Below are 72,089 nucleotides of genomic sequence, written 5' to 3'. Positions count from 1 at the left end.
ACAGATGTGGGCCGGATTGTGGGAGTCATTTTAACAGTTCTATGTAGTCCAGATTTTCCTCGGATATAATTCCAGGTAACAGATCAGTTCTGGTACACAACTTAGCAGGTGCAGATATGCAATACTGGACCCATACAGGGCTCTGATTTACATCACCTAATGTTATCCCCACGTAGTTGCTGAAATCATCCAAAATGTTCATTTGATGTTTCTAACTGAAATGCAACTTTGGAGTCATTAGTTGAGTTTCTGTCAAAATTTTATGCAAATTTTAATGGAATTTCTAAAAATGATCAAGTGGCGTTCCTGTTTCCATCCACTACTGTTCTGCATATTGAACAGGGGGAAAGGGAAATGCACTTACAGTTTACATCTTCTCTAATGTTTTACTGTAAGCTTTTTATCTAAGAGTTTTCACTGATAATCCTGTCAGGAAAGTTCCATGTCCATCAAAGCTGTGGGAGCGACACAATAATAACTCACCTCAAGATGTGCATGGGGAAAATTAATGGAAGCTTTACTTTCAGAACCAGCGGCACCCAAATGAGCTCCATCTGTTTCATAATTCTGTAAGACTGTGCTCTTACATATTGATCCGACATGAGAGAAGTCTCCACAACAGCAACCTCAACTGCGATTACTGACTTATTTTTCATGGTGTTTCATGGTTTATTTAAAGGAATTTATATTAGTGCAAACAATTGAGCGGTTCTAATAAGACGAACCTGACATAATGTAACAAGGAGTCTGAAGTCAGCAAAAGTTTATTTTGTAACTACAGTACTACAACAGAATTCACACTTGAACTCCTTTTGATTGCTTAGTTGGTAAATGCCACTGGGATTAATTGACGACATGGTTTTGCATCCCCTCAATCAAACACACTCCAACCTGATTAATTTGCACAAGGACATGTTGTGTAATAATACATGACGGCCGAATGCCTCATGTGATAATAAAGTTTTCAGTGCTTTGTTTACATATATTTATTAACTGACACATAGAGGTGGTATTTCTCAGACACACAACATTGAGTTTGTGTAGTTCAATGATAAATCAGGCATGAAAATGCATTAATTATTGATGCAAAATGTCACATGTGGCACAGACAGTCATGCTGTGGATGAGTCAGTGAGAACTTGCACTTACTTTGAAATAAGTTGGATAAAAAATGTTTTTGTGGAAAGTTAGTGAGGTGAGATTAAAGTATAGCACTTCTGTACTTCATTCTGTTCTTCACACTTCGTATTTCCTCTACACTGATATTTATACTTTCTCATTATTGTCAGCTTTAAGCATGAAAAGGAATGCAGTGAATGTGATGTACTGCTGTGTGACTACAGCGAATCAATATTTTATGTTAATATTCTAATAACATTGCTTTACAATAAATCGTTTTTATAGCAGGTTTTTGAAACGCCTTAGAAAATGCAACTGTGGCTCATGATTCTAACCTTATAATATATAATATATATATTATGTAATATCATTGTCATAGCAAGTAAGAATTTAAACCCAATGAACACTGATTTATCAGCTTAAGTAATGCAAATTGTAGTCAAATTATTCTGTGAATTGGTGAAAGAACAACTGTCTGGTTAACTTAATAAGCTTTCTCTGTTGCAGGTCTTTGTCTGCATTCACAATCTAGGTGACCGCCTCACATCAATTTCAGGCGCTGATAGGTTGGTGAACTGAGTTTGTCTTGTTAACCTTGGCTGACACAGCTACAGAGCAGAGGTGTTATAGTATTAGGAGTAATTAGTCAGTATGAAATGCTAATGTTGTGTTTTTCATTCACGCACACAAAGTGAAATTTTACAGGCAACATGACTGCAAAAATATCTGAGCAACAATGCACATGTGAACGTGTCAGTTTGCTCCAAGAGATTTAGGCAAAGGCACCTTGTCCTGAGTTGAGAATGTTTCTGCAAAGTTGTATGGCTTGTCCTTGTAAAGATGTGGAAATGAGAGGAAAAAGGAGTTGGACCTGGAAGATATGGACTCAAGTCACATGAGTTGGACTTGAGTCAGACTCAAGTCACAAATTTGATGATTTTAGATTCAACTTGACAAAAAACAAACAAACAAACAAACAAAAAACAAAACAAACCTGCAACTTAACTTGGACTACACCAGTGACTTGTGACTTCAGTTGGTCTTTACTTTTGATTTGAAATGACTTGTTAGGCCTACCCACCATGAATTAATTAATTTTCCTTCATTTCCTGAATCAACAATATTAATTCCCAGTAAGATGACACTTAATTCTAAACAATCCCCAGATCCTCTTTCTTATGAATAGGCTTGTAAGGGTGGAACTTCAATACACTTGAGTATCACAGTATTATGTTTTGGGATACTGTAGTGAATCTCAAAAACATTTTATTGTGATATTGTGATACATGCATGGGACTTAAATAGGGACTTGTCTTTGGACTTCAGTGCAGAGACTTACTTGTGACTTGCAAAACAATGACTGGGTACCACTTCTGCCTGGAATAAGAAAAAAAAAACCACTCAAGTAGTCTGAACTGTCACAAACTACTCGGGCACAGTTACAGTCTGTGCATACATTGCTTGCTATAGATGCAGTTATCTTCACAATCACGTACACACAGTGACTCACAGTCCTTGTGGCTTTACAGTCAGTTGTTCTGGCTCAAGGAGAAATACTCAGTAGCTTTATTTTCTGCATCTAGATGTCATGTCCCCTATAAAGGCAGGAGGAAAAGTGAAATTACTGGTACCTGTTCCATAATGAATACATAGCAAACTCTGTTTAATCTCCAAAAATGTGATTCATTTGGATACATAATAATTCCTACAATGGTGCTCAGGCCATAATTGCATTGAAATGAGCAACATGGGGCATATATATATGTTACTTTTGTTTAGATTTTTCTTTGTATTGGAGAAAATCAAGCCATCTGTTGTCAGACACAGTGCCTTTGTGCTGCTGTCAACACCGGCAGTATTGAAGCATCAGTTCATGGTCAAATTCAGCCCAGAGACAGTGTGCTCTGTTGGCTCTTTGTCTTCATCATCCTCTGCTGTGTGTAGGGTCTGTCAGGCTACTGTTGCTGCTTTGATATGAACAGATAAAATAGTGTGTTTATGTCCTCCTGCTCCACTGTTGTGAGCAGACAGTGTCTTTCTGCAATTTCTCCGTTTCATGTTTATCCCCCGTACCTCCTGCAGTCATCCTGAAGGCTGCTTGGCTAAAGCCTCTTTATCTCCTTTTAACTCCTGTGCTCTGAGTCGCATATTTGTTTGAAAAAAGTGCTTAATGTTGTTTGTTATCTGGAATAATTACAGTTGCAGAAACCAGCTGTTGACCAGCCTTAGCATTTAGTCACATATTTTCCAACCCTAGAAGAAAGACTTTTTTAAAAACCTGTTATCCAGTAGTTGGTCGCATCCTCAAAGGTATTGTCATGATCTCACATTACATTTAAAATGTTTGCATGGGGCAAAACCAATGTTTAAATCCTGAATTTCCACAGAGGGTATGTGTAATAGAGTAAATAATGAAAAGGCCTGTGTGGTTTGGATTAAATCATGTAATCAATCAACCACATGTACTGCTATCTAAAATGCCATCTGAAATAGTTATTAATTAGGAATACAACATGGCCCATTATTTGGCAAACTCAGTGGCATTTACAAAAATCAATAATAAAACATGTTTACTAGTAAAGTAAACAAAGCAGAGTGAAAAATTACAGAATTTCACAACTGAATATGCAGAGGATACTGTCTGGTGCCTCATGAGATTTATTGTGTACAGTTTGGTTAGGTCGATGTTTTAAAGTCTTTATAGTCTTTAGTTAGACAATTAAACTGTTGTTCACGATTTCTGTGTTTAGGATTTTCAGGGTGGACCTTAAACATAGCTCAGTGACGCACCAGAGGTATGATCCCCTAAAAATATTATAAAAAAAATTCTACTAGAAAGAGTGTAGTTTCTACAGCTGCTCACAACAAGGTCTGGGAATTATCTTCAAAATAATCTAGATGGATAAATAGCTCTACAAGCCAGGGGGAAAATATGTATTTTGGATTTTAGAGTGAACTGTCCCTTTAAAGTCAAAAGTCTGTAACCACATCTCATGTGACATGAGACACTCAGCTGTCTCTTTGATGTGGGACTGTCCACTGTGCTCCCTAGTACACCAAGTTAAATCTGCTCTAAAGGACAATCTATTCTAATATTTCATTTGGCTGCTGAAAGGGGAACAATTTAGGATTGATTTGCACAGTGAGTTTATCCCATGTGTGCAAGTCAGCAGTTGGTAACCAGATATTTTCTGTTACCTCTGTCAGTTTTTTTTAAGAATGACAGAAATATCTTGTGACTATTCCTCTCATTTTAAAATATTAAACAAACCCAATATGAAGAGAGAAGACAAAATACAAAAGCTCAGAGGCTCAGGCAGGAATGGGTGTAAACAGCCTAAGGCCACACAAAAGCAAAATGGTACGTAGATAATCCAAATCCAATACAACTGCCAACTTCAAGGAAACAAAGAATAATTCCAAACAGCACAGAGGAAAAACTGGAGCAACAGCTTGACATGAAGACAAAGGCAACCTGGCAACTATCAAAAAGGGAGGGAAAGGCAGGGGGTAAAATCGACCAAGACACATGAGAAGACTTCAAAGTACACAGAGGGGTGCGGCCACGCTATCTCTCCAGATGTAGCACATGTAGTGGGATTTCCTCCAGGTAAAGCAAGAGTTTGCGGGATCAGAAAATCCAACGTTCAGGAAGCTGTTTGTATTTACATCTTTCATATTGGCCCGGTTGGTGTCTATTCCCATCTTTTTTCTCCATTTCCTTATAAATTACAAATTTACAAGCTGCTTTTGATACATTTCAGGTCTCTCTCATAAAGTGTGGCAAGCCAAAATGTATGTTGTTCCTTAGGTCACCAGAGAGTCTCCTCCATAACCCAACTCTGCAAGGTTCTGACATTGAAACTGTAGAAATATATAAATACTTAGGACTGAGGCTGGTGAACAGAATCACGTTTAAGACCCATGTGAAACACCTATCAAGCACACTTAAGGTTAAAATTGGATTCTTGTATAAAAATAAATCATGTCTCTCCTGTACTAGCTGAAAGGCTATTGATCAATCTACAATCCTGTCTGTGCCTGATTGTGGAGATGTTGTTTATATGTATGCTTCTCCCTCCACCTTAAACCCTTGTGCCTCTGTGTATCACAGTGCGCTGTGGCTCATCAGTGACACATTTGTTACTAACCACTGTGAGAGCAGTGGTTAGTAACAAATGTAAAGCATAATGCATGTGTGGCGAGGGACCGTATGGTGGTTTCTATAAGGGGAAAATAGAGAAAAAGCCAAACAGCACCACGTGAGGAATTTCATCCCAGGAAATACTTTAAAGAACCTTGAATACTGTTTATAAAGTAGATAGTAATGCACACAGGGTTGTTACTGATGTGGCAGGGACGTGTTTTTACAATTAAAATGAAGGTTTCATTTGTAATAATAATCAAAATAAAGCAATAAACAAGTAGGGACTGGAGCCGCTGGAAGGGAAAAAAAGATTAACAGACAAATGAAAATAACTGAAAATGAATGTGGTGCATAAAAGTACTTTGTTACAATTAAAGCTCCAGTAGGCAACATTGTTTTGGTCTAACTGAGAAATCATTTAAAAAAAAAATTGTAAATCAGGTGTTCTGAGAGAGAACTAGACTTCTGCACCTCCTCCGTGGCTCTGTTTTCATCATTTACAGAATCTGGCTCGTGACGGTAGACTTCAACCAATAACAGGTCTTTAAGACCTGGGGGACTCCTCCTACTAGTGCAGCTTCCCTGAATCAATGACAGAAACTACTGCAGGAAGTCGCTATAAAATGGCATTATAATAAAGAGAAAAGAGCCTAATGAGACAGACAGACAAGAGCTCAGCATTTGTTTTTGAAACTTTTGAGATGAAAAAGTGGATTTACTTACTTACTTATTTTTACTCCTGCCTCTCAGCTCCTCTGCAGCAGCGATTCACAAAACAATTGTGGATGTGCTGACTGGCCAGATGAGAGTCCAGAGTTAGTTTTTTAAACTTTCGGGATTAAAAAGATTTATTTTCATGTTTGCTTGTAAACCTGTGTGCAGCAGCACCATGGAGGAGCCTACCATGCTGTTTACAGGGTGAGTAAATGACAGTTACAGACACTTTGACTTTGTCCTGACATTTTTGGCCACGTGAGTCAAGCTGTGTTGCCACTGAGTTGCATTTTCATGATTGCTTGTATTGTGGCGGGCCACACCCAACATGAACTGCGAGCCTGACTCACCTCCAAGCGGGCTGCAGTCACGTTGCACTGACTTCGGCCCAACGGTGGCGGGCCTCCTTTCTGTCCCCCTCCAACAAGCAAGTGTTATAATACTGAGGTCATGTGTGTGCAGGAGAGCAGAGAGAAAGGAGAGAGAAAGGAGTTGCTAGCGCTCATGAAGGGCATGCTGCTCCTCTAGTGGGAGGGGCTCAGGACACAAAACTAAACCTAACTCAGATGACACAAAAAAATAAACAATTTTCAGGCTTTCTACTTACTGCAGCTTCAATTCTGGAAAGACCTCAATATAAATTCTAAAAAAAAAAAACATACTTAATGTTACAAAGTCTAAAGCTTGGTCCAACATAAACAAAACAAAAGAAACTAGGGAAACTGAGCAGAGGCCACTGGTTGAGAGGCAGACTACACTGAGGAGTGTCCATGGGTGCTACCATTACTCGCCACAGGTGTGCATCGTAAACATCACGGCAGTCCTCAAAGCAAAAATGGTGCAGTCTATATGGTGTCCTGGTGCATTTATTCACATGCTACAGTGAAGGGACCTAACCACAGGTGCCAAGCCTCCCAAAAATATGGCTCTCTGCTTCTGAAAGAAAAACAATTCACACAAAATGATGAAAAACAAACAAGTACCCCAGCTGGCTTAACGGCAGTCTGAATAACTCAAGAAAAATGGACTGTAAGAACTCACTGGGGGCAAACTATGAGTAATATGAAAACTAAGGCAAAAGAAAGGGTGAACTGAATTAAAAGGCAAAATAGATAAACTAATGGGTAACTAAACTTTATTTAATCAATCATCATATATATGAATATTTTCCTCCAGCACCTCAAAATAGAGGGTCTAACAATCTAGCCTCAAACTGTCTGTATTATATTCTTCTGCACAGAAATCCATCACCATAGACAGTGTGGAGGTAAACATCCATCTTATCGGAGATGCAGCATACCCTCTGAAGTGGCCGATGAAAGGGTTCACCCATCACCATCTCCAGACTCCTGGACAGAACACCTTTAACTACCATTTAAGGTCTGCTGGAGCTGGTCGAAAATGCATTTGGACATTTGAAGGGCCGTTGGAGGGGCCTTGCCAAGCGCAATGAAGTGGACATTTCTATAATGCCTGACATTATTGCTGCTTGCTGCATACTGCACAGCGTTTGCAAGATAAGCAGAGAACTTTTTGGCTGAGTGGAACATTGATGCTGCTGCTCTGCTGCTGTTTCAGGCTCCCAAAAGAGCCTGACACACAGGTGTTCATGCATGTCAGACAGGCAGCACAGAACAGATACGAGAGGCAGTGATGAGTATTCTTAATAAAAAGCGGGGCGTGCCTGTGCTGCTGGTCTAATTACAATAATAGGTCATTTGAAATTCAATTAAAAGATTAAAAGATTCTGACTTATTTTCATCAAAGAACAATATCTGTAGTCATGCACAGCCTATGCAAATTGCACAGCTGCAATGCTTGCAGCTAATGCTAGAATACTTTTGAGACTCTCATTTGAAAGGCAACTTACAGAGACTTTGGAGTTCAATGAAATAATTGAATCATTTAGGGGTAAGTCGTGTCATCTTCCTCTTTAAGCTGTTAACTTGCACAAGCAGGCTGTGTCCCAATAAAGTTTCATGTAAAATTTATTTTGGGGATTGCTGTATTTCTAGACTTGCTTGGTTGATATCTGCTCTATTTTGTTTTATTTGAAAAAACGATTGCACTGATTTTAAAACAGTAGACGGCACAATGACTACAGGACTTTTTGTACCGTGTTGACTATGTTATTAGCAAGCCTATGTGGAGAATAATGCATGTTTTGTGGAGATGCACATCAGTCTAACCTACACTGTGTTGTGCAGAAACTTAGATGTGGCTCACCCAGTCTTTGTGATGCACACCCACAGTCTTTTTTTGTGGTGAGGAGACCAGCCGCCCTGCACATTCATTTGAATCAGGAGCAGAATTGACCTAAAGTGTAATTTTACAATATATGGTGTGTATGCACACCAGTGGTGGAAGAAGTACTCAGATCCTTTCCCCAGTTTGCTCAAACTTATCATTATGAAGTAAATGTTGATTGCACAGTGTAATGGCTATAGAATAAGGACACCATTCATGTTTATGGTTCCCTGTAAGCCTCACTCTTACTATAAAAAAACAAATCTGTTTGCCAGGGGCACAATTTCTGATGATGTCTCCATTATAGATTGAATTAATGAACAAAATTCAGGCTTTTTCTCCTAATGTTTTCTTCTAATGTTACTCCCTCCTCCAACCCCTGCTGCAGTTACTCATTTGTGCAAAGCAGTAGAGCTCCAAAGTGAAGTTCTGGATGTGAAAATCCCATTTACATTCTGATTCAAGGACTTCTATTATTGGCCATAATGTCATAATCATCCAGTGTAGACTTACTACGAACTATGACATTGTGAAACAATGATATGTGATCCTGTAGAAGCCATATATCAACCTCATTTTAAACATGGGGTGAGTCATGCAAGGGAAGGACAATTGGTACTTGAACACAACAGCCAAACAAACAGCTTCCCTTCAGTGCTCCTTCAGAATCTCTGCCCAACAAATTCGTGACCACGCATTGCCAAGGAAAGCAAAGTGAATATTTGCTTTGCATTTCTTGTGAGTTTGATCACTGGATCATTTTGGAAACATTTGTAGTTATTCATGCTGCTTGCACAAGTTTGTTTTTTCACCCCAAACAGACAGCCATAAGCTAATGAGCGACATGATAACAGTTGCACTTATTTCCCCACTCCTCTCTGTTCATCCATGAAGTAACTTTAAAATGTATTACTCCTCAAGTTGTTATGTCCATGAATAGATGCTCCCCCAGTCTTCCCACTCCAAGAAATGCCAGCAACACCAAGTAAGCTAGGTTCAAATTGAGCAGTTTTTATTTTGCTTCAGAGGGAGAAAAGGCCAACATAACAAACAAAACACTCTAAATTAACCCTAACTTCCCTGATCAAAATAAAATGTAAATGAATGAGAAATTACTAAACTACCTCCTAAAAATAAAGAAACAGGAGAAAAAGGGTTAAAAAAAAGGCTTCTCCCTCCTACCAAACTGCCCTAATATTTAAAAGTACTTACAAGGTTTAAGCTTTAATCTACTTTACACACAGATTCAATGATCTTCCAAAACAAACTATCTTATGACAAGTCTTCTACACGGCTTACTAATGACAAAACAACCATAACAACATGCTGGCACTTCATTGTGGTGGAAAAGCTGGAGGGGAGGCAGAGTGCAGTCTACTCCAGGCTCAAATAGGCCCGGGGACCCGCCCCCTGACCAATCACGCTGCAGCAATCAGGCACCAGCTGTTTTCAGTTCACTCACTCATTCATGCAGGAGAGAGAGAGAAAACAAACACCCATGGAGAAGAGGAGACATTGCAGGAAAATTACAAATGACCCACAGGGTCATAACACAGTCAGCAGTCAACATGGACAGAGAGACTAATTAGCATACAGTAAACAGTCAAGCATGGTCAGCTCCTCAGTGGGTTACTGCTGCAGACAGGTGGAGACACAAGAGTGAAGGTAAATCTGTGTTTTAACCCCAAAGGTTTAAATAACAAACTCTCACTGGTAAGTGGCTCAGCGACTCCTCCATGGGTCACTGCTGCAGACTGTTTGAATAACAAGAATGTAGATAAACAAATTTTGAATCCCAAAAGTTTGAAACATAAACCCTGAGTTGTTATCCTGCCATTAAATGAGTCTGCATCAGAGCAAAATTAGTATTACTCTGCTGTTTCCCCCTCAGGAAGCTTCCGTCTGTGTCCAGATCTCTTCTCCAAAGCTCCCTGACTCTCAGCAACCGTCTGTCGGCTATGTGCCTCAGCTCCTCCGTGTTCCCCTCCTCACAACGCCACGCAGAAGCCTTGTGATAGACAGAATTTTTTTGGCGACTTTTTTGCTTTGTCAAAATCCTTTTTTTTTTTTTTTTTTTTACATGTCCCTGATTTAGTCAGTCTCACCTCCCTCATCTTCCCACTTCTGCTAAATGCATGAGAAGCCCCTACAATAACTCACCATTTTACATAATCACTATGATGTACTGATCACCAGCAAAATATTTCATTATGATTACGTGTGAGAAACAGTTAAGTTAATCATTCCCATTAAGTAATAGTACTTTACTAATTATATTTAGGAAAAAGTTAAAATTTGCTGTCAGTAACAGCTATGTTGTCCTGAAGGCCTAAAAACAGCAGGAGAAGAACCACTTTCCTGCTTGGTAGGCTTGACAGTTTCTTTTCTGTACAGGTAGCTTTGTTTTTGCTTTTAGCATCTGCTTTGCTTTTTTATCCTCCAAGGCTTTCTTCACAGGGGTGTCAGTGAGGATGGTGGTTGATCTTTTTCTCTGGAAAGGCTGGAGCACGTCTGGACCGAACACCGTTGGTTCTGCAATACTTGATGCCTTCCAGAGAGACATGGCTGTCAAGAAGCAAAAGCTCTTCTGACTCAGGGCACGCTTTGGTGCATGAGCCAGTGCAGCCTGTGGGCCCATCATGGACAAAGTGTTCAGTTGTGGTAAATCTTGTGGGGATACTCAAAGTGGAGTGAAATGTTCTTACCCTAAGTATTGACTTGGTGACTTCCCTCTTTCTGCAAATGTGATTGTTCCAACCTCCTTTCTTCCTCAGCTGGCAATTATTTTGTCACCTCAAGTGACACTGTTTAGTGCCACATGAGATGTGTTCTGTAAAAAACAGTTAGTTTGTTTGGTTTAAATGTTTTAAAGTCAAACGTGTAATACAGCCAAATACACAATTATGCTAATTATGATTATTATAAGACAAATTTCATAATGACATATTAATAAATAATCCATCTACAGCGGGAAGGAGAGTAGCAGTGATCTTGTGTAGCTGTCACAAGTCTAATCACTGAGACAAAAATGAGACAATTTACTCAAACAGGTGTTTTGAGCACTTAATGAATATGAATTTTATGTCAAAGAGGTTGATTGCATTTAAGAGTATTTACCACCACTGTTCTGCCTGCAAGACATGCCACTATATTATTCAACTTTCACGGACTGCTACTGGTATGAAACATAACATGAATGTAAACATATATGTGTCTATATATATGTATTAATAGATTAAACTTCAAAATGAACACTTGCCATAAAAATACTTAACATACAATGTATGTCTACATGCAGGTCAGATGCTAAGGACTGAGAGTGACTGTGCTGCTAACAGAGCAGAGGAAAAGGTTAGCAATTAAATGATCACTGCACCCGTCTAAACAACACTGACAGTGGTGACGTCAGTGCTGGTTAACCCACTTATTAAGGTTAGTCATTTGGGCAGGACTGAAGATCTGGGCTTGTTTCCATGAGCTCTTGACCCTGTATAACCCCTGTCAGAGCATTTTTCTGAATGGTTCCTTGGGATATTTACATGGGTTCTTTCACTGCGGATAATTAACGTTGGCCAATGAATGATGAGGACTGTAGCTTGTCATGCATGGCACTGACAGTGGAAAATCTGCAGAGAACTGGGTAGAGGATTAATTTTAACAGTGTTTAAACAAGATAAGCACAAACCCTCTCGGTCTTAGTTGATGATATCGATGCTAAAAATTATACTATTTATATGCTAATTTTGCCATGACCTGTAATTTAAAATAATAACTAAGGGAGAGAACAAACATTCGGACCGTGTAGATATAATAATTACATAATATATATTTAGATTCAACAATATTCAATGTGGATTTGTACAAACCTTGTCACATAATATTTACATTTATAAACATTTATCCTGTTCAATTAGCCAGTTGCAGCAACATAGCTGTGTTTTTGACTGGGAAATGTACATAACTCATATTTTGGTAAGTGCAGAATCTCTGCCCTCTTTGGTCTTTCTCACCATTGATACTGAAAAAACATACCCCAGTGGGACAGCCCCATGGTTAAGTGCCCTCTATAGGTGCCCTTTAATTGAACAAGATATGATGAAGCATCCTCTACTGGATGCCTTTCCAGTGGAAAAAACTCAGTGCAGTACCAAATAGTCTGCCCCACATTATTATATTATTTGTTGGCCACCACATGTCTCTGGATTGTCAAATACCTAATAGTATCCTGGAGTATTTCTATTACAGAGATGTACTAGTTGTTCTTTTCGTCACATAATAAGACAGTTTAAATATAACCTGGGCCTGGATTTGTGTTAGTACTGTTTGATTGTTCAACTTTGCTATTTTTAAACATTTGAGCTAAGACAAGGAGGGAAAAAGGAATATCATAAAAGGAAACAAAACATTCTGGTCATAAAAATCAGTCCAAGCTGACTTAATCAAACATGTTTAATATTTATTATTATCTGAAGACAGGTGTGCTCTATCCAACACCAAACAGGGTCGTTGCTTTGGTAATAAACTCAACTACACACCAACATGATAGACAGTCGATTAACAGTATGGGCCCTATATTATGTTGATCTAAAGCACAAGTTGAAAATGCGAGGTGCAGTGGATTTAATTTATTCAAGGTGTGTCCAAATCCACTTTTGCCATCTTGTGCCAGAGGGGTATTATGCCCTGTCCCGCCTCTTACACCAGCAGCACACAGCCGGAGTCATTCATCAACTGTGCCCAAGAACCTGAATTAATTCACAGCTGAGTTTAGGCTGAGCATGCAATAAACCTGTTAGAAAGTCAGCTCTCATTACCTTTAAGGAGCAGGTGTGCCAGGAGCGCAAGCGGTGGCAGCGTGACGGCAGATTTACCTTGAGGAATCAAAGAGGAAAGATTTTCAAGTGAGGAGACAGATCTTCTGGTCTAAGAAGTGAAAGCGTGAGAGTGTGCAATATATGGAGATGGATGGGTGTCTCTAAAGCAGTTTCATGTGTAAATACTTTATTTTGCATGAACGCTTTGAAAAAGTAATTCAATAAATGAACAGCAATTTCATATGTTTTACACTGAAGCACCTTGCAATTACGCTGTATTCATTCATTCACTGTAATTCATCATCATCTACAGTATTACGCAGCTCCGCTGGCTGAAGCTCCTGAACAAAGAGCCAGTGTGCAGGAGTCGGGGAGAGGAGTGAGGTGCGGCTGACAGGAGAGGCAAACTGACCCAGACCGTGACCCAGAGCTCAAGTGGGCATTCGATGGGATTGAAGCGTAGCTTTATGGGTGGCCATTCTACAACTTCTCCTCCCATCCTTGCTCCTCTGTCCAGCTGACACTACAGTGGGTCAAAGAAAGAGAACCAGAAAGTGTGTGTGCAAAATTATGCACAGGTTATCCACTGGTATCCACCCAGCATCAGGCTCTAAAAAAAGTATGCATACCCTTTTCTCCCCGGGTTGGACCAGACTCATGCTTAGATATAATGTCTTGCATGTTCTAGATGATAACTGTTTAATCCTTGACTTTATGGTTCCTAATAAACATGCAGAGACAAAGACTACAGCTGCTCCAGCTGTCATGTGACTGATCTGTTAAAGATGATCTGACAGCTGTAATCCCGTCCTATGCACACTTTGCAGGTCTGTTTATTATAATTATAATTATAATTATAATTGTAATTCCTTATTTCTTATTATAATTATTTTAGACACACGTGCATCATGTTTAACATAAATGAAAGGTGTTCTGGGATTGTGGAGACGTGTATGTGTTTCGGCAAAATGCGCCAAGTGCAACGGCTTTTCACTGGGTGTAAAACAGGGCCCTCAGTGTCTAATGCACCTCATCCACACTTATTTTAGAGAGAAATGTTACTTTTTTAAACAGTCTGCCTCTCATTCACACAGTCATCTCCCACTAAAATACTGCAGATAACCAATGCTGCTGGTAGCAAAATCCAAAATTTAATGTTCGTACTGAAATGCAGTTTATCTGTATGAATTATATTGATGCCGAATTGACAATAAGACTATCAACTTGTGATGCCTTATATCTTGTTTTTTCTAGAGTTATGTATTTTTATGGATATGTAACGAATTGTTATAAATCATATAGCTGTAGGGAAGTTGGGTGTAATATTTTCTCATGGAGAGAGCAGAGAGCTTTAGTTTCATTCATTCAAACTGCTGTCTAAAATAATAAGGCTCTCTGACATTGACTGCTGTTCATTATTGGTGTGATTAATGGTTTAATAATGTGTGTGCTGATTAATGATGGTGGCTGTACTTGTTCCTCACTAAAATTTACTGCGCTTATTTTAGGTCTGTATTACCTCAAACTCGATGCAGTCACCACAGGTTGAGGCTCCTGGTAGGTCATGCAAGACTGAAGTCTACATTATACCTTCCTACACTCAAATCATGTATTCATGGAGCTCATCGAGAGGATGTAGCTGAGGTTAAACATACTTTCCAGGGCTATGACTCATGAACAGCTCCTGAAATACTTGTCTAAACAGTGTTCTGCAGATGGACACAGTTTAACTTCAGCTTTTCATACCTCGCTCTTTTAGTCACATCTGCATATACAGATGCACACTTAAAATTCTTCATTAATATCCTTTCTTAAGCTGACATTTGGTATTGTCATAGCAGGAAAATCAGAGTGAACTTGTTACACTGTCTGTTCATATTAGGTGCATTACTGTGGTCCCCGAATTGGAATACCTAAATGGAAAAGAGCCATTATTTGCGTAATTAATTACACCCATGTTTGACAAATCAAAGTGTTAAGTCCAATAATGTCCCTGCAATCACACAACACTCAACATCTCTCACTGGCTTATCTGCACAGTTTGGCTTTATTTGGAGAGTCCAGAAATTGTAAACATCTCAGAACACACACAGATCTATCAGGTTAACCTTTTCACAGACCACAGTCAAACACAGACACTGCTAGACCTGCCAGCTCACAAGATTACTCATAAATAATCTGTGTCAGGGCTGGCAACCTAGAGTCTGTCTCTGTGGTTGTTATGAATCAGTAATGTCTGAGTTGGAGGTTAGGTCGACCCTCTGAGGTCGAGGCTTCAGGTTATGGCTCTAGACTTCAGACCTACTCACTCACATGCTGCCTGATATCACTGTGGTCCAGCTGACAGTATATTGGCGTGAAACATATCAACAGATGGAAAATCACAAGTGCAACTAATAACATAGAAAACGGCTCTGTTCTATTCAAACGTCCCAGTGAGCCACGACAGTGTGACAATGAACCAGCATGCACAAAACCAGGACCCTGGCAGTGAAGCAGCTAAATGAAATCTAGCCATCATTAATTAGATGCAAATAAAACAAATTATGACTGGCCAGCTTAGTGAAGATGAAACAGCAAAGTAAAAGTTGACAATGCAAATACGATCACACAAAATCAGAATGAAAATCGAGGATAAATCAATTATAGTATACATTCTTAAAAAACAGGTCTGGGTGATAAAACGATAGACACGTCATCAATAGCAATAAGAAAGTAGATCAATAAAACATTTGATAGTTTTGCCCAAATGCATCCAAGAAAGCGTGAAACAAATACGCCCCGTTGTACAGACAGCCTGTCATTCCTCGATAATGGAGCGTGATACGAGTAATATCCAAACAGCCAGTCAATTAACAGACAAACTCCATGTTCCTTCCATAGCTCATAAAACAGCCAATCATGTGCCGAGGTGCTGCGAGTGACACGCAAACAGCCAATCATTTCACGGGTCAGTTTTTTTGGTTGCCATGTCGACATGTGAAAAACAGTGTGGGACTTACACATGATACAAACAGGAACAGAAAAAACAAACAAAATAGTGCAGGAAAAAGACGACTTAATCAATTAGCCTATTTTCACCTCCAGCTGACATGTTGAAATATCTCACCTCCCGTGGTCTCCTTGTAGTCAGGGTTCTAAGAGAGGAGTAGCAGTTTTAATCTCAAGTAAATTAAACTTTGAGTGCATATCTGAGAGGAAAGATACCGATGGAAGATTTATTTTGGATATTAGTTACTTTTTGTTTTGTGATATGAGTGGAAATTACATAAACAAATCTTTAAATTATTCATTGCAGAGTTTTCTGATCTGTAGGGGAGACTTCAAGGTTAGACTTCATCTGACCGTAGATACATCAAAATCCCACTACTCAGGAGAGAAAAAATGACAAAGTTGTAATATTAGGAGCATGAATGTGTCAGACTACACCCCATTCTCTATGGACTTAATATCAGGATCTGAAAATCTCTTTCTTCAAATACGTCTTCATATCAAACGTCCTGTGTTAGAAAGTCAGAAGGCATCTGAAACAACTTATTGAACTTATTGGTGCATATACTGTAGGTCAGACTGTGGGCTTAAGGTAAGTTCAGGATTGTTCAGCGGACTTCAGGAAATTAAATTATAAAATACAATCTATACAAAACAGAAATAGGAAAAGGAAACTATCAGTTGCATCTCAGACGCAGTCTGGTCAAAATATTGTGCATTTCATCGAAGAATATCCAGTTCAACCTCACGCAGAGCGTTTGCTGAAAGAGTCTCAGTAGATGTTTCATAGCACCTGTTCAGAAGTGTCATCACTCAGGCTCTTCCAGCTGCTGGAGGAACTGTGGCTCCCAAGACGTGAATCACTGTCACTTGTTCTGCATTTTTGGGCATAAGATTTACACAGAACTGGTGATAATATCTTTATTGTTTTATTATCTCAAATGAAAAAACAGTCTATGTTCTTTGACTCTGTGTATATCGACTGTACATATTTACATCTTTTTTATATTATTTATATTTTTTCCTTCTGATTGCACTATGCAAAATATCCATTCTTGAAAGGAGCATCTGTAACATGAGTATTTTCCCTCCGGGTATCAATAAAGTATTTCTGATTCTGATTCTGATGTTCCTGTTATAGTTAGGCTATACTGGAACATGCTGGAAAGCTGTATAACTCTGAAAAGGTAACAAATCAAAAATAAAAGCTGTGTATGATGTGTCAGAACACTGTGTAGCCTCAGCCTGTGCACCATGGGCTTCTTGATGACCACTGTCTTATATCTTACGTCTCACTGATATCTCACTGATGATGTGTGTCAGTTTCATCACTTTCGCTCCCTGAATTGATGCATCCTGGGTGCTTTTCATCTTGTGTACCTTCACAACTCTCTGTATGATTCATCCAGTGTGCGCTGCAGACATCAAATGACTGCTGATACGTGTTGCACCAAAGATCAGCTCCACAGCCAACTGTTTTGTACTTATTGTTTAGTTGTTTGGTAATGGTTTGGCATGGCTTAATGCAGGATTAACAATAATATTCATTCAGTATTAATAGTAAGAGCAATGCTTTCACACCTAACATATGCAGAGGCTGAATAAATGAACTGGAGGCTATAGTGAATTATAGTACCATGTATTATATAATTTTCACTGTACTTCAATGCCGAGATCCCTGGCTGTAAATTCACAAAACCTAATAATGAGATGACAGAAAAGAAAAAGAGATCTTTATGGCTTTTTGAGCAGGTTGTTTTTAATGAAGAATGCCTGGATGTGAGGCTGGAGCCAGGAGTGGTGGGACTGTCACATGGGTTTACAGAAACAGAGCTAACCACTTTTATCAATATGTCACGGGTCCAAGAGACATTTCTGACATATGTCAGATTTCAGCTCGCACGCTTATCATGGTGGTTTATCTGGAGGGAAAATGTCAGATTCAGTTCCATATGATGCTGCAGACTGTCCAATTAATATTCCCTACATGACAAGTAGTAATTTTAAATGAAGCTTAGTGACAAGTTGTAGACGTCTACTATTTCATCAAGTCACAGAAATACACAAGTGTAAGAACTACAAAGAACACTACAAAGAGGTAACTGCACAGAAAGTTATATGTTTAAATTAAATTAACTTACATCATAGTCAGATTTCTATGGAATTAGTTCATTCAATTAGTCACTAGAAATGTCTTGTGTATGATATGCAAACAAAAAACAATTACAGAAATAAATTAAATTAAAGTAAAGTAAATTACTTTGGTCAATAATGTGATTTTAGCATATGGAAGATGGCAGCGAATCTGGGAGAAATTTAATCCACAGAGGTTTTCTGAAAGCTCTTTGATTTAAAAAATGTAACACATTTTGTTTCCTCAGAGGCTTGAACAGACCCCATATTGTGGTGAATTCTTTGAAACTGGAAGTGAAATGTTTTGAATGGTAGGGCAGACGCCGTATGTGCAGACGTGCGGAACAGGATGAGGAAATCATAATGTGCTTTCATCCGTGAGGCAATGAATTCCTCAACAGAGGCAGATATGAAGATACTGTATGTAAATTGGTACAAGTGGCTGTGAGGGGAACTGAAGAAAGGGGACTGCAGTTCTCCACACATCCATTGTAAACGGTGTTACTGAAGACTGCACAAAAAGAAATGAGCAGAAAGGTTTTGACTATTCAGGCTCACTAACAATCACTGAAAACGATCCATTCAATGTTGAACAAACAGAAACTGACAACAAAAAAGTGTGTTCTTTTAAGAATAACTTTAGAGGTGTACTACAGTGCAAAGGAAACTGACAGCTTTATACCTCTTTCCTTCTCCAGTACCGTGGTGGGTGAGAGGTTGTTCTAAAAATGACTGACCTGCCAAGTGGTCTGACACAGACCAGCAGAGCAGCACACCTCAGCCACATGCAGCAGACATGGAATTTTGCGTGACAGTTGCCTTATTTAGTGGTGCAGATCCCTGCTTCATCGTAGAGTAAAATAGGACTTTTGCTTTTGAAAAACTTCTGTTTTGCAGGACATCAAACATGGAGTCAAAGCCACGTGAACTCAACATTGGGTAAATTACAGCTCAGTTCCCCTAAGTGTCCCAGTAACAGTGGCAGCAAATCAGCATTCATAATAGAAGGACATTCCTTAAATGCAACAATCATTGATACACCTGTGAGTTTTCTGGTATGACATGTCAAAATGTCAGACCTGTAAGTTGACCCTTAAATGGGATGGCTCATCATGCATGATTCATTATGCACTGAGGAAAACTCCCAACATGGACTGAAACATTTACACTTTTGCTATTTTTCATTATCTGCTTCTTTGCTCTGTTTGACCCCCCTAATTCTGCATATGTGACTTTTTCCCTGACTACTGCACCAGAGAAGAAGACTATCAAGGGACAATTTTTTTGAAGCACAGTTTAGTCCTTCACAAGAACTAAACTTAGTTTTTGTCCATGCAGCTTGCAAGATGTATGATATTCCAGCCGTGTAAGCAAAGTCATCCATAAAAACAAACTGAGATTAATATCTCATTTAACACCTACTGGGATTTCATCGTTCGTATTTGGTCTGAACATCTCAGACATCTTTTCACCCTCTTTTCAACCGGCTAAAAGGTGGTTGAGTGTCACAACACACTAATTTGTTTAACCATTTTGCTAATTTATTCAGTTGCAGGTTGAAAGAGAGATGATTTCAATTGTTGTGAAGTTATTTCCCCCAAAGTTATATTTCACAGCATTTTTTTCTGGCTTTAGTTTCTTAGTGAGGATCCAAAGTGACAATATGCTATTATTTGCATATTTGCAGAGAAAATGAAAAACTGCTCAGTGCATTCACTATCTAATTGATGGCTAGGCTATACTAGAGTTATGGTTAGACATCTACTAAGCTTTCACTGACAGCCCAGTGTCAGGTCTACCTGGAGACGGTTACTAGGTATCTTTTAAATGCAAAACTGCTTGCTGGGGTTTCACGTGTGTCACTTACTGATGTACATATTTTTGTTCTTCATGGACCCATTGATATAATTATGTATTTAAATACAACATAACAAATGCTTTGTCACAGACCAGCGGGCTCTACAATAAAGCAATAAGTAACAGAGACAAGCTGCTGCGTGTCTACTGCCTTATTTAGCGGTCTCACTCCAGAGTAATAGTTTAATACAACCATGATGAATAATTGAACAACCTGAGGTTACATGTGCTGGAGAAATTAATATTCTAGCTCCATAAACTGAAACCTGCTGTTAGTTTCACACATCTGGAGGGATGAGGTCTGAACATCTTTGTTTTTATTACTTTAGATTCATAAAACAAATTGAACATGTTGATAGAATTTTTACGCATTTTTGTGGAACACTGGTTTTACATTTCAGAATACCCACAGATTGCAAAACCAGGACATCTTCAAAAGAAAAACAGACCCTCATTTACATGCACCGTTACTATCAGTCATTGGTGGTTAATGCATTCCAGTGACTGATGTGTTGTAATTTATCTTTTGATCTTTTGTTGTCACCATTTTCTTTCTCTAAGCCTTCATCATCTGCTTCAGCTTCACCTTCAGCTGGTGGCCTCTTGTATTTCCCAGCATGCCTTCTGTGCAAACAACGTCCTATAATTAAACAGTAATCCTGTGACAACAAGAGGGAAAAAATATCTAACCAAACGGGGCTAATGTCACTGATAATGGATTTACTCACAGGAACGACGTGTTATTGGCTGCCAGCTGTGTTTTTCGTCATCATCAGCTCAACTTTGGGGTGTGGTAGGTGCGCTTGATTAATGAGTGTGAAACCATGGCAACTGGTTGCTAGCTAACAGAAATACTTACAGACAAGTGAAAATGGAAGAAGTAATCTCAAAGGTTATGGTTAGATGACTGTTGCCTGGTTACATGCACATCTGTAAGCCGAGGACAAGGAGCATCTAGAGGCTAAACTCTCTTGCTAAGTGCACAATTTTCAAAGGAATTCTTGGATTAGGAAAGCCATGCAGTAATAACGCTTTGAAGGAGAAGTGAGATGAGTCCATGCAGTGTAGCTTGTAATTTGAAAAGAAAGGCGAGACAGAAACTCAGATAAGCCAAGAGGAACAAAACAATGGCTGTCTCATTGTGAAAACTTGATATCCTCGCTCAGTAAGCGTAGAATTTTACACTCTAAGTCAAAGCAATTTCTTTTTTCCTTTGGCTCTGCTGATATGGCCTTTAGCCCACACACTGAATCGGACGTTGTCACTTGAGTGATATTGCAAGAAAGACATTTTGAAGATGTGTCTTTAGTTCTGACATTTTTTTTGAAAAATATCTCTGAAAAGGCTCATTCATTATGGATGGGGAAAGAATAAGATTGTTTTTATACAAGTGTAAAACTTCAGATTATCCCCCTGACAGACCGTATGACATGAACAAATAAGCATCTGGTACCGAACTATTTCAGCTTCATTATTCACACTCAGTGTTACAGTATGAATGGTTTATTTACCAGTTTTGTGTAGCAAGACAAAGGCAACAGCACATATTGACATTTTAATAAAGGTCATATTAATGCTATAATCCGCAACATTTGTGTAGATCTCAATTTTGGTGATCAGTGTTCATTTCAGTAATCAAACAACAGCTTCTAAACCATAAAATAAGTAAGCATGAGTAGGTTTTCTGTGGCTGAAGGGAATAAAACTGGTAGAATGACAGTCTGTGCTGAACAGTAATAATGTCCACAGAGGGAGTAATATCTAATATTGTACTTTTTTGTGTGATTTTAATCTGTGAAAGGCAGAAATATTAATAAATTTGGTTTCTTTTTCATTAAAGGTGCTATATGTAAGAATAGGCCACCTGTCAATTTCATATTCCAGACAAATAGGGGGCAGCATATGGCAACAAAGTTAAGGTTGGTGGACTCAGGTTTGTTTTCTTCATTTGTAACCACTGAACTGACCTTTTTGGTTCTATATCGTTTAGCAGGGGTCTCAAACTGGCTGCCCAGGGGCCATTTGTGATAATGTTCTAATTTTAGGTAACTTGTTTAATGTTTTAAGCTAAAATTTTGTACATAAAGCACCTTTAAATTTCCTCCTTAGGTGTCTTCTGCTCTGTTTTTCAGCAGCCTGCTGCTGCTCACATCAAACACTCAGTAGTAAGGTTAGATTACTACGTGTATGGCTGTGGGTTTTCCCATGCAACAGTTTCCTGTGAACAGGTATTTATACCTGTGCCCTGTGGTGTAACATTGTGAACAATAATAGCCTAAATTAAGATATTTTAAAGTTGCGGATTATCACAATAGCCTGCATTGTTCCTGACAACAAACATAAAACAGAACACTATTGCTCAGTTGCTGATTTTCTTTTTTTTTTTTTCCCTCATTAAAATTTGATTGCATTAGCAACATGTCACAGCTACATTTCATCACAAGCATGTCATGTCACTTGTAAACACTCATGATACTGTTAGGCAGACTGTTGCAATACAGCTACATTAAGCAAATTTATCAGTACTCACCAATGCAGAGCAATGACAAACCTTTTAGGTCTTATTTTAAGAAACATGATATAGAATTCACCTATACTGTATATATATAGAAGTCACTTAGTATCATCAATAACAAAAAGTTCCTACAATCCATCTCAAATTACCAAAATATTTGTCATTTGCCAGCAATAATAATATATTTTTTGTTTAAGGGATAAATTAACAGTTATTTTAAACCTGACTCTTATTTTGGAGTATTTTTAAAGCAGTCATTACTGCAAAGAAAAAGTGACAAATATTCTTCGAAGTAATGACAACAAGAGAATTGATCAGTAAGAGGCTCAGGTCAAAATGAACTAATTATTATCCCTTAAAGACACAACAAATAATATGATCACCACTTGACATTGATAGAGGCACACATTGTACTATACATTCATACAAAACACAAACATGTATACAGAGAAACATGAAAAATAACTTGATACCAGCACATACAAATATTTAACCTTCAAAACTCCAATATAATGATTAGACGGCAGCTTAAAAATACATCACACTGAAAAGCACAACATTATTTTTTTCACATTCTTGAGTAAATACTTTCATTAAGTCTGAACATTCAGAACTGTTGGTAAGAATAATTAAATTTTAATGTGTCTTATATCATGTTTCTATGGCTGCAACTGCTAATCAATCAATATGTGACAAAATGAATGTCAAGAAACCTCTTTCCATTTGTTAAACAACATAATAGCCTGGCATCAAAAACTGTAAAACTCTAAATAAAGTTTTTACTGTAACTAGCAGGACACAAACATGTTTTTTTTTGGTTTTTGTGTTTTTTAACAAATGTTTTGAAGTATCTTTAAAGACCAAAAAAAAAAAACAAAAAAAATAATGATAACAAAATGATGCTTAATTCCCAGCAGTGACACTCGTGAGGTTCATAGAGTAACGGTTTCTCACCGTTATTTGTAATCACACTATTGTTCTTGTTTATGTTCTTCTTTTGTCACAGTATGGTTCCACTTGGTATACTGTAAACCCAACATGGCACAGGCTAGCATACTGCTTGGTGCAGTTTCAACACTTCATGTGCACTAGGGCATATGAAGGACTGTAGGGAAGAAGAGGACTGTCTTACTATACAGGTCCCTCATGTGAGGAGGGTCCACAAAAACAATAGAATGAATGGCCGTGGATGCAGCCAGGGAGCCACGGAAGTATGGTTGCCAAACTTTTCAACTGACTACCCCCCAAACCTCTGGTCTGCCAGAGACTGTTAAGGGATTACGGTTACAAGGACAGCTCACTCTAAAGTCAAAAATACATATTTTTCCTCTAGCCAGTAGTGCTATTTATCAGTGGGAGTTGCAGAGTTTTGGAGATATTGGCCATAAGAAATGTCTGCCTTCTCTGGCACTTGGCTTGTGGTGCTCAAAGTACTAAAAAAGTACACTTCAAAAATTCAAAACCTTTGTCTCTTTCCAAAAAAACATGACCTGGCTACTCAACATGATCCACACACCTTGTTGTGAGCAGTTTATTGTTGAAACTACTTTCTTTGTAGTTGAAAAGAAAATAGTTCCAGTAGATTCTAGTGCAAAAAAATAAAGTAGTTCTTATATGAAACTGTTCAAAACAATGTCTGTGGATTATCTTGAGTAACCGCGTCACAGTGTTTTTTGTGCCATTTAGTGCCATCATATTTGAGAGAAGACAGACATCTCTATGTCAATATTTCTAAAACTCTGCAACTGACACAAATAATCTAGATGGATAATTAGCACTGCAGGCCAGGGGTTTTGGGGTGAACTGTCCCTTTAAATACATGAAAGCTACCAAATATTCAATCAAATTTATTTTAAGGCAAATTATGCGTTCCATTCCTGGTCTAAAATATGACCTAACCTCCCAACATGTTTGCTGGATTGAAAAGTTTGTTAAGTTTAATATTTTATGTTACAATAAGAAAATATTTCTCTTCATTAGTGTAATGTGTGTGTTCAGACAATGGTGGTTTATGTTGGTAATTGTAAGTTTTGTGCTGGTTCATAGTTTAAACCATTAGTGGGGTGGATGTTACATTTCTTGAGGCCAGCTGTATGTGCGAGTGCTTGTCTCTTTTATTGAATGTCTTAAAGTGGCTGACGTCACTAAAAGCTACTTCCTGGCTCTCATTCCATGCTGCTTGCCACGACTTGTTCTGTTTTTTATTCTGCACAACCATGTGGCGACCCCTGGAAATGATCTTGACCCCCAGGTTAAGAACCACTGCCATAGTGAATTGAATGCTTATGATTCAGTATTTTGTGCTATGCCCCTGGATGTGCACACAAACTGGGCATTAAATCAAAAGACATCACAGGATAACAGCTGCAAGAAAGTAGTGAAACATCAACAACTGCAAAAGACAAAAAAATTGTTCTGCTTTCTGGCGACACACTGTACAAGGGCATTTAAATTAACACTATAAATCAGTAAAACAGGAGTTGGCTGCACCTTAATGCGCAGCTTTCTGTATTTCTTAGTTGAAAATGTGAAAATGACAGACATTGAGCCACTAGCTCCTAGTTGGTTGGTTCACTTTTAACTCACTGTCCTGCAGCCTATTTATTGACAAGCTACTAATGTATACTGGATTTTGCCTCTGGCTTTTTGCCAGTTAGCAGGACACATGTTCTTTACATGTTACATAACTCATTTCAGTACTTTCAGAGCCAAACTCAGAGCCACAGAGAACCAATCAGAGTTCAATAAACAGCTGTTCCATTGGCGACTCTGCAGCTGCTCATTCATAGCTTCAGGGGGAAATGGATGCAGAGTGCATCCTCTGTAGAACATAAAGTTCACAGTTAACACTTGCAGATGGAAATTAAAACATTAACAATTACAATCACCATCACATATTTTTAGATTATCTCCATTGTGAAATGGTTTCATCATGCCAGCATGTATTTTAATAGCGATTCTCCAAGCAGAACTGATTAATTCCATTAACAATCGTTTGAACTGTGGGGGTGAGACCTTAATGAAACAGCAGTGTGCTGACTGTTTTTATATGCTAATCTCAATCAGAGCTGAATATTTAGATGAAGAAGACCGATGCAGACCGATCCTGATTAGTCTTGGGGAAAAAAACTTGAATGCACCACATTGAGGCAAAGCATCTGGAATTTAGATGACCATACTGCTCAAGATTCATACCACACAAGAGCTTTTATCACGTGCGTGGCACTATACAACACCCATACACCGGTATCTGGCTAATAATGACAAAAGGGTTGTTTTGTAGGCATTCTTGGGTATTTGTAATGGCATTTTAGAGTTTTTCCTTTCTTGCAAAAGTATTTGAAACTGTTGGTGTTTTTAAATTTGCAATTAATTGTTTTTTGCGTATGATGCAGTGAAGCATACACGAATAGAATAATGCATCAATTCACTGAAGCAAACTGGAGTATTTCTGGAGAACAGGCCTCACTGTAAAGAAACACAACTTTATAACTTTATTCACTGATTTGGGTGACAGTTCATGAAGAAAATATGATGTCCTCTGGCTGCTCAGTTTCACGTTCCTGTGCTAAAGTAGCTAACTTTAACTGTTAGCTGCTGATAAAAGCAACAGCATTGGGCTCAGCATCCTCCCAGTGAACATGACCAGTCAATGGGATGAACACAGCCCCGGAGACCACCGGGGAATATAATACCATGCTCTTTTACTGAGTTGACTTATGGAAAAATAGGATTACTGTGGTGGTCTGGTTCTGTTCACTGAGATCTCTCTCCCTCCATCATCCATGGACCACATTAGCTGCATGGTAAATGGGGGGTGTAACGCTGAGCACTACTGGCTACTGTAAATGGCAATCAGTGGTTATGCCAAAGTCCCCTTCAATAGCTGTCTGCTTCACAGCAAACACAGAAGCAATAAGCACTCCACGAGCCTATAAATGTGTGCAATAATAAATACATGGTCTGAGTTTGACTCCACAGAAGAATGTAAACCCATCCAGCCTGGTGTGATTCGTAAGTCAGATTGCTTACGGTGGGAATGAACCAAGTTTCTTTAAAGAGCTAATCTTTTCACTATCACTTGCACTGCTGTTGCTAAATGCTAATGTACTCTAGTTTGTAAAGTGTTAGGATACATATGGCTCCAGTGTATTATAAAGCCATGATTTAAGATCTGCCCCCAAAACATCCTGAACACAGAAACAGTTTAGTTGACTTAATTCATTCATTCATTCATTCAAATTTCATATGTGTTTATGTTATTTTCAAATATGTATAACTGGTTTAAAAGAAAAACCCTCTCTCAGTCTTTACCTGCAGTTGTGCTGTTGGCTGAGAACAAATCCCTCAATGTCAGTATTATGTTTAATCTGGATGAGCGGCTATGTGAATTTTTGCCAAAGCACTGGTCCGTTTCACCAAATTTACAGCATGGAAGCTGCAATTTGCAACATGAGATAATTTCCTCTCCTGTGGGTTTGGAGACGTGTCACTGATCAAAACAAACACCATACCTACAAACCCTGCATAAAGCTGGAACAGCTCTGTATGCCTCAAAAATGTATCTGGAATTTGCAAGCAGCAGTCCTTTGTCGCTTGTAACGCTGCCACTTGTTGGGATCTGTGTGTAAGCACTACTTGCAAATCACTTTTCTGAAAGCTCTGGATCCACAATGACACTTCTCTTTACAGATATTATACAAAATACTTAAAGAGAAGACACAAAATGTGATGGGAAACCACTGGAAAATAAATATGAGACATGCTATATTTTCTTTAAGCAGAGCAATTCTGTTGTGAAATATATTTAAATTGTTAATGTACTATAGCCTACACTGCACTCTGCAATATTCCCAATAAAGGCATACTATGCAGCTTTCTCCCCCACCAATACAATTTATAGACTCATTTTCTGATCTATCTAAATATCCCTTATGACCCATGAGAAGTGTGTGGTGGTGTCTGTATCTACAGACACCCTGCTCTCTGCCTATACCTTCTTATTTTTTCATATTTTGTTTGTTCAGGACGTTTCTGGGCCTCTGACAGTGGTGTGTAGCATCCAGCCAGTGTGCAGGTTTTGAGGTTGGGACTAACAGTAACCTTGCATTCTCCATCTCTTTCCTCTGCTCTCTGTGAGAGCTGCAGAAAGAGATATAGGCAAATGCATACTGATGCAGACAGAACAGACTGATGGTTACTTTGGTTGTATTCACACAAAATCTGGCATTGTGTGGAGGTGTGGGTGTGTTTATTTGTACTTTAGAATATAACCGCTGTAAAACATTTAGAAAATAATATTTTAGTCTCTGATTCACTGCTTTCCTCTTGCAAATGGAGCTCAGTCTCTTAATTCTCATCAAGAGAAGAGGCAGTTTTCCATTTTATGTTATACATTCTATTTTTGTCCTAATTTTTTGTCATACTTTTACTAGTATTATCAAGCGGGTTTTATGCATGCCAAGATGCACTCTGCGTATTCTATTATCATCTTCATCAGATTTTTACTGGTGCATTTGATTTATTTTTAACTTTATTTTGAATTTAACTAATTTTGCATTAGTTATGATATTCTATTATTATTATTGTTCACTCTTTAGGTCAGGAGTCCTAAAGTCCTAAATCAGGAGTAAAAAAAATAAATAGTGACCCCCTCCTTTAATTAAAGTGTGAGGCTTGTTAACTGCTACTAACTTTCATTTGCCCAGTAAGCCAGTTCAGTAATCCATCCATGCTGTATCTAAAAAAAATCATTGTTTTCCACCGAGGTAAAATATTATGTGCACGTTAAAGTAACCACTTCTGCCTTGATGCAATGCTTCTATGTCTAAATCAAGCAAACATTTCTGCACTGTTCAGCAAGCCATGCTGTAATGTTTTAACATTTGTATGTACGGCGTGCTATGCATGTGAACACATTTCTTACATGCACATGTCTGTGTGAAAGTCTGTGAAAACACTCCTCACGAGAACTCCTCAGGCTGAGCGCTTGGAGCCGCTCCATTTTGCGTTTTCTCACTGGTGCCGTTGCATCCAGTGATCTCTGAGTGGCGAGACGTGACGTAGCTTTTCTTCCTAGTGGACAGGGATTGCTTCCCTCCGGAGCCACCGCCAGTAGCGCCGTCACCTTCAGCAGGGTCGTAAACCACCACCATGGTGGTATCCATTCGTGACAGCGTGTACATGCTGCTCTGGCGTGTTGGGTGCAGCCGTGTGGAGCGGAGTTCTAACTCGTCGTAGCTGGAGACCTTGATGAATGGGCACCAACGAAACGCTCGCTTGAAGCCAGCTCGAAACCTGGTGGGGAGCAGATGGCAAACAAGGGGCAGGAGATTGTTTGGAAAGTGGAGAATAGTGTGGAAAATATATACAAGTAAATGTGTCTGTTGTGTATTTTTTAATTGACTGTCTTTTAATAATTGTAGATTCAGCTGAGTGCTGCATGGCTTTTTTTTGCAAGAAGCAGAATGTGCTCTATACAGTACTGAAGGTTGGCTCTTCAGTTGAGAGGAGACTGTATTTTATGTGTCCCTGAAGCTTTTAAAAAGGCAGCTAGAGATGTGTAGAGATGGAAAAGAGGCAAATTGATATGAAAAGAAGTGGAGTAGTGCAGTATTTATAGTGGATCCTTTTCTGAATGCACTGAGGCTGTATTCATTGCTACATCAGAGAGAAGCAATATCATTGTAAAGAAGAAAATCAATTTTAATGAATGGAGTCATAGACAGACTCACTATTCACTAAAAAAAAAGATACAGTAATGTTTTTGAGTCAATTAAATTAATCATAATCATACCTACAACTTATTAAAAAGAAATCTCATCATTTGATAGACTCTACAATTTAGTGTTACTACATCTATGAACCACACATAAAAAACCAAATAAAACTTGCATGGAGAAAATATGGCATGTTTGACAAAACATCTTGATAAGTTTTCCTCTGTCAATAAAATTGGATCTTCAAAGGTCCACTGTGTAAGATTTACAGGACTTCATTATTTATGCTCATTAGTGTGTAATTATCAGAAAATAAGAATTGTTGTGTTTTTGTGACCTTAGAAGGAGTCGTTTATATCTACAAAGGGAGTGGGTCTGTGGTCTTCCACAGAGGAAACTATGTTGCACTGCCATCTCTCTACAGGAGCCAAGAACAGACAAACTAACCACTGACTCTAGATACAGCCTTCAATAAATTCTCTTGTACGCTCGGAAGGGGAGAGTGAGGCAAGTTGGTTCAATCTGCAAGCTCACTGCTGGGTGCCACTTTGCACTGGTCCTTGAAAGGACTCAATCTAAGGGAGCTTTTACAGCTACCTCATCTGGTCTGTTTTAAAAGGTTAGTGTGGTTAGTTTGGACTTGTATGAAAGCTAACAAACCAAACACACAATCGCACAAATGCTACTGACATGAAAAAATCAGGTGGAGGGCAGTAATTTTCCAGTGCCACCCTCTGAATGAGGGTAAACAAACATCACACTGCTTTCTGGTTATTCTTTTCTTCTTCACATCTCTTCACACTCGAAGCAGAAAGATGTAGGGCTGGCGGTAGCAGCACTGCAACAATAATACTGTCTAGACAACAGTTCAGCAAGGCAGCCGAGATGCTTCCTGTGCATCCTGTCTCTTCCTGTTCATTATTCATAACGTGCAGCGATTTGCTAAACATTGCTTATAATTAGTTATCTCTTTGTGAGCTCTTTACGACATCAGGGGAGATAAATATTCACACCAGAAGCATCAAAGTGCTGCATAAGCCTCTGTCAATCGCTGGAATTTGATTTCACCTCGTAGGTCCTGATGATGCAGGATGATAATCACCAAAACTGTCCAATCAGTGAGTTTCCAGTTGGTCTGTATAAAGCAGTCTGTAAAAAGTCAATGTGAACATGAAGCAGACCATATAGACCAACTAAACTGAACTACAGGTGTGAAAGCACACATAAGGTAATGAAAACAGAACAATTCTTATTTTAAGGTAATTATACACAAATGAAAACACACTTAAGAATATTATATTCACTTTCTCCCATATTCTGCCAATAAATGCCAATAAATCTCACACCCTGGCCTTTTAATTGTTTATTTTTGCTTGGATTGAATGTTCCTCGGATGATTTGTCCAGATGTAATCAACTCATTTCTTTCTCTCTTTTACCATTAGGAGATAATGATAAAAGCTCCAAACTGTTCATCCAGAGCCCATAATTAATGACTCCAAGCCCAACTTTTATCTTCTAGTAAATCATGTAATGGTATTTAATTACACTCAGCGGGGAAATTCAGTTGCAGCATTTAGTTTTTTAGGTCATCAGCACCACACTGTTGTTACCCACCTGCTGTTAAGGCAGCAGTAGATGATGGGGTTGTACATGGTGGAGCTCATTGCCAGCCACAGCACTGACAGATAAATCTGCTGGATGTACTTCCACTTGCTCAGGCGCTTGTTAAGACCTGTCACGATGAAATAGATATGATAGGGCAGCCAGCAGAGGGCAAAGGTCACCACCACGATGATCATCATCTTCACCACCTGCAAGACGAAGAGAGTGAATGATGAGAAACACTCACAAGCTGTCTACTGTTCGGTGAGGACTCCTGTAGGCACTGAGAGAGACAGAGCGAACAGCAGCACCACAAATCACTGCCACTCTCTCTGGAAATTATGAATACAATCTGACACGTGTAATTTCAGTCCATTTCCTGAATTACTGCATTTTGGTACTACCTGGTGCTGCAGGCAACGGCCAGATGATGCATCACTTTGAGAGCGTAATGGAAAGTAGGGCATTATGTTCTAGTCAACAGGTTCTTACAACCAACTCGTCAAATCCGGCAGGTTTGCCAGTGTCTCTATGCTGTAGGTACCCCTGTAGTGTCAGTTTGACATGTGCAGAGCTCCACCGTCAAGATAGTAATAATAAATACACGACGTAACAGTCCATCATTGCTGAAAACACATCAACAAGACCCTCAAATAACTATTTGAACGAGCTTGATTAAATCATGGAAGCTATTTACACGTGATTAAATAGCATTCTTTTAGCATTAAGCAATTCTGTTGGTCCAGTTAAATTTCATTGGGTAGGTTAATTCAGCTTATTTACTTCAGTTGGGTCTGACTTAATTCTTAATCGGTTTTAGAGTAGTAAAGTTACAATAAATGAAGTTTGTCCCATCTAATTAAATTAGGTTGGCCCAGCAGAATTTCTTAATGCTGAAAGAAAGATATTCAATTACTTTTGTGTGGCACTTTGGCCTACATAAAAAAAAACAATCATATTAAACAGTTTCACACTTATTTTCCATATCTGGCATTAAGAAATACATTTCTGTTCTCTCGAGCTTTCTTCATAACATACTGCAAATGTAACTTGACGTGCTTTTCAATGCATTAAACATAAACTCATTGCCCAATTTATAATGTACACCCAGCTAAATCTAATGCAGTATGAGAGACTGAAACATTGTTGGATAAATCCAGTGAAGTCACAGAACAAGCATGTTCAGGTAAATTATTCCAAGCAGAGGGAGCCCTAAACAGGATCATAAAGACGATCAGATTAGAGCATCTTAGAGTGATTTGAGGTATGAGGGACAAAGAATTGCTTTAAGCAATAAGGATAGTTTAAATGGACGCATTTTAAGATAAAGTGATACCAGTGAAACTCTTGTCATACACCAACAGGGAGCTGTCTGAGAATACCAAGCATTGTACAGTGATGCAAAACAAGAACACCCTAAAAGGAATCTGCAGAGCCTATTATGTATTGAGAGAAAGAAGATTAGTTTTCTTTCAGCAGTTTGCTGAACAAGGTCAGCTTTGTCTGTTTCAGTGAAATAAGCTGCAGTAAGTCTCTTTTTGTGACATTAAACGTTAAGCAGTGTGAAACGATACAGAACACCAAAATTAACTTTCTTTATAATGTGCTCAGTTTGTGATTTAAAAGTTCAGAGTCAGGTCAAAAACCCAAATATTTCATTTTATCAGCTTTCTGGAGGGATGTACCAGCATTAAGCTAAAACTAGAAAGACTGATTTGGAGTTGAGGTTCTGTTTCATTTAATTTTATTGACACTAAACTGTGTTGTGTGTACTGCAAAGATGACTGTAGCGACACTCTGCAAGCAAGGGTGCAGATCCTATTACAACTTAAGGGGGACAGTAGTGAAATTCACTCCTGGATTTATCTGTAGTGGTGGAGGGGTGTTGAGGGTGGGAGGCAGCAGAGTGAAGTGAAGTGGAGCCACTGTCTCTAAAAACTGCATGTTTTTTTAGAAGTTGAGGGGGACAGGTTCTCTCCATGCCCCAGGGGATCTGCGCCCAAGTTTGCAAGTAGCACTTTCGCCACTAACTCTCATTTGGTGTGGTAAAAAAAGTGGTAAAAGTGGTATCTTGTATCATTTTACCAGACTTAAATGTTTCAGTTATTGTTTTTTTTATCTTTGCATGGCCACTAAGGTATGCTTAAGATATGGTTATGGTTGATAAAAACAAAAACATTAAATGCAAGTTTTGTTACAGGATTTGAATGCTTGTCTCCGGCTCCTTGCCCATCAATCATCTAGCGCTCTACAACCTAAATTACGAGGTGCAGAGTTGTCTAATATTCAAGATTCAAGATTCATTATGGATGTAATTCCTATGGGCTGCATTTTACTAAACTTTTACGTTAAAGGAGAATGAGGAACACCCTAAAATGGCAGTAAAAAATGTAGGTATTGTCAACAGAATTTGATTCAGGTTTACTGCCAAGTAGTTTTGAACATACAAGGAATTTGCCTGGGTATTCTAATGCATGATAAAGTGCCATCTAGGGATGGGCAGTGCAAATAACCTTAGGCTATAAATGCCGTGCCATATGGCATTGGTTTATGTTTAACACTTGTCACTATACAAATAAACATTAAAATACATATACAAAGAGAAATGCAAAATATAAAAACAAATACTGCAAAAGTTTAGTTGAAGTTGAGGGCTGTACAGTATTTGAAATGAAGATAATGTAATGTGCACGTTATTGACCAAGGAATGTGCAGATTTTCAGTGTAAAGCCTAAAGAATATGTGCAATATGCAGAGATAGTCATCCTGAAATTGTGTCAGTGTAATGCACTGAATTGAAATTTGATCATTTACTTGTAATCACATTTTCATTTTATGAAAAGACTATTAATCTAACTAGCTATCTACTGTATCTTTCAGTGACTTTCAATCTCTCTTTCAGTGACCTGATTGAATTCTTCCAATCTCCATTTCTATTTGGAAGTGAACTAAATGAATTCTTCCAATCTCTGTGTCTATTTGGAAGTGAACTGAATGAATTGCTGTGGATTGCCTCTGGGTGGTAACTGGGGACACAATCCATAATACTGTGTGACTTCTCGGAGGCAGGCTGGAGAGGCACGCTACCAGAGGCAAAACAGACATCATCAGACAGTCCCTCCTGAAATCCAAACAGAAGTCCTGCCACCCCTTGTTTTGAGTGCATGTTTCATTGAAATTTATGAGATAACAAAAGCCAGGCTGTAAACTGTGCTTGGTGGCTGCTAAACACTGGTGAAGTAGTTAGTATTTTTGATAAAGGCTTTGATTCTCTCAAGAAGATACAAGGCGGACTTAAAAGTGATTTGAGAAGTATGTAAAGTAAATGTTTCCATTGCATGTGATGTGCTCTGTTACCAAAGAATCATTACACAGTTTATTGCAGTCATGAGAAGAGGGGCAGGTGAAAAGACCAGTGTTGTGTTTATTTAAAAGTGTGGGCACTGTATCAGCCAACCTACAGTTCTGTTAAGTCTAACTATAACAGAACTGTATCAGTCAACCTACAGTTCTGTTATAGTTAGACTTAATTTCAGTTTGTTCATGCTTATAGTTCAGGTTTTGCAGGATGGAAAAGCACACATGTATGTTATTTAGCTCACTTGATCAACTCATTTTATAGCCAGTTGGTAATAAACAGCTCGGTTACATTGCTTGCTTTTGTTCTTATTTTTGTCTTTGCCAGTTTAATTTTGCTATGCAAAGCACTTTGTAGTTGTGTGTATGAAAGGTGCTATATAAATAAAGCTGAGCTGAGTTATGAAGTTTTTAACTCACAGCATAAATACCTGTGAATCTTATGTCAGTAACATTCTTTGAATGGACAAAGAAAAGGACAGTGCTACCTTAAGTTATGACTATAATTATGGATCTATGAAATGAAACGATGACCATCACTATGATCTTTACCTTGAATGTTGCTCTCATCTCCCTATCTAGTAAAATATCCAGGTGGGCACACCTCCTCCTCTTCCCTGGAAAGCCTCAGCCTGTTCTAAGTGACATCATCATCATCATTCAGTTTCATAGTTCCATAGTTATAGTCAAATTTCTATTTCGACCACCTAACTTAACATGCCAGATGATTTGTTATACAGAACCATCTGGGAAGTTGTTCTTAGAAACTGTTTGGAAAAGGACAAGCACTTTCGAAAAACACTTAGCCCATGTTAGACGTGATGGATGGTTCACACAGTCACCTGCTAACTTCAACCAAAGTTTTGCCAAAGCCTGTCAGGAGAAGAGCAAAAACATCTCCATCAAAAAAGCCTTCAGTGCTGTTCTTTGCTCTTCTTACAATCAAGAAATACTCTCCAGTTCTTATATAACAGCTGCTATTGCAGTATCTACGCTAACCTCCTCAAGAGCTGCCATTGTTTGTTTGATACAAATCATTCCCATGGATGCATCCTGCTGTCATCATACCTAAAACCATGCCCATAGCTGCCAGTAGTGCCTCCTAGTACTTTTGTTGTGGACACAAATGGATAACCTGAAGCCTGGCAAAATATTCTCACGTGATCCAGATCTTGTGAATCCAGCTACCGTGCAAGGTAAACTCAGACCATCACCAAGGCGACTAGTACCATCAGTGTTGCAAGGAACAGAAGACTCAGTGTCTCACATCCTTGAGCAGCACAGTGGAACCCAATGGTGTGGGGGATGCCAAGTTGACTCTGTAGAACCTGGAAAACGTACAGGGAGTACTTTAACCCCCTTAAAGGTGGCCCAAGAAGTGGCCACACTTCTGGTGAAGTGAGCTACCACAGTACCCTGGACTGGGAGATTATACTGTGGACAGGCCTCAGTGATAGTGTTAATAATCCAATGGGACAAACACTGTTTAACCACAGGGAGGGACGTATAGCCAAGACCGGGAGCATCTCAGAGACTGTGTGTGTGCAATATAAGCCCAGTTTGGCCAGCAAGACAAGGACCTTGCCACCAAAGGGTGATCCCACAATGGAGTGTTGTGTGCCCTTTAAAGGTCTGAGTGACAAAAAAAAAAAAAAAGCTGAGAATTGCTCAATGTGGCACAGGGCTGGATCTTCCTGTCTATTTTGACACCAGACAGAGAACACCCTAGACTTCTGGTCATAGGTAGCTGAGTATTGCCTATGGTCCAGACAGTTTCATCTAACCTCCAAGAGAGGGACTGAGAAGCCCTAAGCTGTAGAACACCTGGTTCGCCCTGACTGGCACGGCCCATGGTTGACCATGAAGCAAGCAACGGATTGACAGGAACCAGTGACTCCTTTGTCACCAGGGGGCACCTTGCAGTGGCCCAGGGTGATCCAATTGAGTACCTGAGGAACCCTCTTGAAACAGTGCATCCAAGCCCAGTGGACCACCCTGAGCTTCCACGGTGGACCTCATACTGCAGTGTGTTGTCTCAGCTGATGCAAATAGATTGGTCTGAGCCATGCCGACCTACTGCTACTTCTAGATGAAGCCTCTTCTCTCCCAGGGGAGGTCCACTACTGGACAGAATGTCTGCTGCCTGATTTACAACCCCTAGAATAGAGATTGCTGTGAGAAAAAAGGCCACCCCAAGGGGGCATCCACAAATCACGCACCATCCTGCTTTCCCAGCCTGCTCTGCAACCTGTAAGGGAAGCACTGTTCTCCTCGAATGCTCCCGAGGGAGACTCCTTGGAGTGAAAGCACCTTGTCCTTCCACAGGCAAAAAGCTCGGACACATGTACTTGTCACCCAAAGTTTCACGTCTGTCCAACTTTGGATGGCGTTTGAAGGCATTCAGCCACCTCTGCAGTGGCAGAGGCAGCCCAAAGGAACAACATCCACTGTGGCTGAACTCATCCCCTACAGCCTCTCAAAATGGATCAACTCTAGCTCCCTGCCAAGATGGAATAGATCCAGACCAGCTAGAATCATCATCACCCTCTGTGGGGTGGGGGATGCTGACATCGTGGCTGAATTCTGACGAAGTCCCACAAAAAACACCTTCTGCTTTGGCTCGAGGTTGCTTTTCTTCACATTTACCTTGAAACCCGAGGACTGTGAATGTGAAATCACCCTCTGTCTATCTTCTACAAATTGGCTGAGAGATGGAGCACAATTCCAGTCATCCAAGTATTCCCAACATCTGTAGAGGAGATACCATCCTGGTAAATACCCGTAGTGAAAGGGAAAGATTTAATAGCAGGACCCCGACCTGATAAGCTTGTTGTTGGAAAACAAACCGAAAGAAGGGCCTGTGGTCTGGACAGATGGGCACCTGGAAGTATGCATCCTATATTCCTGTTCTGTACTCTGTATGTGGAAATGACAAATAAACAACTTGAACTTGAACTTATTAGGGCACTGTATAGAATTGGTTCGAAGTCAAAAAATTAAAAAGTTTAAATTAGAATAAGTGTCTTTCCCTCGTTGAACGTTTGATTGACCCTTTAAGATTTTGTTAAGATCTACACTGTAAAAATATTTTTTACAAAAAGTTTTCAAAAGATTAATTAAGAGAAATGACAATTCTGACTAATTTTTTCGTGTGATTTTTTAGATTCATTGTATTTTGAATCCAATTTTTTCTTTGTAAAGGCCATAAAGTTGATGATACTAATTTAAAATGGATTCGTTAGCTTTAATATACGCTGAACCAAACACTATAATAACATCTTAGCTGGTAACTCCATATTTTTTGACAAAAGATCCCATGTTTCGCTCATGATTGATCCAGTAGTGACAATTTTAGAAGTGTTATAATTTAGCTGGTATTCAAACAAAGTGACAATACAAAATTTTAACTGACATGGAGTTTATACTAAAATACTTCTAATTTGCATAAATATATTAAAATGTTGTTCATTTTAGTATCATTTTTATGAGTTGAAATTAAGGCTGGGTTTGTGACAGCCACCTCTTAATATAAAGTACCCAATACATTATAATTTTAATCTTACTGCCATCCCAAATATTATTTGGGTTTCAATAGATAACACAGAGATTTTAGTATACTTTTAAATTTGTTTTTTGGCTGTGGAACAGTGGTTTGCACCAATTTGGTGGAATGTCCCATTATTGTCAACAAATCCCAACAATGCGTCAGTCAATCTCTCAATACTTTCTGTACTCTCTTCAGTGTCTGTGGCACCCAGACCTGAGCCCATTTGTTCCTGTTGTCAATCTTCAAAAATCAGTCACAAATATATTTCATTTTTAGAAAGGGGTCATTGGTTTACCAAAGCAGCTGGTCACTGTAGTTCAGGATAAAATCAGGGACTATTTTCAGCAGTGTATTAATATACATTTGGTGTTCTAGCAAGTGTTTATAGCAGCAGGACAGTGTGTGTGAGATGGACTGAATATAAAGTTCAGTGCTCATGTTCATTGTCACTTGCATTTCATCCAGTGCAGCAGTGTGACCACAGGCAATATGTGATTTTTAGATGACGTAAGAGGTCCGGCACAGAGCACACAGTTTATATTAGTAATCAAATAATGTGACAGACAGAACCAAGTGTTGGAAATCTTATTGTATACATTGGTTTACATGTTTTAATGACCAAGAAATGCATCTTGTTTTTCAATAGGTTAAATATGTTAAGAAAACAAAACAAAACCCTGGTCAATCAGTGTAGTTTTGTGAAAATATGCATCATTGCCATCTTCCTCACACAGCGACATATTAAAAGTATCCTGTGAGGCACAGGAGGCAGGTTTAGGTGAGCTTGTGCTGTGATTTATATAAACATTACGGTGCTCTCTTTAGGGCTGTGGGCACATTTACACAAAAAAACACACTGATAAGAAAGATTCTGCCCACCTACCACCCATTTTTCATCATAGCTAATGATGAGAATGAATGTCAGAGCACATATTTTAATTCATTTCCTTGTGGTCATATGTAAATGTTAATTTAAAGGGCCACATGTTGTACAGTTGTAAACTAAATCGAGCATTTGTGCATATCTACCATAAGTTATTGGAACAATTTGTTCTGTCAACTGGAAAAACAAAAGCAATCATTTGTTCACATGCCAATTATTCTATGTGACAGACTTCTATTGTCTGCATACACACTGATTAAATATTCAACTCACAGTCACGTCAAACTGTTTCAGAATATGAATCAGAGAAGTAGAACACCTGACTGGAGCACAAACAGAGCTGAACAACAAAAGCAAAAAAGGCTGCATGGAGTGTAAAGGATTATTTTTTTGCTTTGATTTTCAGATGTATTGTTATATGGTTACAAAATGTCTTATAATAAAACAAACAGAAGGAGAACAAACATGCAAGAGATAACAAGACATCAAAATAAATAAGAAAACAAAACAGCAAAAATAATAAGCCCAATTAAGCTGGTAAATGTTAAGGGTTTCCACTAAAATATGACTTTTAAGAAGTTACATTAGTCTGAGGCAGCGACCACGAGTTGGTCATGCTGGGTAATCACTGACGGCACTGTGGCTCACAGGGTTTCATATCTACAACTGAACGCCTTTGAATTGATTCAAAATCTCATAGAGAGCCGGTGAACTGAGGGAAACATGGAAAAATGCCAGCCCATTGGTAGTATTTTGAGTAATGTAGAGTCCGGCAACACACTTTTCACCCTAACAAAAACAACTGTGGGAGTCCAAACAAGTGATAAAAGTAGTCCTCAGGTAAATTAAGCACATTTGTGCCACTGTGGTCACTTGGGTTTTAAAAGGTGGATCCATTATTATTATTATTATTATTTTTATTTATTATTTTAGGTTTTGATACCATTCTGTAGCTGACCTGAAGTGTTCATTATATATTCAAATCATAACATTTAAATTTTGGTATATATGTTTTGGTGTCAACATGTTATCCTGAGCCTTACTGAAAAATTTTTCCCACGTGGACTGAGATGTAAAAACATGGTCACCTGTCGAAGGTAATGCAAAACAAACAGTGGGCAGCATATCACCAGAATAACCACTGACTACTCTCTGCTGTAACACTCTTTGGCTATGTAGTTTGCCTCCCAGCTCATGTTACCTCAGTTAACTCTGCAGGTAAAGGCCCTAAAATGACTTGAGTCAAGCCAGACCTGAAGTTGAGACTGGTGCAGTATTTGTGTTTACAGGGCGGGAAACTGAGCCGGTCTTCAGCAGGAGCTGAATTCAGAAGGTGTAACATTTATTACAGACAGTAGGTGTAAAAAAAATTTTCTTTCTTGGCATTTTTGTCAGTCACCATTTAGAGGAAAAGTTGCATGCTTTATTTTATTGCAGATGATAAACATCCAAGTAACCTACTTGGTGAAAGGGAATACTGTACTGTTATAGTTCTTGTTGTGGATGGCCCTTAATTCCTGCATGTATAGATTGAAACAGACAAACTTGAACCCACAAGGTAAGAACTAAACCAATTAATAGCTGCATTTTAACATGAAATAATTTATTCAAGATGGTCAATTTATATAGGTTTGACAGGTGTGAAAAGCAGTGCCTAAGTCAAGTAAAATTAAAATGGTAGCCATTTAGCTGCAAAGAGTGACCATCTGTCATGATTCCAGCAGATTTAGCGCTAAACCGGCAAAAGCTAAATAGGTATTTTCTAAAAATAATGGTGCTGTTTATAAAATCAAACCAATTAATTGGCAACATATTTTCTAAAATCTTTCATAAGACAGGAAAGTTTTTAAATAGGCCTAAAGTGAAAAGCTAGATGTCAAGAGAGGCTGTTTCCTCAGCGGAGGTTGAGCTATGGAGTGCGTGAAATTGGATGATCACATGCAAATAAACAAAAAATTTATTGACAGTGGAGATAATCTAGCGTCTTGTAACGTGATAAACAAGTGGGAATGCTGTCTAATGAGCAGAAATGTCATACCAGAAATTACTTATTTGTTCAAAGTGGGTGAACACATGGAACAGGAACCGGCTCAGGGGAGATGCTTGTGCTCACTTCTATAAATCAAAGAGAGATTAGAGGCCTAATCCCCTTAGTCTTATTAATGGAATAATTAAGAAACTCATCACGTTGTGAGTGGGTGTCTTCAGGAATCTGTCTGAAAGATGCGCTGATAACTGAACTAATGGTCTAACCTAAAAGTGTACTTGGATACTGGGCCAGCTTTCAGAACACAGTAACTTCTGTTCTTGTGAAATTTATACAACTCCTTAGATCAAGCTCTTAATGTTCTGGCACAATACTCTGTATTCCCAACACAGTCACGAAATATGATTTTCCAGATCACTCAGGTCATCTGTTGTTCTGTTCTGTCTTCTGTTCATCTCGCCTTTCATAAATACCAAAAGTCACCTCCAAAACTGGAGAGGCAGCATTTTGATTTTACCCTCCCGTTGGGCTGAAACCACCTGCCAGAGGATCTGAAACGTGCTCCATCACCTCTTTGTTGGTTTGGCATATACCTGCTGACCTGAACTAACCATGAACACAACTAGATGTTTCTGTTTAACCATATCAATATATTTTGTTTTTGTTTCTCTTCACATATATATATTTTTATGTTTTTATATATTATGGGGTTCTGATTAAGTGTCTTGATATATCCTACATCAATTAAATTTACTATAAAGGTTAAGAAGGTCATTTTGATTGTAGACTATTATTTTTACAACTAATAAAAGGAATGGGAGCAAATTTAAGCAAGCATCAGGGCAGCTTAAAGCGCATCAAGATACTTTCAGTCCTCGTTCTGCCAAAACAGCGGGTGTACTTTAAAACGCGAGCATCGGACACTTTAGGTGCGCTTGGATCTTAAATCCTTGCAAAATTTGACTGAAAGTGTTTTTTCAGATAATCAAGCTTTTTGCCCCCAAGGTGAAATGATGATCACTGCTGGTCTGTTAAACAAGGTTACCTTCAGAAATAGCTCATCTTGTGAACAAGTAAAATTACATAAATAATAAATTGCCTGCAATCAGTGTGCTACATGTCTACAGCTGTTGCAGGATAGCAACCAGTGCTTGTAATCAAAGGGCAGATGGAAGAATATTATCTGGAAGACCTTTTGACCCTGAGGTTTGTTTTACAGTGGTTAAAGTTTGAATTATTTATTTATGTATGAGGTACTTATCCATAGTCAGTGTTTTATCTACTGTAGATAGCAGTTGTCACGCCCCTTGTTTGGTGGAGCAGCAGGAGTTCTTGTGTGGGAAGCCAAGCGATCTACTGCTGTGGACAGGGTCAGCAGCAAACATACTTCAGTCACCTGGAAAAGGCCAACCTAAAAAAAAAAAAATATATCAAGTGTACACTGTATTTAGAGCATTTTTGCTGCTTTACCTTGCCATCAGACAGACTTTTCTGCTGTGAAATGACTTGTTAAAGAAAAAAAAAAATCACTCTGTCTTACTCAACCAGACTCCACTGCCAAAATCAATCATTTTACCACACAGAACAAAGGAGTTGCTGGTCTATCACTGCACTGATTGGTTAATTTATTCAAGTTACTGTTTGACTTTGGTGTTTTACAAGGCTACTATCAGATCGAGGCAGCAGTAGCAACAAGCAGCTCCAGTGTTCTGCAACGTAAAATTCATCAATGGACTGGTTGCGCATAACAGAGTGATTATTTGGCTTCTTTAACAGCGGTTTCCCATCAGAAAATGCTCTCTGTTCGCTGGGTAAAACAACGAAAATATTCAAAATATAGTGTACACTTGAACTAATATTGTTTATTTTGGGGTTAGCCTTTTCTTAGGTGGCTAAAATACATTTTGTGGCTGTCCATGGCAGCATATTGCTTAGCTTCCTACACTGGAAACTCCTGCTGCTTCTTCAAACTGGGGACTTGTAGACCAGCATCTACTACAGGTTACAGACTGAATAAGTACCTCATATAACCCCACCTTAAAAAAGCCACTAATCAAATCAAAACCAATCCTTTAAACCTGAAGTGCTGTAGCAGTAAGAAATCTGCTGTAATATATATTTTCCATTGTATCATTAACAACAGGACCTGATGAATGAAGATGGGTGTAGAGTTAGCCAGCCTTGAGACAACCAATTACTTGAGTTTTACGGATGGACTGTGGTTAATGGATTTTGCCGAAGGAGTCTTTTAAGAAGTTTGTATTACAATTTTATACTGCTGTGGAAAGTTGTCAAAATCAATCCATTGTAACTGACATAATCTAAACTGACAGCAGCCCACCTTCATCCTCCAAGCCTGCAGTGGCTTGAAACTTAAAAGATTTTGGGGGAGTAATGTTGAAAGCAGGAATAAACAAACACTACCAAGCAAGAAAAGGTATTGGGATATTTCTCTTGCTCCAAGTCTTCAGTTCAGTAAAGAAATAAATGATCTGGTAGCCAGTAAGTCATGGCACATCTGCATCACTATGATAAAATTCTAAATATCTAAATTATCTTACTTTTTAACATTTCACACTTCTACTATCTCAGCATTCCTGCTGGACTGACTGGTTTGTTCTGTGCTGATCAAACAGAGATAGCTTGGCTGAGGAAGCTGCAATTTTCTCTGTCTCAAGCTTTTTTTTTTATTTTTATCTATTTTCCTGATGTGTAGAGGTTGTTTTGCAGAGGGCGAGGAAGAAAATAAAGGTCTAACTACTGAGGCCACTATCTGACTGCACATCACGTACATCTCCAACAACATCCTTCTGCCTATGAAAAGGAATGCAAGTGCTACAGTGAAAAGCAAAAACAAATAGTCTTTCTTTCTGTTTCTTTAATTTTCTGAACTTTGATGGGGTTTGAAGTTACTGTTTATGTGTAAAAATAAAATTTATCTTAAATTTCTAGGCTGCAGGAAGTCAAGATTGCATTGATTGCAAATCCATGATTCATTAATTTCTAGATTACATGCCACTGAGATAAATTACTGAGAGAAATTTATAGGACTTTGATTTTTCTATTATTATTTTGTACTATCCGTTTGCACTCTACAAAGTATGCAAGCTCTGCATAATTAAGTAAGTAAACTTAATGAAGCACACTTTGTTCAAAGTGAAAAACAATATTCTTTGCATGAAAATTGAATAGCAAAGAAAGAAGAAGTAAATAAATGCACCACCATACGACATTATTTTGAACAAAGTTCAATAAAAAAAACAAGAGACAAATTTTATGAAAATCTGTTGCACCCAGTAATATGTATATATACTGTATATATGGAAGTACATTTTGGCTTCAATGTGTCTGCTTTCACATTCAGAGACCCTCTGATGGTTTCCTACTTGGATTGAACCAGAAAATCCAACACAAATGGAGCAGAGGGAAAACGAGATGACTGAAGAACAATATAGGAAATTTACATACAGTAAAGCAGACCTGCAGACCTCAAAGGGAAGACGTCTTATCTCTTTTTAACCACTTTGATGTTTCATGATTGCTGTACTACAAAGCCCAGTGGGACAAAAATGCACAGAAAGAAAAAATGTCTTATAATAAGAATAATAATGGTAAGTGTACTGTAACCAAGACTTCTGTAGCGCCAGATTACTATTACTATTGCAGATGCAAGCTGTAACAGAACATGTAAGATAACCATGAATAGAATGTCATGGAAACATAACGTGGAAGAATTGGAAGAAGAAGAAGAAGAAGAAGAAGAAGAAGAAGAAGAAGAAGAAGATGATGAAGAAGAAGAAGAAGAAGAAGAAGAGTTTGACATTTTGGGAAATATGCTGCTCGGTTTCTTAACCAGAGTTAGACGAGAAGATGCCACTATTGTACCTGTCTGTTGAATATGAAGTGACAACCAGCAGCTGCTGTCAAAAACCAGCAGCTTTCTTAGCACAAAGACTGAGATGTAACAAGGTTACAAAATTAGACCTGACCACCAAAAGCTTACAAGATAACGTGTCACATCTCTTTGGTTGAATCTGTACAAAATCCAAAGAAAAAAATGACATATTATAAAACTAGCGTAACTTGATTACTTTGTTACTTTTAGATTACCTCATTACCAGTGGTGGACAGTAACAAAGTACATTTACTTGAGTACTGTACTTAAGTGCCTTGTATCTAAAATCCCTACGTATTTAAGACTTTTAAAGGCCTAAAATTTAAATTTTTAAATCTAAGATTGTGCAAAAAAACCAGACTTGGAGAACTCCTTACACTTGGCTTCAATCTGCTTTTATGCAGTGATTTTAATACAGTTACATCAGAAAATGACAATAGCTGTCCTTTTTGTTTTTGATTGCATTTCTATGCTGAAGTTTTTATAGGTGTTTCTTTATAGGTGAAGGGGGAAACGGGGTGACTACTTTTTAATGTCAATTTAATAAAAAAAATATATATAATGTAAAATAAGAGACTGCATAAATATTCACCCCCTTCAAGTCAGTATTTAGTAGATGCACCTTTAACCACAATCAGCAGCCACAGCAGTCTGTGTAGATAGGTCTCAATCACGCTTGCACATGTGGACACTGCAATTTCACTCCATTCTTCTTTGCAAAACCGCTCAAGCTCTGTAAGGCTGCACGGGGATCAAGCATGAACAGCCCTTTTCAAGTCCAGCCACAAATTCTCTCTTGGATTGAGGTCTGGGCTTCGTCTCAGCCACTCCAGAACATTCACCTTGTTGTCTTTAAACCATTTCTGTGTAGCTTTTGCTATGTGCTTCAGGTCATTGTCTTGCTGAAAAAATAAATCTTCTCCGAAGTCGTAGTTTTCTTGCAGACTGAATCAGATTATCCTCCAGGATTTCCCTTTTGTCTCTAGTGGCCAAAAAGCTCCATTTTGTTCTCATCAGACCAAAGACATTTCTTCACCTTGACCATGAAGACTCCCACATGCCTTTGGGTGAACTCTAGTGGAGATTTAATGAACTCCCTTCAGCAGTGGCTTTCTCTTTGTCACTCCCCCATTAACCTTATCCATCCCTTGACTTATATTTTTCAAATTTTTTTTTATCTGAGTTGTTTGGAGTGTTCTCTTGTCTTTATGGTGTAACTGTGGCCAGGAATACTGATGAACCAGTGACTGGACCTTCCAGACACAGGTGTCTTTACTGCAATCACTTGAGATACGTTCACTGCACTCAGGTGATCTCCATTTCACTAATTGTGAGACTACAAGCACCAACTGGCTGGACCTCTTTTGAACTAGGTCAGTCAGTTTAAAGGGGATGAATATTTATGAAATCACTTATTTTACATTATATATTTTATATTTTTATATTTATATTTTAGTTATTTGACATTAATTTGTAGAAATCTGTTTCCACTTTGACATTAAAGAGTTTTTTTTTGTAAATTTTTTTTATCAGAAAAGCCAAATAATTTTGACCATGATTCCATTTATAAAAGAAATAAAAAGCAAAAACATCTAAAGGGGTGATACTTTTTATATTTTTGTACTATGTGACTTGGTGCAGTTAGTCTCAACTTTCTTCTTGTTGGATGTTGTTTTCTGCCCTTGTAGCAAAACAAAAGCAAGGTCCTATAATAGCTAGCAGCTGCTCCATGTAGTGAATCTGCATCCTCTCTGCCGTATGTATGCCAATGAGTAAATTTGTGAGAGTGTGAGTGAAATATAAGCCATTCCATCAATTTGAGCAAAACATTTTTAATGGCCTTGGCAATTTTCTTATAACAGGAGGAAAGCAGGAAAGACGTGTCCTGTCTATAATCTAAAATTTAGATTCTAAAGGCTATTTCATATAAATTCAACAACATGGAAAATGGGCAACAAATATGAGAGTGCAATTTTCCTACTAAATGTAAAGGTGAAAACTGGATTGCACTGATTTGCCTGGTCCCTTGTTGGATGGAAGCTTGTGGGAGGAAAAATGTGCAAAAGGCAGAGAACCCTTCACTGACACATGTGGCGATCAGCCTGCAAGCAGAATGTCACACCTGAAGAGCACAGAGTGGGAATAAGATGAGGTACCATGCAGTGTCCACAAGCTACGATCAATCATCACCATTTCACCTGTTCTTCCAATCCTGTGTACCAGAAATTACGTGTATGTGGTACCATGTTATTTCAAGGAAAACATTACTGCTGCTGGATAATATTCAGGGTTGTTTTTAGAATTATGTTGTGTTTTTTACTGCACACATGTAATGGCTGGGGTGGATCCTGGGTTGTAAAAATGCAAGAATTTGGGTTTGCATCCTAGTCCTGCATGTGGGCACGTGGTTAATAGTCTGTGACCCTGAATCCCAAATTTGAACCACTCAAACCGTCTGAAGGAAATAATTCTCATAATGATTTTGGCAAAGTACACACCACTAGTGCTAGAAAAAAAATGTGATAACATTGCAGCAGTCTTCCTTTGTGATTTATAACCCCAGGATGCAACGGACTTTCGAAAACTATACATAGAACAGAATAAAGCATTGTACTTCAAACTGGTGGTTATTATTGACCCTCTCTGTAGCTCAGTCTGTTATAAAAAAAGCATCTCCATGAATGTAATCAATTACTGGCAGTGATAGTGTAATGGGCCTCATGCAAGGACATTTTTGTATTCTTATCCTAACTTTCTCTTAATTTCTTGTACAGTGGGGTCATACAAACATCAGATGCCACACCAGATTCAGCAAATGCTCCTAACTTCAGATGACTGTGTAAATGATCAGCCTGTGTGTATTTGAATGCATGTCCGCAAGACTTGCAAATTAGCATAATAATACCCCAATAATACCATATAAGGCTATGCTTCCTGCCCATATGCCAGGAAGTATTCATTCATGAAAATGGCATCACAGGGCAAAAAGAAAAACTTTACAAGTTCTAAGTTTGAAGTCCTGCTTTCAGGGATCCGTGAAGGAAAATCTATAATTTTAACAGCATCAGCGGTGGAATTAAGGGACCCACTAATGCCAAGAAAAGGGAAAATTGAGTGCTGTTAATGCTGTGTAACCTGAAGGTCAGACTGTCACCGAAATGAAGAAGAAATGAAGAAGAAAAAAACTCTTAACACAGCAAGGCAATCGATGACTGCAACAGGAGGAGGGGATCAAAGGGAAGTCTCCCTTGCAGAGATGCTGGACAGAATATGTGCCATAATGGTTGATGTTGCACTGTCTGACATTGCAAAAGAGAATGACTCCCTTGTTGAAGACATATTAAGGTAAAAAGCCAATTTTACATTGGTAAAAGCCAATTGAAATTAATGATGACAGGCTCTATGTGTAAATTTACATTCATTCAAACAGGATAATTTTGACATAATTCTGAAGTGCAATTTATTTTTCAAACCAAAATCTCTGTAAACTAATGAAATGTACAGTCATTGGTGAAAAACTTGGGTTGTGAAACTAGCAGATCAACAGCACACGATGTCTTCGACAGGTCTGGACCGCTCATAAATTGTGTTTTTATCTTACAGAAATTTCAAAAGAACACAGAATTGGTGAAAGTGACAAATTCTCCTAAATCACTTATACAAAACAAATCTGTCCATATGAGAGGTTTTTGCATGAAGCCTATTGACTATACATAGCATAAGATGTACATCTGTTTTCATAAAAGATGTACCAAAAGTTTACTTTGTACATAATCTAAAGAATGAATACCTTGTTTATATACATAGACTCAAAACTAGAGTGTGTATTGGGCAACTTTTATATCACCATTTATACATACATTAATATCTTTGCAACAGGTGTCTTTTTAACCAGCAATGTATTGTGATTTTTTTTTCTGTTTAGAGTACTGTGGTGGTAGATTAGTGCTGCACAATAAAGAAGAAAGAAGATTAGAGAAGATTTAGATCTGGAGTAGCTCAAAAAAAACCTCTACCTCAAAACTATAGTATGAATTCTGAAAACATTGCTTTAAGCATCCAAAGTGAGAAATCATGCCTCTATTTTAGACATTACTAAGAACTTGAATAAAAAGATGTCCCAAAAATCTACTGGTACTGAATATACTGACGCCTCCTCACCATGAAGAGGGACTTGGAGATTGAAGAGGAAAATCAAGAAAAAGATTACTGATGAAGCTGGTGAGAATAAACATACATTCACAAGTCCAAGTCAGACTCTGCATTTTTTGTAAGAAAAAAGTGAAGTTTCTGAAGGGCTTGATCTTATAATTGCCCTCATACATACACACTATTTAGTTAATTGATAGAATCAAATTTTAGGACTGCACTTGATGGAAAGTGCTTAAACTCAGCTATTATTGCAACAAATATCACTGACTGAGACTGATTTGATATGCGTCTCGATACATGTTCTACGATATGATGCATTTATTCAATAGATAACGATTCAGTAGGATATGATTCAACTCTGTCGCGATACAATGTGATAAGACACAATGTGTACATTTTAATTCTATTAATGTTATATATATATGGTACTATTAGATGGAAGAAGAACTCTTGAGAGTTTTATTAAATCCAGTTGCAGGAGAGACAGAGAGAGGGGGACATTACAGTCATGTTAATATCTTATTTGGAATCTCATATGTAAATGAGACACTTTAAAATTAGTTTAAAATGCATTTCTGCAGTATGCTACTCTGTTTCAGTTCAGTTCCTTGATGCCAAAAAGTGAACCGTATACGTCCTAATGAGATTGATAGACACGTTGGTTCTGCATCATTTTTTTTCTGATTCACATACAGCTTTTTACTGATACAGGCCGTCTAAACTCATCCACTCGTATCTTACACATTAAAGCCCAATACATCGGATGCATGACTGTACTGTAAGATACCTCGCCAAAAATCACTGTGAGCATTACTCCCCTCAGAAGATACTGACAAACCTACTGGCTCACGGACTATGAAGGATAATTTCAGTATTTTGTCAACATGGATCTTATTTTCCCGTGTTTTTTGTGTCGAAGTGATGAATGGGGACAACAATTTCTAAAATTTGTCCAGGACTGAGTGAGACTGCTGCTGCCAGCAGCCACAAAATGGGCAATGTAAACCTCTGGCTCGTCAAAATATGTCCATGAAAAATCCTTGTTTTTGCCACTGGAAATATCAGAGGAGGAGTGAGAAGGAGGTCGGTTTCTGTCGAGATCCTTTCCATTAACACTTAGAATAACAATCTGAGCCTGTCAGTGGAAAAGCAAGCACTTTAAGTTGACGTACTCTGACGGGCGCAATTGCCTCCACAGATTAAGACACAGCTGCTGCAGTCTCTCTCAACATCGCAAAAACCTTGCCTCCAATCGTCACTTTGACACAAAAAAACATGAGAAAATTGGGTCCAGGTTGGAAAAAAATCTACAATGGTCCTTTAAGGTTAGGTAAAGATTTATGTTTTGGTTAACTTCCACTGTAACGCTTGTCTGCACAAGAAGAGTCTCACAAATAGGCTTCTCTTTTAATCAATACAGCTGTCTACACAGCCTGTACAACGTCTTTTCGCTTGCGCTATTTGAGCATATTCATGAACTAAAGCATATTTTTACACTTAAAGTCCTTTTTCTTATGCTTTACACGTGTGATGACAGTGATTGTGTGCTGGGTCCCCACCAACACTCCATACTGCGCCTGAACTCTTGCTGTGTAGAAACAGAGGACTGCACGGCTAATGAGCTGCTTACATCATGCGAGCTGCGTAGCAATTGTGTAAATGAAATAATTACATCCTGTATTGTGCTTCCAATCATTTCTTGTGTATTGAACCAGGACCAGCATATTTTCCTCTTGCCTTCTGTCAGTACCTGAGCATAACCATAATGAACTCTGAACTTTGTGCTCTAATTATCACAAGTAAATATTGCATTGCAAAGGAAATAAGGAACTATTTAATGATCAAACTGAATAACTCTGTTGTTTTTTTGTAAGTTTACACTCATTCTGAATTTGATACCTACAACACATTCCAAAAGAGTTACGACACAGGTATGTTGATCACTGTGTTAAATCACATTTTCACACCCAGTTAGCATTATGGGAACTTGCTGTATCGTGCTACACCACATCATTTCGCATATAAATTAAAGTGAGCAGTGGGAAACAAATGGCATTAGATGAGGAAAACATATTAGGTTGATGCTGACTTGAAGAAAAGTAATGAAAGTCACATGCTAATGAGCTTTTTAATGCATGAAATGGATATTGAGTTAGATTGTAACCGACCAAAACAGTCTTGGGGCTAAAGCACCAGATTTATGTTTCTTCATTAATCCAGTAAATGACTACCCATTAGTTAGCTTGAAGCAGAATGAATCCCAACAACAATTTGAAACATGATAGGATAAGGACAAACCTCAGCAGGCTGCATTTTTGAATGCCACTGAGTGATTTAACAAGACAAACTCGCTTACTAAAAACAAACGGTGAAGAGTAAAGAAAGAAATCAAACCTTTCTTCAAAGAACTATCTTTAAAAAAAATCCCTCTGTGCAACTCTGCAACATAAATTCTGTTTATATACCACTGCATCAGCAAACATAATAGTGTCACCTAACCTAAAACACAGTTTTCATTGACAACATATTTATTTTTGTTTTCCCTACCTCTGCTAATGTTAACTATTCACAATTAACATTTTTTATAGTTGTAACACACTGTAAGCAGGATGTGAATCCTAGTTTCTGTGCCTTGTATTATACCCACCATCAGTCCTGATCACCTGCCTGTAACTGTGGTGCTTTACAACAATATATCTCTTAATGGACTGGAAAAACCCACCTTGCCAGTGAACCAACCATGTCTCCTAGAAAATTACTTTTTAGTTCACTTATTGACAAAAGAAAACTTAGCCCTGCTTACATTGTATAAACATAATGAGGAGTTCAATGGTATGTTAATGCACTTACTGATTTTGGTATTATTATCATCATCATCATCATTATTATTATTATTATTATTATTATTATTATTATTATTATTATTATTATTATTATTATTACTATATTGAAAACTGACTTTTTTCATAATTCAATACTATTGCTCATCCTTTATGACTGTCTGTGGGTTTAACAAATATTCAACCATTTAAAAATATTAAAAAGAGATACTAAATTTGACTAAGCAGCATTCAATTAGTTTACAAATGAAGTTTTAATTTCCTAAAATAACAGTTTTGGACATACAGGGTTTCTGCCTGACAGCAATGACTGGAAGTCCAAAGGCTTTCCAAAAAAAGTCTTTAAGCAAATTTTTTTTTTTTTTTTTTTTTTTTTTTTGGGGCCAAATCTGATGAAGCAGAACATGAATCACAGTCTCTGGTGTAAAGTTTATGTGCTCTTTATGTTCATCACTCACCCAATCACCTCTACTGCAGTACAAGAATACAACACCTAATGAACTGGAAAAAATGGTGTTAGTGAATATTATCCAGGCAGCAATTACATTTCCTTAAAAAAACATAAATGGAATGTACATTTAGTAGAATATAAATGCAATTTATACATGTGCAAGGTTTAGATGGTACATGTGATTGAAAACCAATAGGAATGATATGTCCTATATTATTTATTATTATATCACATTCAGTTCACTACTCCCTGACTCTATATTAACATAATTCAATAATACAATTCATTAAAATTACTTGAGGGACTTTTATGAATGGTATAAAATGTATAGATTGATTAGCCAATTGAAAATGATACATTTATTTAAGTATTTGCTAAAATCGATGCTTGCTCACCATGAGATAATGACTTCCCAGCAACTGTAGCTATCAGTAGTGACAGTATTTGCCACAGGTCTGATGGTACTGTCTCAAACAATCCCACGTCTAGTTTATCTGTGAGTAATGTCTGCTGTCATATACGAATTCTATAGCTGCCAATGGCAGGAAAGCAAGAATATCTTCTGTCAGAAACTTTTAATTCTTTTCTAAGGTTTTGTTTTTTAAGCAAAGCAAATTAAGCTTTTGTACTTTTCGAGACAATTACCTTGTTTTTAGGAGGCATGATTGCTTCGTGAAGAAAAGTGTTTTTTGAAGTCAAACCACTGCAATAAAGAATGGGAGATCTAATATATTGGGGTGTGAATAAAATATAAGGCCTTTATTAAAGCATGACTTACACCTAAACGATTGCCTGGAGCTTTTGGCGGGGTGTGAAAAACAGAGAGTTTCAATTTTTATCTTCATCACTGGAAAGAAGAAAGATCACAGGAGGTTATGTGACTATAGCTAAAGTACTCAGTCGCAGCTGAGCCCTCAGTCTAAAAAAAGCTGCCAATTCATATTATATTGTACTGTGGATTGAAGAGTGACCCTTAATAAATAGCTTCCACTGATTTTCATTATGAAACAGGTCTGGGCACTTGGCTCTGCACGCCTTGTGTCTCTCAGGACAGACGGATCTATTGGCAGCTGCCCAGTTGGGATTATAACAGTCCCATTTACACTGAAGGATAGCATGACACTCACACACACTGAAGCTTAACACTGCTGTGCTTCATTTCTGGATAAGTCTGATTTTGTAGAGGTAATCCGTCCCAATCCTTACACCCAAACACACACACTCTGACACAGATACCAACCCAATCCAACGCACACACACAGTACAATGTCATCAGGGAGGAAGAAAGATGGATAATCGATGGTGCGTCCAACAGAAGTTGAACACATTGTCTTTAAGAGCCGCACAGCAGACTCATGACAGGTCTTTAGTGTTGCACTTCAGACGGACATTTTTCAACACACAGCCTCGGGCGTGAGCTTAAAGTAGAACACCTGTGGCGTGGTGAGAATGGATTAACTCAAAACAATGTACTGTTGACTCATTGTTTCAATATAGATGATGAGAAATTGTCGAAAGATGGAGTTTTTTATTGCTTCCAGTCGCCTCACAGACCTGTGTGCCCTGCACAGGAAATTTGTATTTAAGGTAAAACGCTAGAAGATAATTAAGAAATAAGATCTTAAGAAATAATGACACTCTTCATAGGTAACTTTTGTACAAAAATACCATTTTCTGCTTCATTACCTCAGCTAATCCATGATTTTCATTTTAGAGACCTTTGCCACTATGATACCATCAACAAAGAATAAATTACTCTGTCAGTTCCTGGAGTGGGTTACAGCTGCTTTAAAGATACAGCTGTGACTGTTCGGTACACACCTAGAAAGTTCTGGTTATCGGTGACATCACAAACAGTTAATAAAGGATCAAACTTAGTAGCACAAGCAGAAATCTGAAGGGGATGTGCAAATAGCAATCACCACAGCAGAAATACTTATAGAGAAGACAATATTTCTCTATAAGCATTAATGTCTCTTTAAAGAGCTAGTTCACCTAAATAATCTGCTGTAACCCCCTACAATGGAGTTGAATGGCTCTACGACATTAATCACTTTGCATCTTGACCTTGTACGGTTCCACACCTATTTATTTTTGGTTTCAAAGTCAGGTATGAGAACTGGAACACAGCCGGTTCCAAGTTGGTGGAAAAAGCCTAATATATCAACAGCTATTGAATAGATTGCCACACATTCATGCTCCCCTCAGGTTGAACAGGAATTCTTTGGTGATCAAGGCCCATCATCGTGTCAGAATTTTAATTGGTTGAATAATTTGGCTTATGAACAAATACCTGTGAAACCAATGACACTCCCATCAGCATCCTCCCTACTTTGTGTTTAGTGCTAATTGGCAAATCTTAGCACGCTGACACACTAAGATAAGATTGTCACACTGGTTAATATTATACCTGCTTACTGTCAACGTCTTACCATTGTGCACACAGTGTGCACATGTTAGCATGCTAATATTAGCAGGTACACCCTCGCACAACTGCTGGCATGGCTGTCCCTGGACTTGATACATCCAGCTGGGAGTGTTTGAGAGTAAGTTGAAGGGTTTCATCAGCTTTGGTTGCTATGATAGGGAATATCCCTGAAGATAAGTGTTCGTTTATATGTTTCAAGTACCTTATTTCGCAGAAAGTTTGTGTTATCAACAAATACTGAATGTAAAAATGTCAGCACAAGAAAGAGTACTTGCTCTGGATCAAGGGTAAGCTGAAGCATGTGAGAAGAGATGGGACTGCTGGTCTGCTAGTGGGAGATAGCAGGGGGTGCATTACTGGTAAGATTGATTGTTGTGAAAATCATCCCAAACCCTTTTAATAACTGGGCTGCATAACAGGGGTGCTTATTATGGCATATCAGCAGTCTTGGTGAGTACTGCTGTTTGGTGTGAGAGCTGAAGCCATCAAGGAGCAGGCTACGAGAGGACACATTTTGTGGTATTTGTCCCGTCCCTCCTCCACTGTGATTGGACAGCTGGGTAAAACGTGACAGTGACAAGAGCAGCATTTCACCCAATGTTTCTATTACAGTTAGTTAGTGATTACTTCCTGGCCATGGGCCTAACAATTTTAATGCCACAATGCCACTGAAAGGAGCTAATCACTTTACTTTGTGGCTTGGATTGACTTAATAATAGTCATTAGCAGCACACTTAAAAATTACAAGTTGTATGCATACTGACATATTTGAATATAGTTAGTTTCATTGCTTTTTCAGTGTGAAGAAGTATTTATTTAGTATTTCAGTATCAACTGTCTGGAGTGCAGTACAAACATCAGCCTTTGATCCAGCTAGTTTTGTGATGCTTGGTTGTGTTGCCCCGGGCTGTTCTCTCCTCTATGGCTCCCTTCTCCTTTTCTAACCACAGCCTGTGGGCACAAACCCTTCACCCTGCATGACATTCATCCAAAAGAAAAAGGCACTGTGCACCGTAAACCAGAAATGTGGACAGAGTGGGGTTGAAAGATAAACTTCATCTTCAAAATGATGCTGAAATGTTGTAATTCAGACTCTTCAAGAAGCTTTTGAAATCAGCCTTGGATCGGCAACAAAATGCCAACTGTCCACCTGAATAAAAACACAAACACGCACACTGCCGGGCAGAAACCTTCCCTTTCACTTATTGATTCTCACAGTCACTGAAGGACTCCCCATAGACCCATTTTCTGGCCAGAGGACTCAGAAATAACAACTCCAGTGGTGAAGCCAATATGGATTCTTAGGAAAAGGTGAAAGCGTGGAAAGGCAAAGACAGAAATTTAGGCCCTGCATTCACAGGCAGAGGCTGGGCTGGTGCTCAGGAGCTTGGGCTTGAGCCACAGGGAAATCATACAGTGAAGCAACCAATCAAATGTTTTCTAATGAGAGTATAAAAATGAACGGACATGCAAAAGCATAGTTTTAATGGGCCATTCCTGTATTTATCTCTCTTGATGTTACATGTTAGTCAACTAAATTTACCCTTAAAGTCTACCATCATTAATTCAAATTTAAATCACCTATCATAATGGTGAATTGGTCATATCCTCACATCCAGGCTTATGAAGTCTCTGTCCAAAGGAACATCCTCTGCCTGACAGTGTAACATCACCTTTTATTGCATGTATTCTGTGATTCGTCTCCATGATAGAAACTTCCCCTTGACCCTCTCCTGGCGTTGTAGTCATCGTCTCCTTGCTGCGGTGAGACATTTTTTTTAAAAGTCATTTTCATATCAAACCTTTTCGGCTTTGTTTTGGTGACAGTACGACCTGTAGGTGACGCGCCATTAACAGCACTTATTTTTCCCGTTCTTTGACTTTAGTAATAATTTCATTGCTGACGCTGACGCAATTATAGCCTTTTCTTTATGGATCTCTGAAAGCAGCAATCTCCAGACTCATAAAGTTCTTTTTTTTATTCTTTGATGCCATTTTCATCACTCTTCCTGACATATGCGGCAGGAAATGTAGTCTTATGGGGTATTACTGGGGCATTAATTATGCTAATTTGGAAGTCTCATGCACATGCACCGAAATACAGAGGCAGCTCAGTAACAGTTATCCAAAGTCAGGGGCCTTTGCTGAATCTGAAAAACAAACTCGTGCAAACAAAAGAATGAGAACACACAGAGTTAAGATAAGAATAAAAAAATGTTCTTGTATGAGGCTCAATGACGTCATTACAAAGCATGTTAACCAGTAACACATCCTGTCTATTAACAGCCAGACATTTAAAAAAAAATGCTAATTTTCAGTTCACAGACACAAAAAGAAGCTGTTGCTGCTAGTGACCGGTCACCACCAGTCAGCTGACCCCAGTAGTGAGTGAGAACAGAAGTTGTGATACAGTGTCTGGATGAAATTTGCTTGTTGTGATTTGAACATGTGCATGTGTATGGAGTACTATTTTAACAATATGCAATAATTAATACCTAATTAACATCCACTTTAATATCAGTTTAAAAAAACACATTCAGAACATGATGGGTAAAATCAGTGATGAGGTGCTCATCAGCTCATCTGATAGGGTTGTGGTTGAGGACCACTGAATAGAGGAAAGTAAAGACAGTTTTCATAAACAGTGCAGTCACCAGTGCACCTGGGGGAGGGAGCGTTTCGCAAAAGTGCTCTCTAGGATGCCCCTGTGGTGGATAAAACATGATTAGGTTCCCTCTACAGCTGGCTCAGTGTGCAGGAAAAACATGATGAGGTTAGGGTTACGGTCCTTTCTCTAAATGGTTAAATAGTTTATAGTCTCTTGTGTGCTACAGAGGTGCAGTAGTAACACTTTAAATCTGAGTCACATAATAAAACAGTCTTAATCAGGGTTTGGATTTGTTTAATCCCAAATGCATAATGGCTGTGTGTGTGGTGATACTCCACTGCATGCAGCTGCCTGTGCCAAGTATGATTCTATTTGCCAGTGATGCTGCTTTCCAGGATTTATTCGTCTTTAGCGTCATTTTATGACCAAGGCCTTTGCTGCAAGTTGTGTTTTCTCATATTTGGTCATCCTTCATTGTGGCTGTGAAAACTACTGAGACATAAAAGCCATGGCATCGGATACATCTACCAAAATGCAGACAAGCTCGTAATGCCTTGAGACACTGTTGGTTTTCAGAGCTTGCACCTGTTCGGACACATGGACAAACAGCTGATTGAGGACAAGCGACAACCACAAAGGTTGTGTTCAGTGGAATCAAGGTTTTCTTCCCTGAAATGTTCACAAAAACCTGCTTCACACGGACACAGCCAGCAAAAGTCATTATTCTTGTTCACTGCACGCTGTACCTGATGTTCTCACTTTAAGTGTAATAAATGCAAAGCAGTACCACTTTCATTAATTGTTGGGCTTAATCACCATCACTTTTCTTTTCAATATCACCAATTGGAATTTCTATTTTTCTTATTTTTTATTTTTAAAATTACATAATGACATGATCAGTCATAAACATTCATAAATAGGTGTCATGACATGGTTATAACAGTGTAATGACCCTTCAGATAAGGTGTTACTTAATATTCATTGTTTCTGTGTAGTCCTACTGGTGCTACTGAATGTCTAATACTTATTCAACAAAATGTCCTAACAAGAAGAAATAGTTCCAGTAATTCAACACACAACTAGATGCTTGGTTCTTTAACCATGAAAAATATTTAGTTGTATTGCAGTAATAAATAAATGTTCATTGCTATAAATTTCTTAGTAATATTATATATTATCTCTACCAAGCATGCTGTGTTTTCACCAGGTTGTTTCTCTGCAAATTACATTTAACAAAAGATTATCATGAAGACAAAACAGGCAAAGAAACAATTAATTAGATCTGGTGGTGGTTTGGGATTCCTGCCATTAGAGGATAAATGTTTTTATCCACAGCAATTAAATTAACAAAGACAGAGGCTCGAATCCAAATCCTAAAGGTATATATTAATAACAGTATGATGGATAATTGCTCTGGCTTGGTAGATGGTTTTTGAACGGCTTATAGTTTTCCGTAAAAAAAAGAAAAAAAATTTGTAAAACGGGAGAACTCCCAAATCTCTTTTTTTTCTTAAAGGCATAAATGTCAAAATGGTACCTTGCCTGAAATCATCCTCCTCCTACTCCATGCAGGATATAAACAGAGGTGAAATAATAATTACCTTGAGCCACAGGCTGCTCAGTCATAGACAATTGTAAATTATTCCTGGTTCTCTAATTTCTAGCGATCAAAGATCAACATGTTCACAGCTACTAATTGGGTTGCCCCAGGTTAAATCTGAATGAACAACTCTTTATCCTCGGACATGCTTACCTTCCTTTTAGCCCTGAGCTGTCCATGATAGTTGTCAGATGAGTCTCCAGGGATCTCCCCTCCCCACAAAGTCACCCCCACAATGGTGTAAGTAATGCCCATCACCACTAAGGGCAGCACGTAGACCAGGACTGTAACTATGATATGATACCTGAGAAGAGAGAAGGAGGAAAGACTGAAGAATGTTTGCAATTCTGAAATATTTATACCCATATATCACTTCATACACATTGCAGATTTTCAACATAGATGGCTACATTGTACCATTGTACCTAATATCGACTCCCAAGAAAAACATCTGCACCTATAATTTCAACCAGTGGCCCAAAACAGCATTCGAGTGATGAAGCCAGGGGGCTGCAGTAATTATGAAAGGATGCAAAGGAGGAGGTCAGATGCAGGGAGGAAGTCTGAGTGGATGGATGGGTCAGCAAACACTGGACTTTAGCACACAAAATAACTGTTCGTTTCCCACTGACAGTCAACATAATTTCTTTTCTAAGCATGACCATTATTGTCATTAACCACATGGCTGGTATTGTGACCACGACCACAAATGCCCCCCAACCTTGTTAAAGCAGTAATTTTAACCCAAACCACAATGTTTACCTAAATGTAAGATTTAATTTTCAACAGTGATTTGTAATAGTTTTGGAAATTCTGTCTTGCTGATAGGGGCATCAGACCACGTGTCACTTTAGAGGTTATGGACAAACAACATATTTTGTTGTTGTCTTTTAGTGTGGAGGGCTTGGTGAATTGGATTCACTTCTTTGTCCACTTAAGCTATTGCTACTCACGACTTCACGATTCCACTGAGGGGGTTACGTCTGCGATATACTTTATTCGGATGGACTTCATGCCCCACTAGGAGCATTACAGAGTGTTTTGCCTGCCTGATTTTATTGACTTCTACCATGAAATTCAACCAGAAATATGGGAGCAAACCATAACACCTGAAACCTACAACAGACTGTTGAATTAACTGAAGCAATAGCTGAACATTTTAGGAAATATGCATATTTACTGTCTTCTCGAGGCTCAGATAAGATCAATATGACTCTCATACCTTAACTTTGTGTATTGGCCAAATAATACTAAGCATAAACAGGGCTACTGGGAAGAAGCAGGATCCCCTTCTGGGGTTAATAAATTCATATATTGGATTGGTGCATACTTGTATACTCCCCTATACCCGATCCAGCATTTTAGGCAGCGTCAGACTGACCCTCTCTACTCTAGACTCTAGAAAATATTACATTTCTTAAACTTTATCATGTCCCAGTTTAAGGAACTTTTACCAGTATTTTTCATACAGTATTTAATATACTATGCTTGTTAAGGGATGGTGGTTCAGCAGACATCACTGTCAATGTTTGTATATTTTTGTGGGATTGGTGGAGTAATCTTGGGTAACACTGACTATGTAAAATCCTTTTGAATTATTCTGTTTGGATATGAATCAGTGCAGTTGTATGTGTGGGAGAATGAGTTGAACCTTAACATGTAGGGTAATATCCACAGTTGGCTCTCATATGAGAGTGCCGGCTCCAGAGTGTTTCCCCATTCTCATCTTTTCTTCTCATTCCCTGATGGCATCCATACCACGCCAGCAGTAACTCGCAGCAGCTACCCTCACTCCCCTTTTGCCTGACAGATAATTTCCCACTGCTATTGGTGACAAGCAGTCTTGTATTTCTCTCTGACTGGATTTTAGAGGCAGCTGAACAGAACTCGGACAGGGATGACGAGTAAGATTTGGCTGATAATTCTTACTTCTCAAGGGAGCATTGTTACCAAGGTGTAAAGTAACGTTTTCAAAAGATGTGCCTTTGAGAGTCAGAGTGCTGATGTTTATCAGTAGGATCGTCTAACAGGACTTATTTGTAATAGTTCTATACCGTTCTGCTCATTTTTTGTGTTGAACCTGTGAGGGTAAAGGAATGTTTGTAGAAGAGCTTGCGTCCCTGATACCTCCACACAAGGGATACAAGAGCTTGCATCCCTTGTGTGGAGGTATAAACAAACAGAATTGATCCCAGACTCAAATAAAAGTTGAGATTCAAAATAAATAAACCTTATACTGGCAGGCCTGACCTGCCTGCTGACATCTTGCCATCCCCATTTATTGAGACTCCCAGAGGTGACTCTGAGTGGTGTAGTCACTCTGAAATTGCCAAGCAACCAGCAAAGACTGCAGAGGACTGCAGTGCCTGATGCAAGAAATGCATGGATTAAACAAAGGGGTTCTCAAAGTGTTGATGACTGTCAGCATATTATTGTGGGATACACATGAAAACCCTTGTTTTAAACCGCTGTAGGATATATAGTCTCATAATGTTATTTAATATTATATTTCTGGAGCATCAAATTCAGCAGCAGCCAAGTAGTGAACGTATTGAAATGGACTGTGGATTGTTGTAATGCATGCATTTCATGCCACGTTCAGGGACCACACATAATGTAAACTATGGATTAAACTAATAAACTGGAAGGCGGGCTCTTCGGACAGAACCCAGCTACCATCTGGAGCCTTTGTGCTAAATTAAGCTGACCTGCTACTGGCTGTAGTTAGTGTACAGACATGAGAGTTATAGCAATCTTCTTATTTAGATCTGGGAGAAAGCAGATACATCACAATGTCAAACTACTCCTAAAAGAGAGAAACGTGTGTGATCACATGTGAAGACATGATTCACCATGTAACTGTATGTCTCATATCATCAGGTGAGGATAGCTGTATCACACATAATATGGTGATAAATTAGAAAAACATCTACAAAAGTCTTTGGAAAACCTACTGACTGTATATTTGTCAGTGTCAACAAAAAGTGCGAGTCTGTCAGAGGTAATATTCTCCCAGTGCAAGATATTTATTTGGTTCTTCTATTTTCTACCATTTTCTATGAAATAAATTAACAAGGAATAGCACAATGGTCCCTTAATTACATTAATTGCACTGTAATTAACTTGCATGGAGCAACCTATTAAAACGAGCTTCATTTGAACTTTGACAAAGCTGTTAAGAAAGTGGAAAGGACTGAGCTACACTGTCTGATACCAAAGCAAAATAAAGTCTTTTTTAAAACATTTCTTACATAAATGGGTCGTCGGCCATGCGAGGCCAGGCCACGTAGCAGAGGGTCTTGTGGGGCAGCGCTCGGGTGGTGGAGAAGTAGCAGAGAGGGAAGGCCAGAACCACGGCCAGACTCCAGATACAGACGATGACTCCTGTGGTGGCCTTCGCCGACAGACGAGGCTTCAGGGGATGGATGATGGCCATGTACCTGTAGGTCAGAGGTCAGAAAGTTAAAAAGACATTATTATGTTTACAGCTTCCACAGCATATACAATTATTGACTAATTTATAGATTTAATCTTTGTTTAACCAAGATGTCTCTTAACATACATTATATATTTTATAGAGACACTCAGTCCTCCTTCTGGTTTATTCATGTACACCAGGGATACTCAGCTTACTTTCCCCAAGGGCCACTTTTGCAGAATGACAGGAGGCCAGGGGCCAGTTAATAAAATCAATAAATATTAATATAATTTTACTATTTGTCAGATAAAATAAATAATCATTTTTATTTTCAAGACTTAATGACTTTATTTATTAACTAAATTAACTGCATTTTAGTTGTAAATGCTTTGGTTACATTTTATTCAACATAAGACATAGCTGGAACCTGCTCCATCATACAGTCACAGAAATGTTGGAATAATTCATAAACATTAAGTTCTTCTGCCAAGGACAGAATGAACAGCATATTTAAACTCTTTTAGTATGAAATATACATTTATGGGATTATCTTTATGTATTTCTTCTCTGTCTGGTAATGCACTTTGCACAGCTTTTTTTTTTTTTTTTACCAACAGCCTCATTTATCCCATCAAAAGTGCCATATCTGCCCCCTTCCTGTGAAAAACAGTGTGAATGAATTTATTGTCATCATGAATTAGAGAACTGCTGGAGGGCCACCCAACACTTGTATCACTGATGTACATGTTATGGCAGTTTTCTCCAATTTTTAGGCTTTTGATTACTTATAATATCTTCTTGGATTGATTATGGCATCACAGTGAATATGATTTGAGAGCTGTTCAAATAAAGAGTCATTTCACCCTCTTGAATTGTTTGATTTAGAGGATTTTCAATTGCCTCAAAAGGTAAAAATAAACAGTATTTTGCAAGAAAAGGGAAATATTAGACAGAAGTATGAAACTTCAACATAACATGTGTGCAACAGAAATGTATATTTATTACATCTTATTACTTTAATAATGTTGTCACTCGTCAGATTTCTCTCAGGAAGCACTGCTGTACGTGATCGAGTAGCAATAGGAATTTTATGATCTAAAAATCAATGGAGGATTCAGACATTTTAAACATTTCTACAATCCTATTATACTTAATTTCTGCAAGGCTGCCTGTGAAAGTTCAATTATGCTGCATTGTTCGACTTTCAGGGAGGCTGATGGATGATTTGTTCCAAAAAAAAAAACTGTGATGAGATTTAGTTTGAACCACACAATGACAGGAGATTATCAGCTGGACATGAACTCGACTCAGGATGCTGCATGATTTTCAATTGGTGGCAACACAGCCTCAGAGCCGTTAAGTCAATCCTCATAAGGTGGTAAAGAATGGGCCTTGTCCTGTCACCTCAGTTACTGGAGCTTTCTGAGGGACAACGACAAAGATGCCCCCTCTATTCACCAGTAATTGCTTGGCATTTATTCCGAGTGTCTCAAAGGGCCTTGTGGTTGTCAGTGTGTGAATAGCTTGTTAGATGTCCAATCAAGTGTGTGCCACAGCAGTCTAGAGTCATTTTGGTTCCAACAACCTTGCACTACAGTGGCTGATCTAATAGACTTGTAACCACTGAACAATGATCACAATACAACGCCAGCAACACTTGAATAAGATGAATAGGTTTACACATCAAAGCACATTCACGCAGGCGTCAGCACCTACTGGGCATGATCACACAGACATTACAGCAGCAAATTAATAAATCATCTTTTGCTTTTTTTTTGTCCAACCTGGGGGTCTGTCATGCCTTAAGCTGCACAAAGCTTTCAGACAACGTACTGTTTTAAATACCGTGTCACCATGATGTGACAACACCAGCTAAACACTCACTTTATCACCGCCTACTGTTTAACTCACAGAGATTACCTTGGATGAGACTTCCAGTACAAGTAGCCAAACATTATGTGCACAGTTAAATGTCAAGTGCGGACTCGAATGTCCTCAGAGGAGAGGAGTATGTTAAATGTTTCAGCCTCCCTCACTTAACAGCATCATACAGGAGAAAATACTTACAGGATCACCAAAACTACCCGTACAAAATAACTGGTATACTCAAGTCTTTTCAGCGTATGATGGATGCTGAAACAAAAATATTAGGGGTGTGGACACAAGTCACATCACTTGGACTTCAACTTCAACTAAATTTAATGCTAAATTCATCCCCAGCAAGTCAACACTTAATTCTCCAGATCCACTTTGTTTGAATCAATGTGATAGCAGAGAAAATCATGAAAAGGAGAAGCAACAACTTCCAACTTTTGCCATTTGTAATTGCAGAAAGAACTAGAGCTGCACAATGGATCACAATAAAAATGCAATACGTCCAGGAGTAATATCTAAATTGTAGAACCAGTACCAAATCACAATTTTTTGAAAAAGGAGGAATGTGTTAGAAACCAACATTATAGTGAGGTACTGTAGTGCTATTTTCAGTCAAAATAATCACAGCATGTTTTTTTTGCCAAACTGTGCAGTCCTAGAAAAAAACGGACGTTTATGAATTGAAACTCAAAGCTTAGGACTTAACTGTCTTGACTCAGATGAGTGCAAAAACTTGAGACTTATGACTTGCAAACAATTACTTGCTCCCACCTCTACAAAATAGCAAATTAAGTTGTCAGCACCCGCAAATGTGATGTGTATTACTTTTAATGTTGCACAGCAGAAAAAAGAAACAGACATGTTTTAGCCCTGGATTTTCTTCAGCTATTTTTGAGCCATTTATGAGTGTGATCCTTCAACAGTAGCCTTGAACCTGCTAGTGATAAAGAACAAGCTAATACACATCATCCAAACAACATCAAAAAACAAAAAAGTAAGAGATTATAAGTAAATCGGTTCACCCCCAAAAACAAAAATAATAACACCTATGTAAATTTCAATTCTTTGTATTGTGGAACCTCCATATCAAAAAATACAATCAATAGCAGCTAGAAAAATAGTAGCAAAAAATCCTATTTGTACATAGATAGTATCTATGAGTATTTGTTTTTCTGACAGCTTTTTAAATTTACATGCTACAGTTTAACACAAACATCTGTTGATTTTATTTACTTTGAGTAAAGAAGTTGAATTAGTACTTCTAATTTTACCAGTCATTTTATTTTACACAAGTATCTGTACCTCTACTTAAGTAAAGAATGACTGTACTTCTGCCATTTCTGCTGGCTGGGGTGTTGATACATGACAACATATACATGGTTTGGTGCATCCTGGTAAATGCAGACACAGCTAGCATGGCTCCATGAGCAGGAGAATTAAGTTTTCTCAGTCAATACTGCACGCCCTGAGGACTTTATTGCTTCAATTAACAACATTTACCATCCAGGCTGACTGGAATTCCACTTGAAAAGTCATGAATTTTTTCTTTAAGAAATATAAGACTCAGTCTGTAACTGATGTATTCAATAGGCCTCTCTTTGGAGAAGTTTTCTCCCCCTAACATCTCCCCTCAACAGTGTCCTTACTGTCTCAACACCAATGAACTGCAGCATACAAACTCCCGACCAAAAAAATTGAAGTGTCTGGCTACAGGAGAGCTCTCATCTCTATATCCCTAACTGCAGAAATCCTGAGACAATTCAATAAGTGGAGAACACTTACAATACCACTTAGTATTGATATCTAGCCATGCTGAAAGGTTTGCTTTTATTTGGATTTTGGTTTGGATTTTGAGACGTCCACCTAGGACATTTCATCTGCCATTCAATACAATTCAATTAAATGTGAATGCATTTTGTTCAGCAGTGAAGTATGATTCTTTAAAAATTCAACATCTCTCTCCAGGAACAAAGTACCCATTACACTGCATACTCTGCAGACATCACTGTCAACAGTGTTCATAGAGACTATTTCCTCTCCTATGAGTAATTCAAATGAAATCTGTTTATGGCAAAGCCTATGAATTATCTAACATTGTGTCTGGAAAGAAACTTTGCTGAGAAGTGATTATTCAGTGCTGCTAGCACAAGAACAAAACTCTATTAACCTTCAATGTACTGGTGTGAAGCAGAAATCTCAAATATTGATTTCCAGTTTGCAAGATATCCATATTTGCATGATCTTATAGTGAGCTGACCCATTATGGAAAACAGCTCTTGGTATTCTGAAAGATGTATGCCTCCATCTGTAGTTCTCTGTGCACATAACATTAAAGGGATACTGTGATTTTTAAAGTGATATTCTAAGAGGTACATATTCATAGTCAGGTTATTACCCAAAGCAGATGGCAGTCAGTACACCTTCAGTTTGGGGAAGCTAGAGTACCATTATAAAAAGCAAAGCAATGTACTGCTGTTGGCAGGGTCAGCAGCAAAATGTAATTAAGCCACAAAAAGGCCCACCTAAAAAAAATTATATCAGCTTAAGTGCACAATCATTTTTATTTCAGATTTTTCCAGGGAAAAAAATATTCTATTTTTTATCTACAGAGGGGTGTTGGGTTTTATTCTCCCCAAAAGTTGAAGTTGGGGGTGCAACGACCCCCCCAGCGTGTGTTACAAGCTGAGCAAACTGAGAACTTTAATTACTTGGTTAACAAGCAGAGAGCGCCACGAATTCAAACACCTCTGACGATTCATGCACTTAATACAGTGACTTGTGGCTTTACTATCTGAATTAGACACGCAACAAGATGTCTGCCAGCAGCTTTGTGTGGAAATACTTAAAAATATTAAACAATGAGGATTTGTGTGTCTGGCATGTGTGCAATGTCAGATAGGAGTGTGACATTGCTGCTATTCTGAATCTCACGAGCAACAAAGAACACAATATGGATTATCAGACGTGGTGGTAGACGAGGACTTACAATCAGCTGACTGTAGTTTGAGCCCCAAATTCATCTGAGAAATTTGGACATAGTTATTTAGTGAGGCTTCAAAGTGGTGATCAGCTACATTTGCACATCGTAGGGGATGAAAAATGTCACAGTTACAAATATCTGTAGAATATGGTCTTTATGTGAACGTTCAATCAATGCCTTCAAATTGTCAGTAGACAGTATTCCTTAAACTGTTCCTACCAGGGACAGAATGAAAAACACATTTGAGCACTTTTTGTTTGAAATACAAATTTTAGGACCAGAATTATCCTTTTTCTTCAGCTAATAATTGTCTTTCCCTGCAGAGCTCACCCTCTGATCATGCTGCACTTAGCACAGACTGAAAGGCCATCACACAAATCAGATCAGATCAGCCTCCTCTGTTATTAACAGCCGCATTTATCCCATTGTACAAAACTAACCCATGTGTCCCTCATTCCACACGTCACACACAAAAAAAAATGATAATAAACACTAAAAAACACTGTTTTGATGACTGGATGAACAATGATTCACGCTCATTACATATTCAAAACAGGCTTCACTATCCTGGGAAAAAAAAAAATATCACCACTGGTACCACTGCTGCTTCTCCAAACTAAGGACGTGTTGACTGCATCATCTATACATACACACTGACTATGAATAAGAACTTCATACAACCCCACTTCAAAAAATCTGAACTATCCCCTTGAAGTTTCTATATACAGGTGAAGTAATTCTACACATCCACAACGTCAACACAAGGAAATAAAGGTGTGAGAAATGGAAAAAGCCAATAGCTGTGATATCATATAAAGCTTTAAGGCTTGCCAGTTACCTTCCACACAGCAACCTGTGTCTATTTTGCTGCAGCGCCTAAAGGAAACACGCTCTGCAACACAGAGAGTCAGCAGGAAGGACACATTCACAGATGATCACGAACTGTGGCCTCATGCCATTTCAAGACATCAGAGCAGAGACAGCACCATACTGGGGTTACGAAAAGCATGACCGGAGGTTACATCTACATCATGTAGGTCATGCCGATGTTCTCTTTCTCAGTGCACGGTTGACAGAATCGAACGGACACTGCAGACCAAAAATACAAATGCAATGGAAGTTGCTGTAGAGAAGCCAAAATGAGCACGGCCTCAGGAAATGCACTGTTGCCTTTGTGTGTCAAGGAGATGTACTGGAGGAGGAAAACACCTCCCACAATATCACAACACACTGTGACACTTGTTCTCCTGCTGTACACACACACACACACACACACACACACACACACACACGCACACACACGCCTTTTTGTTTTCATTATGTTCGGCCTGTGGCTGCTTCCTTCATCAGTCTAATCCCTTTATTCAAACATTATGATGTATGATGGTCCACTGATCAATATCAAAGCCCTGCTGATAGTGATGACTACATCTCCATGTTACTGGAAACCACAAGGCCAGGAGAAGAGAGACTGAAGAAGACAGAAAGAATGAAACGAAGAAAGACGTGTGAAAAAGCAAATATGAGTGGAAGTGACAGAAAACAAGAGAGTCAGAGAGCGTAAAAGCATGGAGGAAAGGCTGATCTTTTCTAGGGTGCAGGCACAGAAAGAGTCATTCACTGCAGTGGAGAAACAACAGCTTCAGTTTGTAAATCAATGACGGTGAAATGTAAAAATAAATGTGTGGAATAGGCCTGTCGTGGGTGAGAGATGGCGGTCACCCTGCTGGGCAGCTGCCTTTCTGCTATAATAATGCAAATCACGAGCAGGTGATTACCCTCTACTCCAATGGGAACTGAAATCAATGTATACTTAAACCAGCAGGGAGCAAAACCACAAAGATGCCATCAATCGAACTGATGTGGTCTCTATAAGGACAATTATATGATAATAAGGGCATCAAATGACTTTAATTGCCTAAGCCTCTTCAGTGGAGTGTTTGTCTTCAAGAGAGACAGAACAAAGATTTGGCTTTCCCTTTTTAAGCACAAGATTTAGATTTCGACCACTATTGGTGGAGGGCAGCATGGCCAAGTGGAATAATCAGAAATGAGATGTCCAAAAATCATGATAGAAGCACTCAAGATGAATGACTTCAAGGTGATAAGGATTTCTGTAACATACTGTGTAACTTTAAATATTCATGTTTTGTGTATGTGCACCACATATTTGATTGCTTCTTTGAATGTAATCTGCATTAAAAGGACAGTTCACCCCAAAATCAAGACATATGTTTCTCTCACCTCTTATCTCTAGTGCTATTTATCCATCTAGATTGTTAAGTGTGAGGTGCTAAGTTTTGGAAATGTTGGTCATAGAGATGTCTGCCTTCTCCCAAATATAATGAAACTAGATTGCATCTCAAGAAAAGATTACATCGAAGGCAACTGGACTTGTTTATATGAACACATACATACATATAAACAAGTCCAGTTACCTTTGATTTAATCTTTTCTTGAGATTACAATGACCTGGATGGCAACTGACAACTAGATGGCACAAGCCCCGTGTTGCTCCAAGCACCAAAGAATACATAAAAAAATACATTTGAAATATTCATACTCAATGTCTCTTTCCGAAATTATGATATTATCACTCAAGATAATCCATAGACCTTGTTGTGAACATTTCATGTTGGAACTATTTTCTTTCTCTGTGTTCTTTGGTGCTTGGAGTAACACAGGACATGTGCCATGTGTCACTGTATTCGAGAGACATTTCTACAGCCTCAAAACACTAAAACAGTGTAGTTGGATAAATAATACTACAGACCACAGGAAAAAAAAATGTATTTTTGATTTTGGGGTGAACCGTCCCTTTAAAATGGAATATTCTACCTCACTTTATTGCTCTACTCTTTTTTCAACACACAAACTAATACTGATTATTTGATCTCAGGAAAAGTGTAAGGAAAATCTGAATTTCTCCTTTACTGAATCCCCCCCCCCCCCCCCACACACACACAGCACATCGCCTACAGGGAGACAGAGGTGAGGAGAGAGGAGAGGGGTGAGAGGGGGAGATAATAGCATTATCAGTCATTCGTTAAGTATTTCATGAACCCACCTGTCCACGGCTATCGCAGTCATTGAGTAGATGCTCGCAAACACGGATGTGACCGGGAAGAAGTTGTGGAATTTGCAGTACGTTTCCCCGAAGTACCACTCCCCGTGGGCAGCGTAGATAAAGTTTATCAAAGTGTTGAACGCGGCCATGGACGCGTCTGAAAACGCCAAGTTTAGCAGAAAGTAGTTGGTCACGGTCCTCATTCGCTTGTGTGCGAGAATGATCCATATGACGATGAGGTTTCCAAACACCGCCACCGCCAGCACGAAGCTGTAGGCGACGGACCAGAGAGCGACGCGCCACGGCGGCTGCACGAACTGGTTGGTGTAGTTCGCCGTTATGTTGGATCCGTTATGTGGAGCTGCCATCCTCGTCTGCTTTTCCAAGAAAAGTTTTAACACTCTAGATGTTTCACGGGTCTGATCTGCCTACTGAGGCGCAAAGCTAGAATGGTGGGACAGGACTTGCATAAATGCACCATTGCGCGCAAGTTACACACATCATCCTCCCTAGAAATACTCGTCTATTCCACCAAAAAGAAAAGTATAAGAGAAATACTAATTAAAACGCGGTTAAACTGTACTGTGAAAGGTTACAAGTATCCTCCGGTGCCTGTTGAATGTGGGTGTGTGAGCGCACAGCTTCTCCTCTTCCTTCAGCAGCAGCAGCAGCAGGCAGGGCGCCGTGCGTACTCAGTGACGCGCAAGTTGCACAAATGGTGAAAGAGATTGATTGATACCTATGGCTGCAGTTTTAAACTTGATGAATAAAGCGAGGAGCCGCGCTGTCCCGGTCTCCGCCGGCATATAATCATTCAGTCGCAGTGTGTGTCTTTATCTTCTTTGACCCTTCATATGATTTGTGTGTCAGCAGCACTTCAAAGGAAATAAACAGGATATTGAAATGTTGCATTTATTATGCTTCCTTTCAGCCCTTAGCTGTGGTGTCAAAAGGCTTCCCAGCTGTGTTCTATTGAGTTTTTCCTCTACTATCAGATTCTGTCTGACTCATCTTTTTAAACTGTCCTAAAGGGATAGTTCACCCAAAAATTAAAATCCAGTCATTATGTATTTACTCAGGTCGGGTTTAGGTTTTCAGTCCACAAAACACTTCCAGTTTCACAGGAAAACAGCGTTGCAGAATCAATGGAAGTGAATGGTGACCAGTTTTAAAATGTAAAAAAAAAAAAAAAAACCCAACAGAATAAAAACAAAATTTGCCCAAACTAACAGTCTGGTGTAATTCAAATCTCCTAAAGCCCCAACATGCCTAGTTGACTGAAAAAAAATACACACCATTCTTTTAGCCTAAATCTTCACTATAGATCCTTGGCTTGGTGCCATGTTCATGTGCACATGCACACTGTCTGATGGCTTTTAGGAGACTTAGATTATGCCAGACGAGCAGTATGGAGGCATTTTATGTTTTTTCCAGTTGTTTTTTTACATTTTAAAACTGGTCACCCTTCACTTCCACTGTTTGGGAGATTCTGCAACACACAGCAAGTTTGTGGTGAGTAGATAATGACTGATTTTTTTTTTTTTTAGGTGAACTAAATTAAAGGAAAAAAGGTTCATCCTGAACAAACATCCAGAGATGTGCAGTGCTCAGTTTCAGGACGGTTACTTTAAAATGTATTTTATATATAAATATGTGTATGCTAATGAGCAACATGCTCAGCTCAGGAGTTTGTCAGCTCACCTGGTTACATTTGACTTTGCTTTCAGTTGTGTTTATTTGCCTCTATTGCAGGGCTTTGCCAAGAGCCAAGAGTACTGGGCGGAGCTGACAGACAGCTGCTCAGAGCAGGAAAGCTCTGACTGGGAGGGGCGGTGGCAGACTGGAGCTACAGGACGAAAAAACACCAGAGTCACTCTGATGCCGACTCCTTTTTTGACAGGAGGGGAGCTCAGAATGTATATTTTAAAACTTTTAAGATTAATTGTCATTCCTGCTTCTCAACACCTCTGCAACGGCAAACCACGGAGAAATTGAGGACCTGCCTACTGGCCAGGTGAGAGCTCAGTGTTTGTTTTTTAAACTTTTGGGATTAAAAAGTGGATTTATCTTCATGTTTGCTTTAAACCTGTGCGCAGCAGTGACCATGGAGGAATCTGTTTACAATAAGATAATTAGTTTCT

General features: G+C 38.6%; 1 protein-coding gene across 1 annotated transcript; it reads right to left on the bottom strand.

The window, feature by feature from the left end:
* Positions 1–28,332: 28,332 nt before the first annotated feature.
* Positions 28,333–70,446, bottom strand: tacr3a (tachykinin receptor 3a). The gene is made up of 5 exons (XM_084712954.1): positions 69,949–70,446; positions 61,860–62,048; positions 58,762–58,912; positions 30,873–31,069; positions 28,333–28,834 (listed from the first exon to the last, which is right to left on the bottom strand). The coding sequence occupies exons 1-5, from the start codon at positions 70,314–70,316 to the stop codon at positions 28,501–28,503; spliced, it is 1,239 nt and encodes a 412-aa protein (XP_084569080.1). The 5' UTR covers positions 70,317–70,446; the 3' UTR covers positions 28,333–28,500.
* Between the last annotated feature and the right edge of the window lie 1,643 nt (positions 70,447–72,089).

The sequence above is a fragment of the Lutjanus erythropterus genome, chromosome 3 (genome assembly GCF_056507025.1).
Source record: "Lutjanus erythropterus isolate fLutEry1 chromosome 3, fLutEry1.hap2, whole genome shotgun sequence".
In the NCBI taxonomy this organism is placed as follows: Eukaryota; Metazoa; Chordata; class Actinopteri; order Lutjaniformes; family Lutjanidae; genus Lutjanus; species Lutjanus erythropterus.
Note: the sequence above shows the minus strand (reverse complement) of the source record. Positions and strands in the feature narration are given on the sequence as shown.

Coding starts and splice junctions, on each gene's coding strand:
- tacr3a (XM_084712954.1), bottom strand. CDS start 70,316: ATGGCAGCTCCACATAACGGATCCAACATAACGGCGAACTACACCAAC. Junction 62,049..69,948: donor ACTGCGATAGCCGTGGACAG/GTGGGTTCATGA, acceptor TCTGACCTACAG/GTACATGGCCATCATCCATC. Junction 28,835..30,872: donor TACTGCTGCCTTAACAGCAG/GTGGGTAACAAC, acceptor GCTCCCCACCAG/GTTTCGAGCTGGCTTCAAGC.